Consider the following 72,089-nt stretch of genomic DNA (forward strand, 5'->3'; position numbering starts at 1 on the left):
TGCCGCAGCCGCCGCCCTCCACCATCAGGAAGCCGCCATGTCACCCAACCATCCACCCACCTCCCCACGGCCCTCCCGGCCCGTAGCAGGCCCACTCGGGCCCGAAGCGTCGTGCCGCCGTCCTCCTTGCGCCCGATCTAGATCGAAGGAAGGAGTCCCTCGATCTAGCGCCGACGTCCCGTGTGCTAGCCAGCACCATTGCTCCGCCTCCCGTTGGCGAGATCCATCCGGAGCACCCACCAGGGGAGCGCCGCCGCTGCAGAAGAGCTCCGCCACCGCCAACCCCAGGTCGCACCTTCCCTTCTCCTCTCTTCTCCCGTGCTCTCCCTCTCCTCTAAGTGCCGCCGCCATTTTTGGGCAGGAGCGAACGCCAAGGTCATCGCCAGCCTCCTCGGCCTCGTTTGATGCCGGATCCGAGCTCTCCACGCCCGGATCTACTCATTCATGGTTTTCCCTGCCTTGCCATGTTGTCATCCCTGTCGGATCTCCTTCGCCGGTGCCGTCGTCCCGTCGTGAGCCGCCACCGACCTCGCCCGGCCTCCTGCTCGGGGGAGACGACCGAGTCGCTGCCTCCCTGGGCCAGCCTCGCGCCTAGGCCCAACGGTGCCCTAGGCCAGCAGCCTAGCTCCTCCTGAGCCGGCCCATTTCCACGTCGCCCTGCAGCCTGGGCCCCTCCGGCCGCAGCGCCCTAAGGCCTAGCGCTCCTCAACCGGCCTGCTACCTCCTCCACCGAGCCGGGCTTTGGCCCATGTGAGCAGTTTCCCCAGCCCAGTAGTGTTTTTTTAGATTCAGCGAATTTCTCTATTATCCCAGGTTTTGCAGTTTTATAGAAAACCCGTTTGGGATCATGCATTTAATAACTGCTAAACCGTGCATCACATGTAAATAACTTATATATGAAACTTGCTTAGAATTTTGTCTAGTTTCATAATATGTCATTTTCATCCACGTTTAAAATGTTTAAAATGTTGTTTGGTTAAATTTGCTCCTATGCCATGTAAAAATGATTAATTCATAACTAAATAACCGTAGCTCGGTTTCTAATAAACTTTATATGCAAATGGGGTGGAATTTTGCCTAGTTTAACATGGTCTACTTGTTTTGCATGTTTAACAACTCTAAAATTGCGTTTAGGGCAGAACCGCACCAAATCTAAAATATGCTATATGGATTTACCGGAATTGTTGTTCATTGCTTCCGGCCTCATTTGAACTTGACTAGATAGGTAGTTTTACTTTGCTTCACCCTCTTGCCATGCTAACAACATTTAATCTTGTTGGGTACCTAAACGAGAGAGAACTAAATAAGTCATGTGGTGTTTTCTTCAATATGCAACTCCGTTGCATATTGTGATCCACTTAATTTGTAGGATTGTTTGTGCACTTTGCCATGCCATGCTTCTTTAAATCGGTCATGCATCATACTTGGTTGTGCATCATGCCATGATTTTGTGGTGGTTGTTTACTATGTTGTGTGCTTCTTTCCGGTGTTGCTTCTTTGGGTTGGTTCCAGTAACGTCGCGTTGGTGAGGACCCGTTCGTCTATGTCCGTTTGTCTTCTTCTTGGACTCGTTCTTCTTCCTTGCGGGATCTCAGGCAAGATGATCATACCCTCGAAATCACTACTATCTTTGCTTTGCTAGATGCTCGCTCTTTTGCTATGCCTATGCTGCAATACCTACCACTTGCTTATCATGCCTCCCATATTGTTAAGCCAAGCCTCTAACCCACCTTATCCTAGCAAACCGTTGTTTGGCTATGTTACCGCGTTGCTCAGCCCCTCTTATAGCGTTGTTAGTTGCAGGTGAAGATTGAAGTTTGTTCCTTGTTGGGACATGGAGTTGTTGTTCCTTGTTGGAACATGTTTACTTGTTGGGATATCACACTATATCTTATTTAATTAATGCATCTATATACTTGGTAAAGGGTGGAAGGCTCGGCCTTATGCCTGGTGTTTTGTTCCACTCTTGCCGCCCTAGTTTCCGTTATATTGGTGTTATGTTCCCGGATTTTGCGTTCCTTACGCAGTTGGGTTATAATGGGAACCCCTTGATAGTTCGCCTTGATTAAAGCTTTTCCAGCAATGCCAAACCTTGGTTTTACCATTTTGCCAACTACCCTTTTCTTTTCCCTTGGGAGTCGCGCTCCTGAGGGTCATCATTATTTTACCCCCCCGGGCCAGTGCTCCTCTGAGAGTTGGTCCAACCTGTCAGCTGCCGGTGGCCACCAGGGGCAACTCTGGGCTGGCCTACTCGTACCTAAGACAATCTGAGTGTGCCATGAGAAAGAGATATGTGCAGCTCCTATCAGGATTTGTCGGCACATTCGGGCGGTGTTGCTGGATTTGTTTTAACCTGTCGAAGTGTCTTGAAGAACCAAGGTACCGTGTCTGATCGGAACGTCTCGGGAGGAGGTCTATTCCTTCGTTGACCGTGAGAGCTTGTCATGGGCTAAGTTGGGACTCCCCTGCAGGGATTTGAACTTTTGAAAGTCGTGCTCGCGGTTATGGCTAGATGGGAATTTGTTAATGTCCGGTTGTAGATAACTTAAAACTTAACTTAATTAAAATGAATCAACTGTGTGAGTTACCATGATGGCCTCTTCTCGGCGGAGTCCGGGAATTGGACACGGTGTTGGAGTAATGTTTGCGCAGGTTGTTCTCTAGTTTCTCGCTCGCGCTTTGCCTCCTCTTCTCGCTCTCTTTTGCGAACAGGTTAGCCACCATATATGCTAGTCGCTTGCTGCAGCTCCACATATTTACCTTGCCTTACCTATAAGCTTAAATAGTCTTGATCGCGAGGGTGCAAGATTGCTGAGTCCCTGTGGCTCACAGATTACTATTAAACCAGATGCAGGGCCTGATGTTTCCGCTCCAGGTGACGCGCTTGAGCTCAAATGGGAGTTCGACGAGGACTCTCAACGATACTACGTGTCTTTCCCTGATGATCAGTAGTGGTGCCCAGTTGGGGTCGATCGGGGACCTTGTCGCATTTGGGGTTCTTCTTTTATTTTGGTCCCGTAGTCGGACCTTGTTTGTATCTGGATGATGTAATGCTTTATTCATGTATTGTGTGAAGTGGCGATTGTAAGCCAACTATGTATCTTTTTCCCTTATGTATTACATGGGTTGTGTGAAGATTACCTCACTTGCGACATTGCTTTCAATAGGGTTATGCCTCTAAGTCGTGCTTCGACACGTGGGAGATATAGCCGCATCAAGGGCATTACACTGGTCTGGTTCATCAGTGCGGTCATGTTTCGACGGGATTGGCTCGAAGGCCTCGTAGTCGAATTGTGGCAGTAGCCGACGCTTTGGATAACTCTTTGTTGGGCATTGTAGGCCATATTCTTCGGCAGCTAGGACCTGGGTCCATCTGTCGTTGAGTGTATTCAGTTCGGCTTGGAGCCATTGCTGCTGCTTTTTAAGGCTTCTTGTAGTGGCGATTAGTTGGCGGTTAAAGTGCTCCTGCTCGAGGGGTTCCTCTAGCATGATGAAATCTTCGTTCCTGAGGCTGACATCATCCTCGGAGAGTGGTAGATAGTTACTATCTTCTAAATCCTTGTTCCCGACCGGATCATCAGGATTGACTTGCCCCTCCTCCACATCATCTTGTTCAGATGTGGGCTCGACGGGAGCTTCGGGGTCTTCAGCGTCCTCTGGAGTGTTATTTTCTCCGGTGCCGGTATTGCTATCTTTGCCGTGACGCGATTTTGAGCAGCGTCACTGGCGTCGATGCTTCGGCGGTGCCTCATCAGGTTTGTCCTCCACCGGATCCTTTCTATCTGCACCGTCATCCTCTTTGGGTGTGTCCACCATATACACGTCGTATGTGGAGGTGGTCGTCCAACGTATGGTAAACGGCAGGTCTTGGCCTTGTGCATCTCCGGCATCGTCGTCCATGTCGTTGATGTCTTCGGAGGTGTAATCCAGCATGTCGGTTAAGTCCTCGATGATGGCTATTCCTCTATAATGGAGAATTCCCTGTTCTTAGCCCTTAGTCCGGGCTGGGCATAGTTCGGAGGCAATTCCTCTATAATGGAGAGGGACCGCATCAAGTCTAGAGCCTTGTTTAAGAGCTAGGGTTGGATGGGGAAATGAGAGTCCGCGAGGCTGGCCAGGGCAGAGGCATCTTGGCCACACTTACTAGGCACGGGCATCGGGGGTTCGGAGCTAGAGTCCGGAGGTGAGTCCGGGCTTTCCATGATACGGGGAACCCAACCCGACTCTGGGCTGGCCGAAGATGAAAATGCCTCCGGATCCCCGATTGTGAGTTTCATAGCTGAGAGTCCGGCGGGCTTCAAACTCCCATCTTCGGACCCGGCAGTTTGCTCCTAATATAAGGCCAAAGCAATGGTCGAGGCCGCGAACCCTTCGAAGATCAAATCTCCTCGGATATCAGTGACATAATTTAGGTTCCAGAAACTGATCTGATGACTAGGGGTGTAGCTATCGATCTATTCAAGGTGGCCAATCGAGTTGGCACATAGAACGAAGCCGCCGAACACAAAAATCTAGCCGGGGAGGAAAATGTCCTCAGAAACAGCATCATTGTTGATGATCGAACGAGCCATCGAACCTTCTGTCAACGGCACAGTGGAACTCTCAATGAAAGCACCAATGTCTGTGTCAAAATTGGCCGATCTCGGGTAGGGGGTCCCGAACTGTGCATCTGATGATCGAAGGTAACATGAAGGGGGACACAATGTTTACCCAGGTTCGGGCCCTCTCAATGGAGGTAAAACCATACGTCCTGCTTGATTGTATTTGATGGGTATAGGGGTTACAAGAGTTGATCTACCTCGAGATCGTAATGGCCAAACCCTAGATGTCTAGCCTATATGAATTCTTATAGCTTCTACGGACTAAACCCTCTGGTTTATATAGACACCGGAGGGGCCTAGGGTTGTACAGAGTCGGTTTATAGAGAAAGGAAAATACACATCCGGACATTTAAACTTGCTAACCACGCAAAGGAGAGTCCCATCCGGACATGGGGGAAGGTCTTCTGCCTTATATCTTCATGGCCTATCAGTTCGGCCCATATCAAATGGCCCGGACACCCGAGGACCCCTTAGTCCATGACTCCCTCAGTCACTGGAAGCAAAACTGCCCCAAATACTTGTCGGATAAGAAGGATGACAAAATGAACAAAGGTATATTTGATATACATGTTATTGATGTGTACCTTACTAATGCTTGTAGGAGCGCCTGGGTATTTGATACTGGTTTGGTTGCTCGTCAATATGTCTCCAACGTATCTATAAATTTTGATTGTTCCATGTTGTTATATTATCAATCTTCGATGTTTTATAATCATTTTGTAGTCATTTTATATCATTTTTTGGTACTAACCTATTGACATAGTGCCAAGTGCTAGTTGCTGTTTTTCCATGTTTTTTTACATCATAGAAAATCAATACCAAACGGAGTCCAAATGCCACGAAACTTTACGCAGATTTTTTATGGACTAGAAGACACATAATGGGCCCTGGCTGCGCCCGGGGGTGCTCCGAGCAGACCACAACCCACCAGGGCGCGCCAGGAGACCCGGGTGTGCCCTGGTGGGTTGTGCCCACCTCGGTTGCCCCCCGGACCACCTCTTTGCTCTATAAATACCCCAATATTCCCCAAACCCTATGGGAGTTGACGAAATATTCATCCAGCCTCTGTAGAGTCCAGAACCACCAGATCCAATCTAGACACCATCTCGGATCGGGTTCACCACCTCCATTGGTGCCCCTCTAATGATGCGTGAGTAGTTCTTTGTAGACCTTCGGGTCTGTAGTTAGTAGCTAGATGGCTTCCTCTCTCTCTCTCTCTCTCTGAATTCTCAACACAACGGTCTCTTGGAGATCCATATGATGTAACTCTTTTGCGATGTGTTTGTTGGGATCGATGAACTTTGAGTTTATGAGCAGATCTATCTTTTTATATCCATGAAAGTATTTGAGTTTCTTTGACCTCTTTTATGCATGATCTCTTATAGCCTCGTATTTCTTCTCTGATATTTGGGTTTTGTTTGGCTAACTTGATCTATTTATCTTGCAATGGGAAGAGGTGCTTTGTAGTGGGTTCGATCCTACGGTGCTTGATCCCAGTGACAGAAAGGGAACCGACACGTATGTATCGTTGCTACTAAGGATAAAACGATGGGGCCTATCTCTACATAGATAGATCTTGTCTACATCATGTCATCATTCTTATTGCATTACTCCATTTCTCCATGAACTTAATACACTAGATGCATGCTGGATAGCAGTCGTCGAGTAGTAGTAGTAGATGCAGGCAGGAGTCGGCTACTAATCTTGGATGTGATGCCTATGTAATGATCATTGCCTGGATATCATCATGATTATTTGAAGTTCTATCAATTGCCCAGTAGTAATTTGTTCATCCACCGTTTGCTAATTTCTCGACAGAAGCCACTAGTGAAACCTAGGGCCCCCCACTGGTAGAAAAAGGGCCTTTAGGACCCTTTAGTCCCGATTCCAGAACCGGGACTAAAGGCCCTCCACGTGGCTGGTCCACCTTTAGTCCCGGTTGGTAACACCAACCGGTACTAAAGAAAATTTTCTGATTTTTTTTGAAAATTTTTTTGAAATTTTTTTTTGAAATTTTTTTATTTTCAAATTTCTGAATTATTTTAACCTCTAATCACCCCTCATCACTTCTCAATTTAATCTCTAATCACCCCTCATCATTCCAAATTATCTAACTTCCCGAACGGTCACCCATCCTCTCACTACTCCAGCCTGAGCACGCTTAACTTCCGGGTTCTATTCTCCCTCGTTTCCAAGTCTGCACCTGTTGTTTTCCTGACAATAGTAAGATGTCAATCCTATTAACCCTCAGGAATTTAGCTTAAGCATGAAGTCACATATTTCACTGTTTGAGTTTAAAACTATTGTTCTAAAAAACAATATTTTTTTAGTAACACTAATATTTCTTGAATAAGTAGTTTGACCATTGTTTGACCACAGTTTGACCATAGTTTGACCAGATTTGACCAAAATTCAAAAAAGGTGAAATAATTATTTAATAACACTAATATTCTTGAATAATTATTTAGTAACACTAATACTTCTTGAATAAGTAGTTTGACCATAGTTTGACCAGATTTACTGAAAATTTTAAAAAACTGAAATTTGAGCATAACTTTTTTTCCTTTTGGAATTTGAGGATTCTACAAATTTGCAAACAGGCCGTAGGCGGTCTCCATCGGATGTAACTTTTCGAGTAGATGATTTTTCATATAAAAAACTTTTTAATCCGAGTTCGTATGCAAAAGTTATGCCCATTTTACAAATGCCAGAGAGATTTTGTAAATAAAGTCGAAATTCATATTTGTAAATTTTCCCAACAACTAGACCACATATCACATGGAAAACTTATTTTATTTTCTTTTTATTGATATTTCCATCATTTTCTTTTGTTTCTTTTGTTTTTTCTAAAACTGAAAAGGCGGTCCACGGGGAGTTTGAAAAGGGGCCGGGGGGGGGGGGGGGAGTTTGAAAATGGGACCTTTAGTACCGGTTCGTGCCATGAACCGGTACTAATGCCTCAAAGCCCATTAGTCCCGGTTGGTGGCACCAACCGGGACTAAAGGTCTAACCTTTAGTACCGGTTGGTGCCACCAACCGGGACTAATGGGCATCGCACCCTTTAGTCCCGGTTCGTGGCACGAACCGGGACAAAAGGGACCAGGTGAACCGGGACTAATGCCTTAGCCGCACGAACCGGGATAAATGCACCCATTGGTCCCGGTTCTGGACTGAACCGGGACTAATGGGCTTACCCGGCCTGGACCAAAGCCCCCTTTTCTACTAGTGCCCGGGTCTCTTTCTCATATTATTTGCCTTTGCGATCTATTTTCCTTTGCTTTTATTTTCAGATCTATTAAACTAAAAACACAAAAATACCTTGCTGCAATTTATTCTTACTTATATTATTTGGCATTCGATCTATCAATATACTACAATTTATCTAACGTCCATTTGCCTATGTTGAGGCGCTGTACCTGGAAGGGATTGACTACCCCTTTAACACGTCGGGTTGCGAGGATTTGTTATCTGTGTGCAAGTGTTGTTTACATTGTGTTGCTTGGTTCTCCTACTGGTTTGATAACCATGGTTTCACATCTTAGGGGAATGCCTACCGCTGCGGTGCTGCATCATCCCTTCCTCTTTGGGGAAATACCGACGTAGCTTCAAGCCACATCGAAAGGAATTTCTGGCGCCGTTGCCGGGGAGGATCTTCAACATATACCAGGTTCCTAATCACAAATCGCATCTCATCGCAATTTACATTATTTTTCATTTGACTCTCGTTTTCCTCTCCCCCACTTCACAAAAAATTGTCGTTTTATTCACCCCTCTTTTCTGTTCACCGTTTTATTGCCGGATATTTTTTTGAGCGCAATCTTGTTGTGTGGTCATCATGACTCAAGAGAACACCAAGTTATGTGATTTCTCAAATACCAACAACAATGATTTTATCGGCACTCCGATTGCTCCTCCCGCCACTAGTGCGGAGTCTTGTGATAATAATACTGCTTTGCTGAATCTTGTTATGAAAGATCAATTTTCCAGTACTCCTAATGAGGATGTCGTGTCCCATCTTAATACCTTCGTTGAATTATGCGATATGCAAAAGAAAAAATATGTGGACAATGATGTGGTGAAGATGAAATTATTTCCGTTTTCTTTGCGTGATTCTGCAAAAAAAATGGTTCTCTTCTTTGCCTCACAATAGTATCGATTCTTGGAATAAGTGCAAAGATGCTTTTATCACTAAGTATTTTCCGCCCGCAAAAATTATTTCCCTTAGAACCCAGATCAAGAATTTCAAGAAACTTGGGAAAGGATGAAAAAGATGCTAAGGAATTTCCCAACTCATGGGTTAAATCTTTGGATGGTCATACAAATTTTTTATGCGGGTTGAATTTTGGTTCTCGTAATCTTTTAGATTCTGCCGCGGTTGGTACTTTTATGGAAATTACTTTGGGTGAAGCTACCAAATTGCTTCATAATATTACGGCAAATTATCCGCAATGGCATACCGAATAAGCTCCTACTAGTAAAGTTAATTCGGTTAAAGAAATTTCTTCATTGAGTGAAAAGGTTGATGCAATTATGAAATTGGTTCTTAGTAAAGTGCACCTATTGATTTTAATGATATGCCTTTGTCTACTTTGATTGAGCAAAATAGTGATGTCATAGATGTGAATTTTATTTCTCAAAATAATTTCAACAACAATGCTTATAGAGGTAATTTTAATCCTAGGCCTTTTCCTAGTAATTCCTCTAATAATTATGGTAATTCCTATGGAAATCAATCATACAATAATAATAGGAACAACTCTGATCTTGAGAATAATATTAAAGATTTTATCAACACGCAAAAGTTTTCAAGATGAGTAAGATTGATGATTTGTCTAGAAGTGTTGATATAATTTGTCATGATGTGGAAAATCTCAAGATGAATTTTTTTGTGCCTAAGGTAGATGAATCAATTAAAGCTCTTTATGTTTCTATGGATGAAAGTAAGAAAAGAATCGCTATGCTTTGAGCTAAAAGAGAATTTTTAGAAAAAATCATTTTCTAGTGATTACTTTCGCAAAAGTGATGAAGATCTTAAAATGATTGGTGTTTCTTCTATTGATTCCTTGTTTAGAAAAGTTAAGATTGATGAAAAAGGGACGGGAGAAGAGTCAACTTTAGGTAGAAGGCATCCCAATATTTCAGAGGGTGAAAATCTTGTTGATAAAATTGATGAAAGTGGGTTTGAAGAGGTCAAAAACTTTAACTAGTGGTGTGCCCACTCTTTTGGATTACAAAGACTTTAATTATGATAGTTAATCTTTGATTGATTGTATTTCTTTGTTGCAATCCATGATAAATTCACCCCATTCTTATGAACAAAATAAAAGCTTTTACTAAACATATTGTTGATGTTATGATGAAAGATTTTAAAGAAAAATTGGAATTAGAAGTTTCAATTCCTAGAAAATTGCATGATGAGTGGGAACCTACTATCAAAGTCAAGATTAAAAATTATGAGTGTTTTGATTTGTCTGACTTGGGTGCTAGTGTTTCCACAATTCCGAAATCTTTATGTGATGTGCTTGGTCTTACCGATCTTGAAAAATGCTCTTTAAATTTGCACTTGGCGGATTCTACTATTAAAAAGCCTATGGGAAGAATTAATGATGTTCTTATTCTTGCAAATAGGAATTATGTGCCCATAGATTTTATTGTTCTTGATATTAATTGCAATCCGCCTTGTCAAATTATTCTTGGTAGACCGTTTTTACACACTATTGGTGCCGTGATTGATATGAAAGAAGGCAATATTAATTTACAATTTCCTTTGAGTAAGGTTATGGAACACTTCCCTTGAATAAGAATTAGGCCACCATATGAAACAATCATGAGGGAATCTTATGGATCTCGAACCAAGGATGAGAAAACTTAGATTCTTGCTTTATGCCTAGATAAGGGCGTAAAACTATTTATTTTTGCTTTTTTCTTCCTCTTTTTGAGTGTTAGCACAATTATGCTACTGTTATGATTGTGATTTTTATGTTTTAATTAGTGTTTGTGCCAAGTAAAGCTTTTAGGATCTTCTTGGGTGATAGTTGTTTGATCTTGCTAAAAAAACAGAAACTTTAGCGCTCGCGAAAATAATTCTCATTTTTAACCAGAGAAAGAGAAAATACCCATTCCTTTTGATGTAGATCAATATACAAATTTCTCAGGTCGTCCTAATTTGTCAGAATTTGTGGATTTACAGAAGTATTGGAAACACCCAGATTGCCACAGACTGTTCTGTTTTTAACAGATTCTATTTTCTTTGCGTTGTGTGCTTGTTTTGATGGCTCTATGGTTTTCTTTGATGAGTTTTTGCCATAGAAAAGTTGGAATACTATAAATATAATGTAAGAACAAAATATGAATTGGTTTGATACATCACTTGTAGTAGTGATTTGTTTTCTTATACTAATCGATCTCATGAAGGTTTTGTTGAGTTTTGTGTGATTGAAGTTTTCAAGTTTTGGGTTTTCTTACGATGGATGAAGGAATAAGGAGTAAGAAGATCCTAAGCTTTGGGATGCCCTGGCATCCCACGCTATTATCCAAAAGAGAGCAAGCAACTAAGCTTGGGGATGCCCCCGAGTGGCATCCCCTCTTTCTTCTAACGACCATCGGTATTTTACTCGAAGCTATATTTTTATTCGTCACATACTTGTGTTTTGCTTGGAGCGTCATGTATGATATGAGTCTTTGCTTGTTTTATTTTGTGTTTTAAGTCTTGATTCCTTGCTGGACACACCTATTTGAGAGGGCCAAAATTATGCCATGAGTTGTTAGAATTGCTCTCTATGCTTCACTTAAAATTTTATGAGCTATGGACTTGCTCTAGTGCTTCACTTATATCTTTTTGAGCACGGTGTGCTTTAGTATTTTTGAAGAAATGCTCTCTTGCTTCACTTAGATTTATTTGAGACATTACTTAAATTTTCAAGAAATTCTCTCTTGCTTCACTTAAATTAATTTGAGACAAAGAAAGAAATGCTCACGATCTTCACTTATATTTGTTTGAGCTTGTCAAAAGCAACATATGAAAATTAGTTACAAAGTGATTGATATCCAAGAAGGATATAATAAAAACTTTCATGAAGATCATTGGATAAAATAAACTTGATTCTTAGTAATAGTTTTGCGATATGATGATGTGATATGTGAGTTATGTTGATGAGTAATTATGCTTTAGTAAGAATATTGGTGTTCAGGTTTGTGATTCCCTATGCAAGCACGAAAGTCAATAATTATGCAATCAAATTATCCTACTTGTGGTGCATTATTCAGTGCTAATTATGCTTAATGCTCACTTATTTTATTATCCGTTTCTTAGTTGGTCACTTCTCAATCTTTAGCTAGCCTTCATTTTGCACTAAGTATGATCTCTACTTGTGCATCCAAAAACCTTTAACCCAGTTTTGCCACATGAGGCTACTTTATGTACCTATATGCGCTATTATTTTGACGTTCTAAGCAAATATGTATGTGCCATCTCTAATTTTCAAAATGAACTTCTCTTTTGTGTGTTTGTTTCACTCGCAGAGCGGTGAGGGGTGGCTAATATTTTCCATGCTAGATGTGTTATTCTCAGGATGAGTGTTTATTCACTTGTCATTGCACGAGAGTAAGGCAAAGGTATTAGGGATGCCCGGTGTAACACCCCGGTAGGTTGGGTCATGTCATCACATTTAATTTTTCTAAACCTCATTTTGATCCTAACCCGATTCAAATTCAAATTTAAAGTAAAGTCAAATAATGAAAATTTTAAAAAGGTAAATAAAAATGTAGGTTGGGTTGCAAATATTTACTGGCTAATTTTCATGTAAGAGTTAACATTTCCCAAAATATACAAGTGCCCCTAAACATTTTTGAAACTAGCCCATCAGCTTTTTATTGAAATAAATAAATAGGTGAAATATTCAAAAATAGTTGAAACTTGTTGGACTAGCCCAAAATACAGTCTAGAATTTATGTGATACTTTGCACATTTAACTGAAATCATTTAGTACCTAAACTAAATACAAAACAATAGTTAAAGTAGAAAACAAAAAAAGAAAAAGGGAAAATGCGAAACAACACTGTACAGTTGGGCTCTATGTCTACGGTTAACAACCCAGCCCACCACATGAACCTTTTCTTTAGCCTCATGTATAGAGGAGGCAGAGCCATGGCGTGGCAGCCATTCATGGCGCCATGGCCGCCGATGCTCAACGTCTGGCGCTATAGGGAGTCTGGGAGAGGATAAGGCCGACACCCTCGACACCCTAGATCACTCCTCCCCTTCTCCACGCTCGATCCACTCGATCCCGAGCTCGGCCGTCATCATGTCGTTGTCGATGCCGCGGCCACCTCACTCCTCGCGCTGCAAGAAGATGCCCAGAAGAACCGACACGGGCCACTTCGTCCTTTCCGAGCACAAAATTGAGTCGGGGCGGCTCGTACGCCCGCCATCGCCGCCATCTTCACCACGTACATCTTCGTCGTTCGTCGTTGTTTGCCGCCGCTTCGGTCCAGCCCGGGCCTCCCCGACCTCGCCCTCGGCACCGTTGTGAGGTCCTCCTCCACCCACCTGCTTATTGCCTCCATTGCCGTAGCCCCATGTACTCGCCGAGGCCGCCGCTCCTGGAGTCCGCGTGCGCCCCTGGCCACGCTCGCATGCCTCTGCCTTGACTGCACCGTCCGCGGGCATTGCCACTTCTGATTGCTGCTGCCCCTAGGTGCTGTTGCGGCTACTGTTCGTTGATGCGGCCGCTCACTGCCACCATTGCTACGGCCGCCATGGCCATGGCCGAGCTATGCTTGTGCGTGTGCGTGAGTGTGTGTGCTGTGTGTGTGCGTACGTGTGTGTTAGGACCGGCCCTGTTAGTGTTAGGATAGGTTAGTACTAGTTAATTAGTTTGTAGTTTATGTACATATGACATGTGGACCCTACTGATAATTAAAATGATAAATTAAATTAAAAGTGCCTAAGTCTACGACAGCCGGGACCCACCTTTACTATTCACACTTTGACCATTCAAATGTTGACTGAGTCAACACTACAGACTGCACCCTCCTTGGCCCACTTTCAGCCTCTATGCTGCTTTGCTATGTACACTTTGTTTGTGCACGTAGCAATTTAATCTTTATTTTCAAGCTAGTATTAATTCGAGAATTTCCAGAATTTTATTAAAACTTTAAAATTTAATATAAAATAATCCATAACTCGGATGAAAATACTTTGTACATGAAAGTTGCTCAGAACGACGAGATGAATCCCAATATGCAGTCTGTTCGTACATCACATGTACCTAGCATAGCGAACATGCAACAATCCACCTCCGGTTCATCTGCCTGAAAACGTCAAACATAGGGAATACTTTCCTGGATGTTTTCCCCCTTCGCCGGTATCACCTATCCCCGCGATAGATCACCCTTGGCACCACATATTGCCTTGTTATATTTTGTGATGCTTTGTTTGCTCCGTGTTTACTGTTTCTCCCCCCCCCCCTCTTCTTCTCCGGTAGACCCCGAGACTGGCGTTGATGCGAATGAGTACGACTACGTCACCGACGACCCCTCTTCTTGTGCAACAGAGTTTCCAGGGAAGCCCCCCCACCTTGATCAAGCTTATACCGCCTATTCCTTCTCTCTACTGCTTGCATTAGAGTAGTGTAGCATGTTACTGCTTTCTGTTAATCCTATTCTGCTGCATAGCCTATCTTTGTTGCTACTGTTGTTACCTTTACCTGCAATCCTAAATGCTTAGTATAGGATGCTAGTATTCCATCAGTGGCCCTACATTCTTGTCCGTCTGCCATGCTATACAACGGGCCTTGATCACTCGGGAGTAGATCACGGGTATATAATTACATACATATTATATGATACATGTGGTGACTAAAGTCGGGTCGGCTCGTAGAGTACCCGCGAGTGATTCACGGATTGGGGGCCGAAAGGACATACTTTCCCGACGGCCCTTTGTGTGGATCTTTGTGGTGGAGCGACATGGCAGGTTGAGACCACCTAGGAGAGAGGTGGGCCTGGCCCTAGTCGGCGTCCGCGGTTACATCAATTAACACGCTTAACGAGATCTTGGTATTTGATCTGAGTCTGGCCACTGGCCTATACAAACTAACAAATTACGCGGGAACAGTTATGGGCACTCGACGTCGTGGTATCACTTGAAGCCTTCTTGACATTAGCGACTGAGCGGCACATGCCGGGTTGGACCACGTAATGCAACTTCCTTTGTAATGAAGGTTGCTAGGTCTGCTCACCGGCCTCGTACGCAATGTGCAGGTGTGCAATGGGCGATGGGCCCAGACCCCTGCGCCTTAGGATTTAGACCGGCGTGCTGACCTCTCTGTTGAGCCTAGGTAGGGCTACGACGTGTTGATCTCCTAAGGCCGGACATGACCCAAGAAAGTGTGTCCGGCCAGAGGGATCGAGCGTGTTGGGTTATGTGGTGCACCCCTACAGGAAAGTTTATCTATTCGAATAGCCGTGTTCCTCGGTAAAAGGACGACCCGGAGTTGTACCTTAACCTTATGACAACTAGAACCAGATACTTAATAAAACACACCCTTTCAAGTGCCAGATACAACCGGTGATCGCTCTCTGACAGGGCGACGAGGGGAGGATAGCCGGGTTGGATTATGCTATAAGATGATACTTGGTGAACTTACCATCTACTCTCTTATATATGCTTCAAGATGGAGGCTATCAGAAGCGTAGTCTTTGATATGACTAGCTATCCCCCTCTTATTCTGGCATTCTGCAGTTCTGTCCACAGATACTATCCATTTCATTGATACCAATGCATATGTAGTGTAGATCCTTGGTTGCGAGTACTTTGGATGAGTACTCACGGTTTCTTTGCTACTTCTTCCTCCCTTTCCCGGTTATTGCGATCATATGATGGAGTCCAGGAGCTAGAGGATCCCGAGGATGATTCTACATGGAGTCCGGCTTCGAGGAGTAGATAGGTGGTCCCAGGAAGGAGGCCTCGCCTTTTCGATCGTTGCTACTTTTGTGCTAGCCTTCTTAAGGCAAACTTGTTGAACTTATTTCTGTACTCACATAATATTGCTTCCGCCGACTCTTGTGTATTCGAGCATACGTATTCGATCCCTCAAGGCCCCTGGCTTGTAATATAAAGCTTGTATTATTTTATTTGTGTCTAGAGTTGTGTTGTGATATCTTCCCGTGAGTCCTTGATCTTGATCGTACACATTTGCGTGTATGATTAGTGTACGATTGGATCGGGGGCGTCACAAGTTGGTATCAGAGCCGACTGCCTGTAGGAATCCCCCTTCCACACTCCTGGGCCGAAGTTGAGTCTAGTCGATGAAAAATGTTTTACTAACATGGCCGTGCAGCCCAAGGGCCCACGTCACCATTGGGTGGTGTTAGAAACGTTTAACCCTCGATCTTTACTCTGGGACTCTGACCTCTCTTCTATTCGGGTTAAATGATGTTGCAAACTCTAACATTAGGTTCTCGTAAATACTTTCTCCCAGAGAGCCCCTCATTCCAGATGATCGCCTACTTCACCAGAAGATTCCAAAGATACTCTTCGATGTTCTCTCAAGACTTTGTGCCATCGTTTTAGCAATTCCCTTCCATCGCTAAACCCTTATGGAGAACCACGTACACTTGTCATTCATACAATCATTCCCCATTGATCTTGTTATTACAAGATACCGCGAAATTCTCTCTATTGCTCCGAGAATACTTTGTGCCTACTGCCTTGCAGATCTTTGCTGCATGAATACCCCTATGAATAATTCCTCACATTTACTAAGGATTTGTTCATCTAGTTGTTCGTGTCTTTCATAAAGTTCTTTGAGAAACTATTTGATCTTCTGAAAATCCTCAGCAGCCTATTGATCCTGAATTTCTTGCCTTCATGCATTATGGTTAATTCCATATTTCTAGCAATCTCCATTGACATTGTTTGTCACTATCATTCTAAGTCCCTTGATTCAATATGTTGTGAATGCTCGCAATCCTCAGTCAGATCCTAGAATTCATCCTTCCGGCTTAGACATCGTTTTGAACATGAGCTAGTTCTCGACCAATCAAATTTTCGTCAATTGTACCCCTTCTTATTCTGATCTCCTTAATTAGAGCATTAGTTTTGATCATTTGATTCGGAAATCATAGTTCCTTCGCATTTGTCGGTTGTTTCTATAATCTGATCTCCTTGCATCCCTTCTTATTCTGGTTGGGTACCGATGCTCACATCAGCTCTGTTATGCACCGTCAGATCCTTTGTTGAATTTATTATCCAACACTAACCTTCATTCACAAAAACCTTGGGAAGTTCTTTCCCTAATACATAATGCCTTTGGTAAATTGTATCCTTTGCTTTGTCAACCATGATCTACTTTCAAGCTTGTGTTATTTACTCCTGAAGTTTATGGTATATGTTTCTACGATGTCCCGATGGGTTGAACCTATGCCTTCCTTAATCTGTGTGAACCCAGAAGATTGCACGGGTCATACTTATCTGGTATTGCAGCAGGCAAAACTTTCAACAACTAATGTCATTTTCAAAAAGCGAGAGGTGAATGGAAGGTAATGCATTGAAGAAGTGGGAGTCAACCTTGAATTTGTGTTCATGCCCATGGACACGATGTAGATCATATCATCGAGGCATCTCATAATAATAACTATTTCCTTGACATAATATCATTTGGTATCGGTGAATTCATCCTTTGCAATCATGGTTCCGACCATGTTCTCCTTCAAATACCATTTCTCGTGCAAGTTTAAGCACTTGTCTTCTACAGAGAAATACCCTGGTCCAACCCCCTATTTTGATCTTCCTTCGAGTATTACCCCCTGGTATCTCGAGGATATCATGCTATTGCCCTACCTCTTATGGATTTTTATGAAGTAGTACCTTTCCCTGTCATAGTCACTCCACGGGTTCTAGGTTGTCGTCAACCGAGAACACCGATTAGTGAATCGAATCAACACTGTGGTTTAGTACTCCTAGTACTTTGTTGTTGAGAAGTTTAATACTCCGTCATGTCATTCCTAGACCAATTGACTACATTATTATCGTGCTAATTTTAACTGTGCTACCTGCCCCTTCTTCTTGGAGCACAATTTCGACAGGGAGCTGAACTTACGTCGATCTTCCTCGTCGTATCGTTCACCTTAACAAACTTGATTCTGATTTGGTGTCGTATCCGTGGATCCTATAATCTTTTGATACATTAGTCCTTTTGCTTGATGTAGTCGCTCTTCGATTGCTTCTTCGTGGAGCCACTCGACAAAATTGCCATGATCATCATCTAGATCTTGACTCCTTCCAGGAAATCAATCGAATTGATGATGATAAGTATCACCCTCGTCCCTTGCTAATTTGATTTACCATCAACAACATCCTTACCATCCTTTCATCACAAACTTGTTCATGTTATAGATGCACCTTGCTATCCAGCTTGTATTATGTTCTCCCTTGATGTATTACTCTCTTTTATGCCAAGGATGTTGTGAGAATTGCTCCACCTCTTGAAAATTCTTGGTACAGTGATACTTGTCGCCATCACCATTCTTTTCTTGGTCCCCATGTTGCAACTGGAATACCAATAAGTGAACTCTATTGTGAGAATTTAATATTTCTAGCAACCCTATTGCTTCTAAGTTGATGGACAAAAATTCCAATTCAGTGTGCTGGTTGCTAAATCGCCATTCCGACATTGGTCGTGCAACCCAGCCCATAAACCAATGTTTAATTGTGTATGTTTTCCTCGAGCATACATCATTATATCATTTGATCCTACTAATGTCATCTCCTTGTTCAGATAATTGTGGAAATCCACACTTTGGAAATCTTGATGAATTGTCACTGAATTCATCAGCTAGATCCTCATGCTCTCCTTGTTTTAACGAGGAACTATTGTTTCAGAACTCGCTTCCATAGTTCATTTCCCGAGAATCTTAAAAATGTCTTTGCGTCAACTGTTGTTGCACCTTTTCTTCTCGGGCATCCTGAGTATGAAGTATCCTAACACCAATCAGATCTGAATCTCGGTCAGATATGATGGTTGGAACATATTTCCAAGAGTGATAACACTCGTCTTTATATGACTCGGTAAGGTGATGTCATGCCTAGCACACCTGGCCGGAGAACCTATTGTTATAATTTCATATTTAGCATGGTTAACCATTCTTCCATGAAGAAATCACAAGAGTTATTCTATATGTTGTTCCTGATGAATCCTTTGTGTATCCAAAGTCTAACCTTTACTTGATCACATGTCAATGCTATCTCGAAGCATGTCTGTGGTACTCCGCCCATCAACAAGAACAATTGAAGCGCAATGCTTAATTTTTCTTGATCAATTGTCCAAACACCGTTGTATGGGTAATATCATGAAATTCCTCCTTCCTTACCTTAATGGTTTTCTACGTTATATCCTGTCATGGATATATTGCTCTGCTTGTCCTTGGGAAGGATATACTCCTGAATTATGTGTTTAAACACATTTTCCTTTCCATTGTTCTATTTAATCTGATGATCACATTTTCCTTTCCATTATTTTGTTTAATCATTCTTGTGATCTATATGATCTAAGTAGTAATAATTCACTGCTTGTGTAAACACCTCGGTGTACGACTCTGTCAGTAAGACCCTGTTACTATTATTGATGACATTTCGGTAACCACCGATGGACGAGAAGTCTTCCTATTGGTCTGCCTCATTCAACGAGCAGGAAAATGATTCTCTTCATCCCTCGCCATTGGTACCAATGTTCACTACATAAAAAAGACACATATGTGACATTTTGGGCCGAACGAAAAAAATTTCTGTCATACATATGACACTTCTATGACGATAATTGTCACAAAACCCGGTATCATCATAGATGTGGTGGGCTCCTACTTGTATGACAAAAAATCATGACAGAAAATTGGATTTTCGTCCTAGGCGGGCCGGAGACGCAGCTGCATGACATTCTTTGGGCCGTCCATGACGGAAAAAACCATGGTAGAAGCGAGGGAGAGGAAAATTTCGGGGAGTTCCCGATTACGGTGGGAGGTCGGGGGCCGAGCGATGCGCATTTCTCTCGTACACGTACGTGCGTGTGTGCGAGGCATTGGCTCTAACTGAACCCGAGCAAGTTGTTGGGCTCTAAGTGAACCCGAGCGATTGCACTGCAGGCTACGCGTTACTGAACCCGAGCGATCGATCGATGGCTGTTAACTGAACCCGATTGAGCGATTCCTTCGCTACTGCTGCTGACTGAAGCCGATCGATGTTGCCTCTGGGATGAACAGTGTGCGTTGCGGGGGGTTGGATGAACAGTGAGCGGTGGTGTTGCCTCTGGATGAATAGGACCCCGTGGTGTGGAGGGCTGGATGAACAATAGACGGTGGAGGGGTGCCCATGGAGGGGTGGTTGAACAGGACCCCGTGGTGTGAAGGGCTGGATAAACAGTAGACAGTGGAGGGGTGGTTGAACAGTAGCCGGTGGAGTAGCGCGCGGTGGAGGCTGGATGAACAGGAGCCCGTGGAGGCTGGAGGAGGTCGACGGTAGCCCGTGGAGGCTAGAGGAGGTCGACGGTGGAGATGAATAGTATCCCATGGAGTCCCGTTTTGCGGTACGCCACACCCCTCCCGATGAACAGGACCCCCATTTCGACCGTAGTGCTCCAACACAAGTCCGTTTCGTCCGTTTTGCGGTACGCCACACCCCTCCCGATCAACAGGACCCCCGTTTCGGCCGTAGGAGTTCCGTTTCATCCGTTTTGCGGTACGCCACACCCCTCCCAATCAACATGACCCCTGTTTCAACCGTAGGAGGTCCGTTTCCTCCATTTTGCGGTACGCCAGACCCCTCCCGATCAACAGGACCTCGTTCTGAACGTAGGAGGTCCGTTTCCTCCATTGTGCGGTACGCCAGGCCTCGTTTTCATCGCCTGTTCCGTCCAAGCCCTCCTGATGAACACGACCATGCATTCTGTTCCGACCCAGCCAGTTGGCTCCCACGCGTTCCGTTTCCTCCCGATGAACACGACGCATCCCGTTGCCTCCCCATGAACACGAGGCATTCCGTTGCCTCCCCATGAACACGACGACGACGCAGTTTCTTCGTTCCGACGCAGCCATGTCAACGAGCCCTGGCCGTACGTATGCGCGAGTAGGCGTTCGAGACCCCGCCCGTATGTACACATACGTGGTCGTATTTTCTTTCTTGCACCCTGGCCACTGTACGTACATGTACATGCTACGTGCATGCCTCTACTATGACACGTGTGCGCCTCTACATCCACCAGTATATATGTACGTACACGTTCGCGACCAGAATGACAACGCTACGTACGCTTCGACCAGGTGGGTCTCGACTGTCAGGCACTTCCTTGCGTGCAAAGATGTAGCTGGTGGGTCCCAGCAGTTAGGGGGGCGAATCATTTTGTTCTTTTTGCCCGGATACACTTCCTTGTGTGCGAAGGTGTAGCTAGTGGGTCCCAGCAGTCAGGGGAGAAACGTTTTTTTCATGAAATACGGTGGCCCGTCCGGTTGGTCCCCGCTGTTAGGTGGAGGAATAATTATTTTGCACGTAATTAGGAGGCACTTCCTTGCTGCGGCCGTGGACCCAGTTGTCAGCGTCTCCACGCACAGTACTCATCCGATGGAAGTCGGCCGTTGACCACATTGACCACGCCGCACCGAGAGCACCACGGCAGTGGACGATGGCGAGGCCTAGGAAGGGGACGACACGGAGGCAGGGAAGACTCGGCAGTTGTTTCCCACGCAGAGGGGAGTACGATTGTACGAGGGTTTATTGGTTCGTCTGCCATCGCCGGAGAATAACAGCAGGTGTGGGTGAGTAGAGGGATGGCTAGGCCAGCGATGGGAGTATGGTGGGGCGGTGAGGCCTATGCGGCAACACAGCCAGACGCGGGGAGGAGGGAGCAGGCAGTCCCGCCGGTGCTTGTTTGAGCGGCTGGAGCAGGAAGAGCAGAGATTGAAGAAGCACGACGGCCGTTGGATGGACATCCAACAGTCAGTGCTTGTGCGTCAACCTTTTTTTAGGAAAGCCTCAAATCTGTGGAAAACAACATACATCCCATCTGCCATTATTTCTAATAATTTACAACCCATTTGCTAATTCTTAAGGTTTTTTTGGAGCCCATATTCTTTTTGTTAGCATTACAGCCCATATTGTGGCCACGGTTAAAAAATTATACGAAATTTTGCATATTTCGGTGCGGTCTGAACTGTTTTTAATCCCAAAATTTCAACTCACATTCAAACTGATTTTAAAAATAAATGTATATCAATATAAAATCCAACAAATTCTCCACATATAAAAATTAATGTAATTTAAAATCTTGAAATAAAAAAAAGATATTTGAAACTAATTGCTGGTTTGATGTGTTTTAAAAATGTACAACCCATTTCTCATTACTGATGGGCCATTTTCTTGGCCAGCCGAATGAAAGCTCTCCTCGTCTCGAAAGATTTGCAGCCCAACAGGCCTGACAAAGCGACTTACTTGGAAAATCACAAAAAACTGGGTTGTGGCCGTGGACCCAGCTGTCAGCCTCTCCACGTACAGCACTCTTCCGATGGAAGTCGTTCCTTGACCATGTTGACCACGTCGCGCGGAGAGCACCACGGCGGTGGATGACGGCGAGGCCTAGGAAGGGGACGACGCGGAGCCGGGGAAGATGCGACAGTGGAAGCACGCGCGGAGAGGAGTACGAGGGTTCACTGGTTCGGCTGCGGTGTGAGGCTGCCGTCGCTGCAGGGCCTGGCCAGCGGTGGGAATAGTAGGGGGCGATGAGGCCTCTGCGGCAGCACAGCCGGCCACGGGAGGCAGGAGCATGCGGCACGACAGGCGCTGCTTTGGGTGGCTGGAGCAAGACCAGAGGTTGAAGATTCACTAGGCCATTGGATGGACATCGTACGGTCATTGGAGCTAGAATCGTTCATATTGACTAAGTTGACAAAGCCCTTCATCCCCGTCAACTTAGTAGGCCCACAAGTCAGCCTCCCACCAAGGTGGGTCCCAACTAGCCGGGGGAGTATTCATTTTTTTGTGCATAATAAGGAGGCACTTCCGGTGGGTCCGAGCTAACAGCGGGGGGAACGTTTTTTTCGTGAAATACGGTGGCCCGTCTGGTGGGTCCCAACAGTCAGGGGGAAACAATTTTTTTCGCAAAATACTAGTGGCCCGTCCGGTGGGTCCCTGCTGTCAGGTGGAGGAATAATTATTTTCCGCGTAATAAGGAGGAACTTCTTTTGCGGCTGCCGTGGACCCAGCTGTCAGCCTCTCCATGTACAATACTCTTCTGATGGAAGTCGGTCGTTGACCACATTGACCACGCCGCACCGAGAGCACCACGGCGGTGGACGACGGCGAGGCCTAGGAAGGGGACGACGCGGAGCCGGGCAAGACACGATAGTGGATGCCCACGGGGAGAGGAGTACGAGCGTTCATTGGTTCGGCTGCGGTGTGAGGCTGCCGTCGCTGTTGAATAACAGGGGGTGTGGGTGATTGGAGGGATGGCCTGGCTAGTGGTGGGAGTATTATGGGGGCGGTGAGGCCTTCGCGGTAGCACAGCCGGCCACGGGAGGCAGGAGCAGGCAGCATGACCGGCGCTGCTTTGGGCGGCTGGAGCAAGAAGACCAGAGGTTGAAGAAGCACTATGGCCGTTGGATGGACATCATACGGTCACTGGAGTATTGACTAAGTTGACAAAGCCCTCCATCCCCATCAACTTAGTAGGCCCAGAAGTCAGCCCAACAATATGGTGGGTCCCAGCTAGCAGGGGGTATTCATTTTTGGGGGCGTAATAAGGAGGCACTTCCTTGCGTGCGAAATTATAGCTGGTGGGTCCGACCTGTCAGCGGGGGGAACGCTTTTTTTCGCGAAATACAGAGGCCCTTCCTGTGGGTCTAGGCTGTCAGGTGGAGGAATCATTATTTTGCGCGTAATAAGGAGGCATTTCCTTGCGTGCGACCGTGGACCCTGCTGTCAGCCTCTCCACGTACAGTCCACTTCCGATGGATGTCGTTCATTGACCATGTTGACCAGGCCGTGCCGAGAGCACCAGGGCGGTGGACGACGGCGAGGCCTAGGAAGGGAACGACATGGAGCCAAGGAATACTCGGAAGTTATTTCCCACACGGAGGAGTACGAGGGTTTACTGGTTCGTCTGCCGTCGCCGGAGAATAATAGCATGTGTGGGTGAGCAGAGGGATGGCTTGGCCAGCGATAGGAGTACGGTGGGGCCGTGAGGCCTGCGCGGCAGCATAGCCGGCCGTGGGAGGAGGGAGCAGGCAGTCCCACCGGCGCTTGGTTGAGCGGCTGGAGCATGAGGAGCAGAGATTGAAGAAGCACGACGGTCGTTGGATGGACATCCAACAGTCACTGCTCTCGAGTGTTGACTAAGTTGACAGGGCGTTGCATGTGCATCGACCTTTTTTTATGAAAGCATACCGTCAACCTGTAGTAGGCACACAAGTCAACCTCAAATCTGTGGAAAACAACATACAGCCCATCTGCCATTATTTCTAATAATGTACAACCCATTTGCTAATTCTTAAGAATTTTTTTGGAGCCCATCTTCTTTTTGTTATCATTACACCCCATATTGTGGCCACAGTTAATAAGTATACGAAATTTTGCATATTTCGGTGCGATCAACTATTTTTAATCCAGAAATATCGATTCACATTCAAACTATTTTGAAAAGCAATTTATATAAATATAAAATCCAAATAATTGTCCACACATAAAAATCAATGGAATTTAAGATCTTGTAATGAAAAAAAATTGAAACTAATTCCCGGTTTGATGTGATTTAAAAATGTACATCCCATTTCTGGGCAAACCGAATGAAACTCTCCTCGTCTTGAAAGATTTGCAGCCCAGCAGGGCCGATAAAGCAAGTAGGCCTTGTTTGGGTATTTCTTAAAAAAAATAGAACTGGGCTAGCCATTTTCAGCGAGAAAAAAACACAACTGGGCTCATGATGTGGTAAATAAATGAAGTATGCCCTAGAGGCAATAATAAAGTTATTATTTATTTCCTTATATCATGATAAATGTTTATTATTCATGCTAGAATTGTATTAACTTGAAACATAATACATGTGTGAATACATAGACAAACAGTATGTCACTAGTATGCCTCTACTTGACTAGCTCGTTGAATCAAAGATGGTTAAGTTTCCTAGCCATAGACATGAGTTGTCATTTGATTAACGGGGTCACATCATTAGAGAATGATGTGATTGACTTGACCCATTCCGTTAGCATAGCACTTGATCGTTTAGTTTGTTGCTATTGCTTTCTTCATGACTTATACATGTTCCTATGACTATGAGATTATGCAACTCCCGTTTACCAGAGGAACACTTTGTGTGCTACCAAACGTCACAACGTAACTGGGTGATTATAAAGGTGCTCTACAGGTGTCTCCGAAGGTACTTGTTGGGTTGGCGTATTTCGAGATTAGGATTTGTCACTCCGATTGTCGGAGAGGTATCTCTGGGCCCTCTCGGTAATGCACATCACTTAAGCCTTGCAAGCATTGCAACTAATGAGTTAGTTGTAGGATGATGTATTACGGAACGAGCAAAGAGACTTGCCGGTAACGAGATTGAACTAGGTATTGAGATACCGACGATCGAATCTCGGGCAAGTAACATACCGATGACAAAGGGAACAACATATGTTGTTATGCAGTCTGACCGATAAAGATCTTCGTAGAATATGTGCGAGCCAATATGAGCATCTAGGTTCCACTATTGGTTATTGACCGGAGACATGTCTCGGTCATGTCTACATAGTTCTCGAACCTATAGGGTCCGCACGCTTAATGTTTTGGTGACAATTGTATTATGAGATTATGTGATTTGATGTACCGAAGGTAGTTCGGAGTCCCGGATGATATCGGGGACATAACGAGGAGTCTCGAAATGGTCGAGACATAAAGATCGATATATTGGACGACTATATTCGGACATCGGAAATCTTGCGAGTGATTCGGGTATTTTCGGGGGTATCGGGGAGTTACGGGAATACGAGGAAGAAGTAATGGGCCTCATGGGCCAAGTGGTGGAAGAGAGGAGGCAGGGCGCGCGGACCCCCTAGCCCAAACCGAATTGGACTAGGGGGTCGGTCCCCCTTTCCTCCTTTTCCTTCTCCTCCTTCCTTTCCTCCTCCTAGTAGGAGTAGGAAAGGGGAGTCCTACTCCTACTAGGAGGAGGACTCCTCCTGGCGCGCCCATAGAGGGCGGGCCGGCCTCCCCCCTTGCTCCTTTATATACAGGGGCAGGGGGGCACCTTGAGACACACAAGTTGATAAGTTGATCTCTCCCAGCCGTGTGCGGTGCCCCCCTCCACCATATTCCAACTCGGTCATATTGTAGCGGTGCTTAGGCGAAGCCCTGCGTCGGTAGCAACATCATCACCGTCACCATGGCATCATGCTGATGGAACTCTCCCGTGAAGCTCTGCTGGATTGGAGTTCGCGGGACTTCATCGAGCTGAACGTGTGCTGAACTCGGAGGTGCCATGCATTCGGTACTTGGATCGGTCGGATCGTGAAGACGTACGACTACATCAACCGCGTTGTGCTAACGCTTCCTCCTTTGGTCTATGAGGGTACGTGGACAACACTCTCCCCTCTCGTTGCTATGCATCACCATGATCTTGCGTGTTTGTAGGAAAATTTTGAAATTACTACGTTCCCCAACAGTGGCATCAGAGCCAGGTTTTATGCGTTGATGTAATATGCCTGAGTAGAACACAAGTGAGTTGTGGGCGATATAAGTCATACTGCTTACCAGCATGTCACACTTTGGTTCGGCGGTATTGTTGGATGAAGCGGCCCCGACCGACATTACGCGTACACTTACGCGAGACTGGTTTTACCGCCGTGCTATGCACACATGTGACTAGCGGGTGTCAGTTTCTCCAACTTTAGTTGAACCGAGTGTGGCTACACCAGGTCCTTGAGAAGGTTAAAACAGCACCAACTTGACAAACTATCGTTGTGGTTTTGATGCGTAGGTAAGAACGGTTCTTGCTCAGCCCGTAGCAGCCACGTAAAACTTGCAACAACAAAGTAGAGGACGTCTAACTTGTTTTTGCAGGGCATGTTGGGATGTGATATGGTCAAGACGTGATGAGATATAACTTGTTGTATGAGATGATCATGTTTTGTTGAAGTTATCGGCAACTGGAAAAAGCCTTATGGTTATCTCTCTATTGCATAAGATGCAAGCGCCAAATAATTGCTTTACTTTATCGCTATGCGATAGCAATAAGTTGCAAGAGCAATTGTTGGCGAGACAACCATGTGACGACACATTGATATAGATCAAGATGATGGAGATCATTGTGTCATGCGAGTGACGATGGAGATCATGACGATGCTTTGGAGAAGGAGATCAAAGGCACAACATGATGATGGCCATATCATGTCACATTATGATTGCATGTGATGTTTATCTTTTATACATCTTATTTTGCTTAGTTCGGCGGTAGCTTTATAAGATAATCTCTCACTAAATTATCAAGGTATAAGTGTTCTCCCTGAGTATGCACCATTGCGAAAGTTCTTCATGCTGAGACACCACGTGATGATCGGGTGTGATAGGCTCTACGTTCAAATACAACGGGTGCAAAACAGTTGCACACGCGAAATACTCAGGTTAAACTTGACGAGCCTAGCATATAACAGATATGGCCTCGGAACACGGAGACCGAAAGGTCGAGCGTGAATAATATAGTAGATATGATCAACATAGTGATGTTCACCGTTGAAACTACTCCATCTCACGTGATGATCGGACATGGTTTAGTTGATATGGATCACGTGATCACTTAGAAGATTAGAGGGATGTCTGTCTAAGTGGGAGTTCTTAAGTAATATGATTAATTGAACTTTAATTTATCATGAACTTAGTCCTGATAGTATTTTGCAAATAATGTTATAGATCAATAGCTCGCGTTATTGCTTCCCTATGTTTTATATATGTTCCTAGAGAAAACTAAGTTGAAAGATGTTAGTAGCAATGATGCGGATTGGATCCGTGATCTGAGGTTTATCCTCATTGCTGCACAGAAGAATTATGTCCTTGATGCACCGCTAGGTGACGGACCTATTGCAGGAGCAGATGCAGACGTTATGAACGTTTGGCTAGCTCAATATGATGACTACTCGATAGTTTAGTGCGCCATGCTTAACGGCTTAGAATATGGACTTCAAAGACGTTTTGGACGTCATGGACCATATGAGATGTTCCAGGAGTTGAAGTTAATATTTCAAGCCAATACCCGAGTTGAGAGATATGAAGTCTCCAACAAGTTCTATAGCTAAAAGATGGAGGAGAATAGTTCAAGCAGTGAGCATGTGCTCAGATTGTCTGGGTACTACAATCGCTTGAATCAAGTGGGAGTTAGTCTTCCAGATAAGATAGTGATTGACAGAGTTCTCTAGTCACCATCACCAAGTTGCTAGAACTTCCTGATGAACTATAATATGCACGGGATAACGGAAACGATTCCCAAGCTCTTCGTGATGCTGAAATCGACGAAGGTAGAAATCAAGAAAAGCACCAAATGTTGATGGTTGACAAGACCACTAGTTTCAAGAAAAGGGCAAAGGGAAGAAGGGGAACTTCAAGAAGAACGGCAAGCAAGTTGCTGCTCAAGTGAAGAAGCCCAAGTCTGGACCTAAGCCTGAGACTAAGTGCTTTTACTGCAAAGGGACTGGTCACTAGAAGCGGAACTGCCCCAAGTATTTAGCGGATAAGAAGGATGGCAAAGTGAACAAAGGTATATTGGATATACATGTTATTGATGTGTACTTTACTAGTGTTTATAGCAACCCCTCAGTATTGGATAACTGGTTCAGTTGCTAAGAATAGTAACTCGAAACGGGAGTTGCAGAATGAATAGAGACTAGTTAAGGGTGAAGTGACGATGTGTATTGGAAATGGTTCCAAGATTGATATGATCATCATCGCACACTCCCTATACATTTGGGATTAGTGTTAAACCTAAAATAAATGTTATTTAGTGTTTGCGTTGAGCATGAATATGATTGGATCATGTTTATTGCAATACAGTTATTCATGTAAGTTAGAGAATAATTGTTGTTTCTGTTTACATGAATAAAACCTTCTATGGTCATACACCCAATGAAAATGGTTTGTTGGATCTCGATCGTGGTGATACACATTTTTATAATATTGAAGCCAAAAGGTGCAAAGTTAATAATGATAGTGCAACTTATTTGTGGCACTGCTGTTTAGGTCATATTGGTGTAAAGTGCATGAAGAAAATCCATGCTGATGGGCTTTTGGGATCACTTGATTATGAATCTGTTGATGCTTGCGAACCGTGCCTCATGGGAAAGATGACTAAGACTCCGTTCTCCGGAACAATGGAGCAAGCAACTGACTTATTGGAAATAATACATACTGATGTATGCAATCCGATGAATGTTGAGGCTCGCGGCGGGTATCGTTATTTTCTGACCTTCACAGATGATTTGAGCAGATATGGGTATATCTACTTGATGAAACATAACTCTGAAACATTTGAAAAGTTCAAAAACTTCAGAGTGAAGTGGAAAATCATCGTGATAAGAAAATAAAATTTCTACGATCTGATCACAGAGACAAATATTTGATTTACGAGTTTGGTCTTCAATTAAAACAATGTGGAATAGTTTCACAAAATCGTGCCACATGGAACACCACAGCATAATGGTGTGTCCGAACGTCATAACCATACTATTATTGGATATAGTGCAATCTATGATGTTTCTTACCGATTAACCACTATAGTTTTGAGGTTATGCATTAGAGACAGCTACATTCACGTTAAATAGGGCACCATCTAAATCCGTTGAGACGACACCGTATGAACTATGGTTTGGCAAGAAACCTAAGCTGTCGTTTCTTAAAGTTTGAGGTTGCAATGCTTATGTGAAAAAGTTTCAACCTGATAATCTCAAACCCAAATCGGAGAAGTGCGTCTTCATAGGATACCCAAAAGAAAATGTTGGGTACACCTTCTATCACAGATCCGAAGGCAAGATATTCATTGCTGAGAAGGGATCCTTTTTAGAGAAGGAGTTTCTCTCGAAAGAAGTGAGTGGGATAAATGTAGAACTTGATGAGGTAACTGTACCTGCTCCCTTATTGGAAAGTAGTTCATCACAGAAATCTGTTCCTGTGACTACTACACCAATTAGTGAGCAAGCTAATGATGATGATCATGTAACTTTAGATCAAGTTACTACTGAACCTCGTAGGTAAACCAGAGTGAGATCCGCACCAGAGTGGTACGGTAATCCTGTTCTAGAGGTCATGTTACTTGACCATGACGAACCTACGAACTATGAGGAAGCGATGATGAGCCCAGATTCCGCGAAATGGCTTGAGGCCATGAAACCTGAGATGAGATCCATGTATAAGAACAAAGTATGGACTTTGATTGACTTTCCCAAAGATCGGCGAGCCATTGAGATTAAATGGATCTTCAAGAGGAAGACGGACGCTGATAGTAGTGTTACTATCTACAAAGCTAGAATTGTCGCAAAAAGGTTTTTGACAAGTTCAAGGTGTTGACCACGATGAGAATTTCTCACTCGTATCTATGCTTAAGTCTGTCCGAATCATGTTAGCTATTGCCGCATTTTATGAAATCTGGCAAATGGATAAACAAAATTGCATTCCTTAATAGGATTTATTAAAGAAGAGTTGTATTTACAAGAAAGTGAGTGGGAGCACTACAGCATTTCTGATAAGTATATGTATGACATATTGTTGATCAAAGATGATGTAGAATTATTCCGCAAAGCATAAAGGAATGTTTGAAAAGAGTTTTTTCGAAGAAAGACCTCGGTGAAGTTGCTTACATATTGAGCATCAAGATCTATAGAGATAGATCAAGACGCTTGATAAGTTTTTCAATGAGTGCATACCTTGACAAGATTTTGAAGTAGTTGAAAATGGAACAGTCAAAGAAGGAGTTCTTGCCTGTGTTACAAGGTGTGAAGTTGAGTAAGACTCAAAACCCGACCACGGAAGAAGATAGAGAGAGAATGAAAGTCATTCCCTATGCCTCAGCCATAGGTTCTATAAAGTATGCCATGTTGTGTACCAGACCTATTGTATACCCTGCCCTGAGTTTGGCAAAGGAGTACAATAGTGATCTAGGAGTAGATCACTGGACATTGGTCAAAATTATCCTTAGTGGAATAAGGATATGTTTCTTGATTATGGAAGTGACAAAAGGTTCGTCGTAAAGGGTTACCTCGATGCAAATTTTGACACTGATCCAAATGACTCTAAATCTCAATCTGGATACATATTGAAAGTGGGAGCAATTAGCTAGAGTAGCTCTGTGCAGAGCATTGTTGACATAGAAATTTGCAAAATACTTATAGATCTGAATGTGGCAGACCCATTGGCTAAACTTCTCTCACAAGCAAAACATGATCACACCTCAATACTCTTTGGGTGTTAATCACATAGCAATGTGAACTAGATTATTGACTCTAGTAAACCCTTTGGGTGTTGGTCACATGTCGATGTGAACTATGGGTGTTAATCACATGGTGATGTGAACTATTGGTATTAAATCACATGGCGATGTGAACTAGATTATTGACTCTAGTGCAAGTGGGAGACTGAAGGAAATATGCCCTAGAGGCAATAATAAAGTTATTATTTATTTCCTTATATCATGATAAATGTTTATTATTCATGCTAGAATTGTATTAACTAGAAACATAATACATGTGTGAATACATAGACAAATAGCATGTCACTAGTATGCCTCTACTTGACTAGCTCGTTGAATCAAAGATGGTTAAGTTTCCTAGTCATAGACATGAGTTGTCATTTGATTAACGGGGTCACATCATTAGATAATGATGTGATTGACATGACCCATTCCGTTAGCATAGCACTTGATCATTTAGTTTGTTGCTATTGCTTTCTTCATGACTTATACATGTTCCTATGACTATGAGATTATGCAACTCCCGTTTACCAGAGGAACACTTTGTGTGCTACCAAATGTCACAACATAACTGGGTGATTATGAAGGTGCTCTACAGGTGTCTCCGAAGGTACTTGTTGGGTTAGAGTATTTCAAGATTGGGATTTGTCACTCCGATTGTTGGAGAGGTATCTCTAGGCCCTCTCGGTAATGCACATCACTTAAGCCTTGCAAGCATTGCAGCTAATGAGTTAGTTGCGGGATGATGTATTACGGAACAAGCAAAGAGACTTGCCGGTAACGAGATTGAACTAGGTATTGAGATACCGATGATCGAATCTCGGGCAAGTAACATACCGATGACAAAGGGAACAACGTATGTTGTTATGCGGTCTGACCGATAAAGATCTTCGTAGAATATGTGGGAGCCAATATGAGCATCCAGGTTCCGCTATTGGTTATTGACGGGAGACATGTCTCGGTCATGTCTACATAGTTCTCGAACCCGTAGGTAGTGCGGAATCCCGGATGATATCGGGGACAAAACGAGGAGTCTCAAAATGGTCAAGACGTAAAGATCGATATATTGGACGATTATATTTGGACATCGGAAAGGTTCCGAGTGATTCACGTATTTTCGGGGGTACCGAGGAGTTACGGGAATACGAGGAAAAAGTAATGGGCCTCATGGGCCAAGTGGTGGAAGAGAGGAGGCAGGGCGCGCGGCCCCCCTAGCCCACCGAATTGGACAAGGGGGCCGGTCCCCCTTTCCTCCTTTTCCTCCTTCTCCTTCCTTCTCCTTCTCCTCCTTCCTTTCCTCCTCCTAGTAGGAGTAGGAAAGGGGAGTCCTACTCCTACTAGGAGAAGGACTCCTCCTCCTGGCGCGCCCATAGAGGGACGGCCGGCCTCCCCCTTGCTCCTTTATATACAGGGGCAGGGTAGCACCTCGAGACACACAAGTTGATCAGTTGATCTCTCCCAGCCGTGTGCGGTGCCCCCCTCCACCATATTCCACCTCGGTCATATCGTAGCGGTGCTTAGGTGAAGCCCTGCGTCGGTAGCAACATCATCACCGTCACCACACCGTCGTGCTGACGGAACTCTCCCATGAAGCTCTGCTGGATCGGAGTTCGCGGGTCATCATCGAGCTGAACGTGTGCTGAACTCGGAGGTGCCGTGCGTTCGGTACTTGGATCGGTCGGATCGTGAAGACGTACGACTACATCGACCGCGTTGTGCTAACGCTTCTGCTTTCGGTCTACGACGGTATGTGGACAACACTCTCCCCTCTCGTTGCTATGCATCACCATGATCTTGCGTGTGCGTAGGAAAATTTTGAAATTACTATGTTCCCCAACAGTAAACATAAATAAAACCCTGGCTACACGGGCCCCAGCCCCCACACAACCCCGTTGTTACCCTGATCCGTTGCTAAAACTAGTATAAATAACAACTGCTTGTTCCTAAAAAAATCGGCACGATTTGCTAGGTCCCTAGTGTCAGCCGCTCGTAGTGTAATTCTCTCGTTTATTGACTACATTGACAATGGCGTGAGCCCCAGATGTCCAACCATTAGGAGGAACCATATTTTTGGGCTTGTACTATAGAGGCACTTGCTTGCGTACTGCCTGACGCTGGTGGGTCCCTACTGTCATCCTCTCCACGTACAGTCATCTCCTTGTTCCTCTCGGTTATTGACGACGTTGAGAACGCAAGAGGGCGGCGCACCGCGCACGGTGAGCGAACAAAGGCCTCAAGGCGGAGGACGATGGCGAGGCCTCGGACGGAACGAATAGGAGCCGTTGGGGGAAGAAGGTCCAGTCGTAGGCGGAGGGGAGTACGAGGGTTGACTGGTTCGGGCGCGGGTGCGTGTTGGGGCTGACGTCGCCGGAGAATAACATGATGTGTGGAGGAATAGAGGGAGGGACTGGCCAACGTTGGAGGGTATGTACGGTAGGGCGGCGGAGGCGCAGCCAGCCATGGGAGGCGGGAGCAGGCGGAGCCGACGGGGTGGTTTGGTTTGGGCGGCTGGAGGAAGAAGAAGACAAGAGAAAGAAGATACACGACAGATGTTGGCTGTCAATCCGACGACTGGTAGGCAGAATCGTTTGTTGACTGGCTAGTAAGTCGACACCACCTTGGATAGGCTATTTCCTTGTGGGTCCCAAATTTCAGAATCCAAATTTGTCACAGTCATGCAGCCTTTCCTATGAAAATTTACAGCCCATTTGATGTGCTAGTTCGAAATAAGTTTGTGGGTGCTGGTGGGGGCTAATCACTTGGCTTCTGTAATGCACAGTGAGCTCAAGCAGCCGGCGAGAGTGATGTTATTTCCGTTGGTTGGGATTTGTTACAGTATTTCACTCTAAATTAAACGAATGGCAAGCCATTTGCCTTCTTTCAAAGAAAATATGCCAGTCACAGCCGAGTTGAAAAGGGCAGGAACATCTAACTCCACCTTACAAACTGTACAAAAGCACGAGGGTTAATTGTTCATCAGGTTTACAAAAAAGGATTCAAAGGGAAACAACATCTAACTCCAGCACTGTTTTCGGCAGTCACAGTCAAATGGATTGGTCAGGTCCATAGAATAAACATCCTGGGTCATAAAATTTACTGGATTATGACCACAATATGTTGTAAATAGAAGCCCGACACGTTCATAAGCTCTTTTTACCACCTGAAACTCCTTTTTTTGCTCTTCGACATACCCATCCGTCAAAACCATGCTGCTGATAAACTTAAGCCTGATGGACAATAGTAACCCCGCATTCTGTAGGAGTGAGGAAGAAGGGGAGCTGGGGTTTCTGTAGGAGTGAGACGAGGAATTTGGGGGTATGAGTGGAGCGAGCTGACGTGAGGTGGGTGGTAGCGAGGAGGAAGAAGAGCACCCAGGTTTTTTTGGGGGGGGGGTATGCTAGGTGTGGGTAGCACCTCTCATTCAGTAAATATATGGGCTTTTGAATTGATTTTACTACTTACTAGTGTGGATGGGCTGTTTTGTCTTGCGCCCAGAGAAACAATTACTACTAGTACAGTGGAGACACTCTACAGCTACCTAGAAAAACAATTACTACTAATACAGTGGAGACACTCTACAGCTTCTAGCTCCTACTAGGTCATTGAAACATCTCCCTCTACTAAATGTCGTTATACTTTTTTTCACCGACATGCGGGCCGTACAGCGCGCGGGCCCAAATGCCATCCACCAAATTAGAAGGCAGTATGCAGGCGGAGAGTCACCCTGGTCATAGCGCGACAGTAACGAGCCGTCGTATCACAAAACCCCACCTCCCTGTAGTCTAAGTTTGACGGACGAAGAAACCATCATTTCACTCTTCGCTGAATCCCCTTCTCCCTCACCGTCTTCAAGAAAGGCAACACTCGCATCTGCCACTGTTCTTCTCTCCGAACGAAGGGAAGGTAAGCGGATCCATGATGTTGGTATATTTTCGTTCAGAGAAAAAAATAAACTTTTGCAAAGCAGTAACCGATCCTCACTCTCTTTTTTGTTTCATTGTCATTGAGATTGTGTTTTACTTTCAGTGGTCTCCTAGTATTCGTCAGTTTCATGATGGACCAAGGAGAACCAGGCAAAGATCTGCCGATATTGGAGCACACGCGGGAGGCTGATCCCCACGAGACAAAGAGCTCCAAGAAGATGGAGGCAACCACCGAGCCGACCCCAGATACGCTCATGACCACTACTGAGATGGTCAACGCCCCGTTTGAGGTTACAGCCCCCGTGGCACTGCAGGAGCAGTTTCCCCCTTCGAGGATGTGTCCCCCCCCCCCCGCTTGTAGCGACCAGACCTCAAACAGTCTGATCTCTGTGCTTCAGTGTCATCCCTGGATCAGTAATGCTGACACGCACAGTACTTGAAGGGTTTATAACAGAGTAGCAATCACACACTTAATACATCGAATGTCTCCAAAGAGAACTTATTACAAATAAGTTGGCTTAAGGCCATCTAATAACGATAACAGCGGAAGGCTTGGAAGATAAGTGAGTCCATCAACTCCAACGGCATCACTGAGTATAGAACCACGACCTAAGGCTCCTTATTCGTCCTCTGAAAAGTCTGCAACATGAACGTTGCAGCCCGAAAATGGGTCAACACATGGAATATGCTGGCAAAGTAACACATAGAGAGTAGTGAACAGAATAGGCTATACTACATGCATATATGGCTGGTGGAAAGCTCTATGGTTACGGTTTTGCGTAAAGCCAGTTTTTCCCTACTGCAAAGGAATAAATTTTATATAGCTATCATGGTGGTTGTTAAACATTGAGAGCGTAGACACCCTCTGAATCCCAATTAAACATCATCATTAAAACCCAACAAATTTAATTAAAGTCACATGATGAGATTCACATGATAATCCAAGTACTAGATACTCAAGTTGTCCATATCCGGGGACACGGCTAACCATGATTAGTTTAAACACTCTGCAGAGGTTTGCGCACTTTTCCCCACAAGACTCGATCTCCTCCGCTGGGATTCTCGCACTACATGGTTTTCTGAGAAACGCATGACCGAGACATGGTTTTTCAGTAGCGCTGGCACCTTATGATCGGGTAGTCTACCACTTTAAGAGTTTGCACGACTTAATCAACTATGCTAGAGGGCATAGTATCTTGTGGTTGCACACGGAAGTTTCTCATATGAATAATCTCATGATCCCTTTGAGCCTGGGTGGCGGTCCATAAAGAAAACCAGGCAATCGCTGGAATACCAAGGTGCCTCAATCCACCCAGATGTGTATTAGAGTTGCCACCTTAAGTTAACCATTAGTTAAACAATCTCACATCTGTCATGAATACACTCAAACCCAAACCACGTCTACGAGCATAGCATAGCAATATAAGCATAACGTAGAAGTAACTCCCAGGGTTTGATAATAAACAGGTGAATAGGTACTACCTCATCTACTTCCCAAACCGACAATTTAATTCAGATCCTAGCCATGCAATTGTTTGAGGATTGATCTAATGCAATAAAACTGGGCAGTAAGAGGTATGATCAAAGTGTTACTTGCCTTGCTGATGATCCGTGAAACCTAGAGATTCAAAGTAGCAAGCGGCGCACTCCGGGTACTCTATCGCAAACAAACAGGCATACAATAAGCACTCATCTAATGCACAGGTAAAACTCAAATAAGAGATCTAACCAGAAAGTTCAACTTAAGAACTCCGGTTTGCAAAAAGAAACAATTCGAACGAAACAACGAAAGTCAAACGGCAAAAGAAACAGGCTTTGTTTACTAATCTGGACCTAAGTCAAACTTTACAAAAGCAAAAACTTGTTTGAGTTGGTTAAACGGAAAGAGGGTTTCGAGAGGAAACTCTAGGCGCTTGAATCGCCTAATTCCGATAAACGAGCGAAAAGTTATACTAAAACGAAAAACAGATCAGAAATCGCGATCAGAAATAATCATGGAAAATCTGAGAAAAAGAAAAACGGACGAACAGGCTAACGAGCGAACGTTCACTAACTACGGCTAAAGGACGAAAATTGTTCATTAAAACGAATGAACGAACGGGCGTTCGCTAAATAAACTAAACCGAAAAAAAACCAAACAACAACCGGGCGGTTTTCTCGAGGAAACCGGCGGCGGCGGCGGTGGTCATCCTCGGCGGTGGTGGGGCGGCTCCGGCGTCGGGCGGGGAGCGGCGGCGACGCTAGGGTTTGGGGCAGCAGGGCAGCTCGGGCTGGGCTACGGGGTGGCCTCCCCGGCTTATAAGGGCCGGCCGGGCCAGAGTCCTAGTCGGACACGGCCCGGTTAGATCAGTTTGTTTGTTTTTTTTTAAAAAAAATCGCGCAGAAAAGCAAATAAAAGAAATACTAAACTGACTCCAAAAATCCTGAAATAAATTTTCCCCGACTTCTAAAATCAAGCCGGACAAGATGAACATTTATTTGGGGCCTAAATGGAAATTTGAACATTTTTTTCCTAATTCAAATGAAATAGCGAGAAAACTCCGAAATAAAATCTTATTTGATTTTTTATTAAATCCTCAATATTTATTTATTTTGGGAAAGCCATTTTATTCCATCTCTCTTATTTATAATTGAAATAATTGAAGATAAAATAAATAAAACCAAACAATCCTATTTTCAAAATTTGAGAAAACCCAAAGATGAAAATAACAAAATCCCCAACCCTCTCCATGGGTCCTTGAATTGCGTAGGATTTCTAGGATCTTGTCACATCCCAAGTTCTGGTAATGCCTAGTGCTAACATATGGTGTTGCACCATGTTTACTTTACTCAGAAAATTTGAAATGGGGATGACAAGCCCTAGCACTAAATGAAATGCAATTAGGATCAAAATAAAAATATTTTCAATGAACCCAGAATGCCCTTTAGAAAAGTTCATTATTTTTGATAAAGGTGAAAACCTCCGCCAAAAATGATGCACATACTTTTAGGCCATTCTGGATTTTTGAATAACCCATATTGTATTTGAATTGGGGCCTTTAAATACTATTAATATTTTTAAATGCTCCAAAAATTCTGAAAATAGTTAAGGGCATCTGTAATAATTCATTTAATGCCCACGATTATTTTCAGGATTTATTAAAATGGTTTTGGTTATAAACTAAATCAAAACAAAATAACATAAATAGAAAACAGAAACAGAATTAGAAAGAGAGGAACCTACCTGGCAAAGCCCACCTGGCCTGTTACTGTAGTGGCCCAGCTCCTCCAGCCGGCCCAGCCCAGCTGGCCAGTGCCAGTCGTCTTCAACCTCTGCCAGTAGGCAGAGGAGAAGGCGGGCACGGTGCGCGCTGAGGCCGCCACCTCCTCCCTGCCTGCCTCGCGCCCCTGAGGCTCTCTTCCAGCGCCACGGAAACGGCCACGCACCCCCAGGCCCTCTCACTCCTCCCCCCCCCCCCCCCCCCCCACCCCCCCCCCCCCCCCCCCCCCCCCCCGTGCTCATCCCCTCCCCTGTCTCTCTCCCTCGCACCACCGAACGCGGCCGCCGCCGACGAGAACCACCACGGCCACAGCTACCCCCTCGCCCCTCTGTTGTGCCCATGAGTTTCGTGACGTCGTCCTCGACCCCCTCACCGAACCAGGCCCCGCCGGAAGCCCTGCAGCGTCGCCTTCGAGGTCTTCTTCAACCTTTGTCTACCGAAGATGCCTCTCGCCGCCCCGCTCGCTCTGGTGCTTCCCCGAGCACGCCGAGGCCACCTCTGCATCCACCGTGAGCCCCTGCCCCTAACCCCCCCTCCTCTACGGCTCGGTTGCGCCCCCTAGCCGCCATCTCCACCGAGCCCGAGCACTCTGCTCCGCCGGCGACGCCGTCGTCGTGGCCACAGCCACGCGAGCTCGAAACCAAGCGCGTCACCGCGTTTGCCACACTCCCAGGAGGCAGTAGCCCCTCTCCACGCCCCTGTTGTGCATCCCAGCGCCGAACCCGAGCACGCTCGAGCTCCGGCCGCCTCGGCCGAGCTCCCCGCCGTCGCCTCCGGCCGCCCCAGGCCCGGCTGGCGCCACCATCCGACGCGCGCTGGTCTGGGCTCTCGAACGAGCCCAACCACGCTGCGAACGGGGCCACAGAGCCCATTCCCGCGGCCTCCGCCGCGTCTGGTCATCGCCGGCGGCTAAACACCGGTGGTTTAGCCCCGGTTGACCAGGGGTTTGTCCTCCACTGATGTGTGGGCCCAGGCGCCTGTCTAATTAGTGTTAGGTTTAGTTAGTGTTAATTAACTTAGCTAATTAGATGAGCCACCGACATGTGGGCCCGCCCTGCTAATTACCCTAGAATTAGGACTAACAAAAATTAGTTAGTCTAATGACACTGACCGGTGGGTCCCATGTGTCAGGTTTGACTCTAACCAGCCCTGTTGACCTGCCGATGTAATAATGACGTAGTGCTGACGCAGTAAAGGAATTTCTGGATTTAAAATAATACAGGAAATTCCAGAAAACAATTTAAACTTCTAAAAATCATAGAAATTCAACCGTAACTCCAAATGAAATAAATTATATATGAAAAATTATCAGAAAAATTCAAGGAATCTGTTTATGGCATTTTCATGCATGTTAGAACAACTTATGGCTGCTGATTAGGCCAATTCATATAAATGGAATTTAAACTCTCACATATGGAGTTTGAATTTGAACCTAGGGTTCAAACCAACCCCATTTAACATGTTGCTAGTTGCATTAGCTCAAACCATAGCATATTGACATGTCATGAGCATGCATCATATTGTGCATTGCATTGATTGTGTTTCTTTCTCCTATTGCCAGTATTTGTCCCCTCTCGATAGACGTGGTTTCGACGATGGGTTCGATGACACCGATGAAGAGCTATAATATCTTCAGAAGTGCCAGGCAAGCAAAACACCCTTGTTCATTCCGATACAATCCCACTCTCTCGCTCCTGCTCTCTTTTACTGCATTAGGACAGCAACGATTCAACTGTTACATGTCGCGGTAGTTGAACCCCTTTCCTCTGCATGACCTGTCATTGCCACAGTAAATAGATGAAACCCACTAGCATGAGTAGCAGTTGTTTGAGCCCTGATGTGCCTACTCATTCATGCTTATTTGTCATGCCTTCTACTTCTTAGAGTTGAATCAGGTCTGATTCATCGGGGATGAATTGGAACAGTGATGAACATGTCCTACTGTGTGTGAGCTAAGTGTGTGAACACGATTTGGTAAAGGTAGCAGTGAGAGGCCATGTAGGAGTACATGGTGGGTTGTCTCATTGAAACCGTCCTTAGGAACTGAGTTCTGTGTTTGTGATCCATGAAACAGTTACTACCACACATTGGGCCCGAAACCAATGGACCCTCTCGGCTTCTTGATCACCCTTGTCCTCTGTCCAGGAGTTGCAATTAGTTTCTGGTGTTTATAGGATATGTGTTGGCGGCCGTGCGTAGCGCTGACCCTAGGGGTGGGCTATGATGCGGTAGATACACCGTGGCCGGGCATGCCGGGCGCCCGTTTGGTGTCTCGGAACCCTATACACATCGTCCGGGGCCGTATGTGGAAACCTCGGCCGGACTCCCTGCGGATGGAACCTAGATAGGCGATAAACCTGGACTAGAGACTTGAGTGTTTAGGTAGGCCGTGGCCGACACCCTCGTTGGGCTTCCGCTTGAAGGTTGCCGAGTACATGTCGTGTAAACGACGGTAAGTGGTGAGAGCGTGTGTGAAGAAGTACACCCCTGCAGGGTTAACATCATCTATTCGAATAGCCGTGTCCGCGGTAATGGACTTCTGGGTTGCCTATAATAGTTCATCGACAAGTGAAAGTGGATACTCTAAAACTCGCAAGATAAGTGTGAGTGCTATGGATGGCCTTCTCATAGGGAGACGGGAGTGGATCCATAGTGGTGTATTGAATGGTGAATATGTGGACTCGTGTGCGCCACCTCAAAAGAGTTTCTTGCAGTCGTAGTTCAGGTTAGCCACTGAGTCAAAGCTAGCTTGCTGCAGTTAAACTCCACCACCCTCTTTGTTGATACCGATGCATATGTGGTTAGTTCTGATGTAAGTCTTGCTGGGTACATTTGTACTCACGTTTGCTTAATTTATGTTTTGGAGAGAGACTTCAGTCCCGCTAGTAGTTCCGCTTGGACTTCGACGTTTAGCTTGATACCTCAACTACGATCTTGTGCCCTCGGCAGGATCTGGTAGATAGTCAGGCTTCTCAGCCTTCTTCATTTGTAGTTGTCTGTACTCAGACAAGTTAAGCTTCCGCATGTGCTTGTTGCTTGTATGCTCTATATGTTGGGTCATAAGACCCATGTTTGTCATATCTCGCTCCTCGGAGCCTAATGAATAAATACTTTGAGTCGTAGAGTTATGTTGTGATGCCATGTTGTATTTACACATACCGAGCATATTGTGTGTATGATTGAAATGCTTGGTATGTGTGGGATCTGACAATCTAGTTGTTTATCCTTGGCAGCCTCTCTTATGGGGAAATGTAGTCTAGTGCTTCCTTGAGCCATAGAAGTCCGCTACAGCCCGGTTCACCGGAGTCCTGCTAGCCTAGCACTAATGCTCAGATCACTTGACTGGCCGGCATGTGTTTCACTTCGTTCCTGTGTCTGTCCCTTCGGGGAAATGTCACACGGTGACATCCGGAGTCCTGCCTAGCCTGCTACAGCCCGGGTTCCCGGAGTCCTGTTAGCCCAGTGCTACAGCCCGGAATCACTCGCTGATGACCGACATGCTCGATGTGATTCATGTATGCCTGTCTCCATAGGTCTGTGCCGCTTTGGGTTCATGACTAGCCATGTCGGCCCGGGTTCTCTGTCATATGGATGCTAGCGACACTATCATATACGTGAGCCAAAAGGCGCAAATGGTCCCGGGCCAGGGTAAGGCGACACCCGTGGGTTACCGTGCGTGAGGCCGCAAAGTGATATGAGGTGTTACCGGCTAGATCGATGTGACTTGGAATCGGGGTCCTGACAGATCTATCCAAAATGCAATAAAATATGATATGCAATGATGATCTAATGTATAACATTCCAAATTGAAAATTTGGGATGTTACACCGCTGAGCTTCCCACGGTGATTTCCTTCTTTGCCGATCTCGATTGTGGTTTTTCATCTAAGTATGTGGTGATTTTTTTTAGAAAAGGAAGTATGTGGTGATTAATAATGCAAAATTTTATTAGCTTCGATGCCATGGTAAACATACTGCTTTAAATAACTTGTGTTTCTTATACTGAAAAGTAATTCAGAATTTGTTTTTGTTCCAATTAGAGCCCTGATTTAGGCAAGGATAGTGTGGTTGTACCTGTCACTCTCTATGAGGCGGACCACCTGAATATACGCACTGGGAAAACAGAGTTCTTAGGCTATTGGATCCTGGAAGCCATTTGCGGTTATACCAATGAAGAGTTGTATTCCAGCCTCACTGTTGTCAGGCGTGTTGTCCAGGCTGTACTGAAGCACAAGAAGTTCAAAGCTACCCCTTCGTTTGTGGGGCATACTGTTCTTGTCAAGCTTACGCAGGAACATGACATGGCATGCCTCCACAAACAAGTTTATTAGTGGCAAGGCCACAAGGTTGTCTTCATGAAGGTTCACAGGATTGAGCTGCTGCGGGACGTCCTCGATGATGTTCATGGCAAGGTCCGTCTTGTGTCCAGCCCAAATTAGATCAAGGCATGAAATAGTTGCCCCAGCTAGTGTTTAATAATAGTTTAGATTGTGTCTAATTATCCAAACCTTGGCTATGATCGACCCCTCTAGGGCTACTACTCTGTTTGAATCCGTCTGTGGGAACTGCTGCTACTTTTGTGTGCCCGTGAATCATGTGAGAACCATCATAATTGTTGCCGAAACAGATGCGTCCTCACTAGTTTTTTCATGAATATGGCATGGTAAGACATAAGTTGTCACGGTTTATCATACAAGCAGTGTGTGTTTTGATGAAATAGAGCACTCGTTCGAGAACCGTGCGCCGACGTATACATAAGTACTTGTAAACACTATTGGTGCTACCCCAGTTGTAAGCAGTTGTGCAAAACACGGCACATTGGGTCAGCTCGCTTCAACACTAGGCTATCGACCAACTAACAATCAACAATCTGCTGTCTGACATGTAAGCAACTATGTATCTTATTACAGTGGTTCATGCAGTTAACTGAGGCCACAATGTAATAAATTCCAAACGTTCACACGCTAGTCCAGCGCTCATGTGGAACACTCACATTAAACTCGTCTTCATAAAAAACTTGAAAAGCATAAGTTAAGCAATTTTATACATCTCAATGATTCATAGAACATAACAAACATATACTAGTTCATAACAAACATATACTGACCCTGCTTGAGTTGCTACGCCAACACGACAGGAGCAGCCTACCACTTGGTTTTGCTCCTTGGTGAATCCCGACTATATTGATCTAAAAAGTATGTGCTGAACTACCCTCTCCGTCTCAATTTTTTTATTTTTAGGCGTCTCGGTTTATAGGGCCTGCACGTAGTTCTAGGTCATCCATTTGAATAACTAAATATGAGTTACTATATCACAAAAATTATATCATTGGATTCTTAAGCGGATGTAGTTGTATTTAAAAGTCAAGGGCGGGGCTTTTCCTGCACGGTAGGCGGGGCAGTTCCGCCTAGTCGGTTCGACAGAGATGCGAGAAGACAAGGGAGTAGGCTGCTGCAAACATAGGGCTGTGTGATTTGACAGCGAGTTACTACTGGACAGGTGGGGCCACGTGATTTGACTTGCCATTATCATTTTAACTATGGCGCTACGATCGGCGTGAGTCTCCCAATTGTTGACCACCTCCATTACGAAGAAAGAGATAGAGAGGAGTAAAAAAATACACTTATAGCCAACCTTGTTGTAGTATGAGTAACTAAGTGATGACTATGTATGACATGCCAACATCAGATAGCCTAACGCACTGTGTTAAATCTCCAAGGGCGCGACCACGCGAGCGATGCGACGGTCGTGGTAGGCGTGACCATGATACGGGCTGCTGGCAGCCCTTGGATCTGAGATCAAATGGTCGCATGCTAAGTTGCTGAAAATTTGCAGAATAACCCTCCAGGATAGGATATTCACCCATAGGTCTAGAATCACGCCATGCAACTGTTTGATCTCAGATCCAAGGGCTCTCGAAATCCCGCATCATGGGAGAATGGAAAGCCACGACCCTGCCATTCGCACGCTGGCAGTTCGCCCCTACTCGTCCCCGCACGTCCTTCAATACTATGGCGGTTCACTCCTAGTCGTCCCGTCCATTCACATTACGGCAGTTCCACTAATCCTAACCCTCCTCCCAAATCCATGGCGTCCCAAATCTCCATGATCGGCGGTGAGTACAAGGTTAGAACCATCACCGGGGATGAGTTCGATGTAATCTACACCCGTTCTTCCGCGATGGTGAAAGGATGCCTTTCTCGCTTCAGACGCATGTTCGAAAACTCAGATGATGAGTGGGTCGCTGGGCTAGATGTTGAGTACACCATAGTCCTGGGACCAGAGAAGGATCTAAAGGATGAAGAGAGGAAGAAGCCCGCCGTGATCTAGGTTTGCGTACATAACGTTTGCTTGGTCTACCACATATGCCATGCCGACGTTGAGTGCCAGGATTTTAAGAACTTCCTCAAGGACAAAATAGTGAAATTCGTTACTGTAGACTTTAAGAACGACAAAGAAGTCCTAGGTCGGATAGACCTCGTTGTAGGCAACCCCTTCGACCTCCAGAAGAATCGGCTGGTGCCCTCTCGTCAGCCTTCAATGCTGACCCTGGCAGGAGCCATGGTTCATCCTTCGTACCGTAAACTGGAGAAACCTCATCACACGTTTCATCGTCATGCATGGCAGCGGAATGTACTAGATATAGACCACATCCACTACGCTGCAATGGATGGCTACCTTTGTTTCAATATCTACAAGGGTTGGATGAAGAGCAACAGCCAAGTGTGCGGTTCAAGCAAAGAAGTATCGGCCAAGAGGGAGAGGGACAAGGACGAAGTCGAGGACGTGGACGAGGACTCCGAGTAAGGTGGCAGTGTCGTTTCTCATGGTGGTTCTAAACTTCTAATGCAGTGTCTACCGGATTAGTTGCATAGTTTAATTTCAGGTGTGCTTAGTTTAATTTGAGGGGTTTGTTGTGATGAGCCCCCAGTAGAACTATGTTATGTTTCTTCTCGTTACTTTACTCTTCAGTATGTACATACTACTAGTATGTCTTTAATAGAATTTAGCACCCCAATTAAGCACGTACTAGCTTTTTTAATAGTACTATATGCATAATTTGGCGATGAGCGTTGTCTATATGTACCACCTTTTTTTAATTTCAATTTTTGCTCCATGGCGCAATCCATCGATAGTACTACTGTACAAAAGTATACATTTTTTAAAAGGCTAGAGTACTGTTCATCACATATATAGCCAGTTAAATTCTCAACCTAGAATGACGTACATGCCATGTAGTAACCGATACAGAGGAAGTATAGTAAAAATGAGGTGATTTTACTGAGCGATCGGTGGGGGAGCATGGCCTGTCATGTGGTCCCACGTGTCATGATGTACCAAGGCGATGCACGTGTCCCTCTTGAGGCAGAAGCAATACTACATGGTTTGAGATGATGGCGAACCTAAGTGTGAAATATGGTTGCTTCGTCCGTCTGGGAAGGTGCGGAATTGTGATTTGACATCTCATTGCTCATTACTACTACTGGGCCGGTACGAGTGGGGTGCGTCCCCCCTACTGTTCTGCACTGTTATTTGGTGCTTGACACGTTGACCCTATTGCTATATGTCTCACATGTCGGCGATAGGAAGTACAGAATTCATGAAAGGGAGCGTCGACGGAGGAGTATACTATAGAATTCATGAAAGGGAGCGACTTAGTTATGGAAAAATCTGTTTTTACGGAGTACATACGCACTAGGGTTTATAGGGCTCATCTAAAAAACATTCGTTTTTCCGTTTGATAAGTCTCAATTCTACTATACTAGTAGTAGTACCATTGCATGTTGGATTTCGAGGTGCGTTATATCACCCGACGCAAGCAGTGTCAAGAGGAAACTAACCAATGCATGTACAAGTTCATGGAAATTTAGTTGTCATTCATGCATTCGTTCTAATTAATGCCTCGGTAAACATAACTTGAGAAAAACGAGCGTACTAATTACTTGTGCAAACTACGAAATTAATTCGACCACTCACCGTCTACCTTGGTTGGAGAGATTTTGATATTGAGCCATAAACTGGAAAGGAGGGAGTAGTAACTTTTGTCTCGATTACTATAGTGGCCTTGTATAAGTAAATGGAGGGAGTACTAACCAAAGTATGTAGTAGGGACGAGGAGTAAACGGAGGGAGTGGTAAAAATTTCTCCTCGTGCTGCGAGCCACCGCGTGCGTGGGCAAGGGAGCGGGTGTAAAGGCGTACAGTAGTAGTACTACTACTACTACTACTCGTAAGCAAGCTTCACCTCATCCTATGAGCCACCGCGCCCGTGGGCGGGGGAGACGGCGTACTAAGCAAGCTTCTCCTTGTTCTGCGAGTTGACAGGACACATCAAAAGTACTCCAGTGTGTAGAGCCTTGCCTCTAAGGTAGGCCCCACATGTTTGCCTCTTTTTTTAATTTAACATAACGCGTCAAGTCGCAATTTGTTTGTTCACCCGTGGTAGACGATCCTCCATTCACCAAGTGGACAACCAGTACACGTGCCAAATTACCACGTGGGCTGCCTTTTTCGTACAGAAATGAGCTCCACCGTGTACCCGCGCGGGTGTGGTTGGGAAAGAGACGGGAGTACGTGCGCCGCACGTGCACCTCTTCTCTTCGTGCACATCCCCCACCTACGTGGGTGTGTGAGAGAGAGATACAAACCTAGACATAATGCGCCGTCCATCCCCATGCCTCCGCCCAGTCCGACCAACAGTCACCACCACGCCCCACTCCTCCTCACCTTATCTCTCATCTTTCTCCCTCCATTTTTATATACAGGGGGCCACTATCAAAATTACAATTTGCAGATATACAAGGCCACTAACACTAATCGATGCAATATTAATGGTGTTTGCCTCGTGGTACTAGCAAAGGACGACATTAATTATCCCTTGCATGCATGCGGGAGTTTGTAAAAAATGCATCTTGATGTTTCGTGCAATGCACGGGCATCTTGCTAGTCCATGAAAACAACACATGGCAAAATTCCACGGCGAACGCCCATGTATTGCTTCTAATTTGGTCCAATACATTTGTTAGGGCACCCTTTTAATTTGGCAGAGTGATATTGATTTCATCTTTCATATGGTTTCTATCTTGCATCGATTCTAACAAGTTCAAGCACCTTGTGCTTAGTTTACACTTTATACATCATATATGTCAATATGTCACGCCGTCCTACTTTTCATACATATTCCATCCTCCTATCATGCGGCTGCCTTACATGAAAGTAGTGCTCGTCAGTATCATGCATCAATGAGTTCTGAAGAGCAAATTTTATTTCTTTTTCTTGTGGGTTTGACTTGACAAGGCAAAATCAAGAAAGAGGAAGGAAAAGAGTAAGGAAGGCGATGATGGTGGTCCTCTACAGCAACGTAAATGGAGCATCTGTACCGATTCTCCTTATACTGATAGTGCATTACAAGGTCCAAGTCTCCGCTCCCCTACTCCACCATCCAAGGTGCTTGCTCTAACTTGGCAGTGTGATATCTGGTTACATGTTGCATATGGTGTTTAGCTCGTATTGCTCCTAATTAGTGTAAACTGCATCTGCTTAGCTTCCACATGATACATGTGAATATGACACGCTTTCCTGTTTTTGTACATACTATGTCTGTCTATCACACCATGTTCTTACATGAAACTACTCTTCTTGTGTATCCTGCATCTGTCACTTATGATGGGACACCTTTAAGTTGACAGTGTGATATTGGCTTGCGTCTTGAATATGATTTCTAGCATGTATTGCTTCTAGTTTGATGAACGCCCCCTATGACGAGACAGTTTTAACTTGGCAAACTGATATTGATTGCACCTTCCATATGGTGTCTTGCAGTGTTTCTAATTGGTTGAAGTGCCTTCTGCTTAACTACCACATCATAGGTGTGAATATGTCAAGCCGTCCATTTTTTCGTACATATTCCTTCCTCGTATCATGACTTTGCCTTTCATCAGAGTAGTGTTCATCAGTATCATGCATGAATGAGTTCTGAAGAGCGAATGATATTCCTTTTTCTTGTCGGTATGACCTCACAATGCAAAATCAATAAAGATGAAGGAAATTGGCAACGCATTGGATGATGGTGGTCCTTCCGAGCAACTGAAATGGAGGTTCTCTACAGATTCTACTCCGCCATCCACCCAACAAGATTCCCAAGACAACGCAAGGCTAGACAGTCAACGTAGCTGTGTAGTTGATGAGCACATCTCCCCTACTCCACCATCACAGGTGCTTTCTATAACTTGGCACTATTATATGTGGTTGCATGTTGCGTATGATGTCTAGCTTGTATTGCTTCTAACTTTGTTGAATTGCATCTGCTTACTTTATACATAATGCCTATGAATATGACATGTGTTCCTATTTCTACATCAGACTACTATTCTTGCATATCCCGCATCAGTCACTTATGATAAGGCACCTTTAAGTCGCCACTTTGATATTGGTTGTGTCTTGCATATGATTTCTAGCATGTACTGCTTCTAATTTGTTGAAACGACATACAGTTTGAACTTGGCAGAGTGATATTGGTTGCATCTTTCATATGGTGTCTAGCTTGCAGTGCTTCTAATTTGTTGAAATGACTTCTGCTTAGTTACCACATCATAGGTGTGAATATGTCACACCATCCTGTTTTTCATACATATTCCATCCTCGCATCATGTGGTTGCCTTTCATCCGAGTAGTGTTCGTCAGTATCATGCATGAATGAGTTCTGAAGAGCGAATTTTATTCCTTTTTCTTATCGGTTTGACTTCACAATGCAAAATCATTACATCTGAAGGAAATTAGTCCGATAGTGGATGATGGTGGTCCTTCGGAGCAACTCAAACAGGGGGTCTCTACAGATTCTACTCCGCCATCCTCCCAACAAGATTCGCAAGACAACACAAGGTTGGACAGTCAACGTAGCTGTGTAGATGATGAGCACATCTCCCCTACTCCACCATCATAGGTGCTTGCTCTAACTTGACACTATTATATGTGGTTGCATGTTGCGTATGATGTCTAGCTTGTATTGCTTCTAACTTGAATTGCATCTACTTACTTTACACATAATGCCTATGAATATGACACGTGTTCCTGTTTCTAGAACATACGTGTACATGATGAGCACATCTCCCCTACTCCACCATCACAGGTGCTTGCTCTTACTTGGAACTGTTATACGTGGTTGTGTTTTCTGTATGATGTCTAGTTTGTATTGCTTCTGATTATGTTGCATTGCATCTGTGTAGCTTACAACTTATACCTGCAACAATCACTTACCCATAAGACACATTTAACTTGGGAATGTGATGTAGGTTGCATCTTGCATTGTCTTCTAGCTTGTACTGCTTCTAATTTCTTGAAATGGCACTTAGGACGAGACACTTTTTACCTGATAGAGTGATATTGGTTGCATGTTCATATGGTGCCTAGCTTTCATTTCTTCTAATTTTGTTGAAATGCCTTCCGCTTACTGTTTTTTCATACATATTCCATCCTCCTATCGTATGTGTGAATATGAAACGCTGTCTTTTTTGTATATATTCCATCCTCCTATCCTGCGCTTGCCTTACATCAAAGTAGTGTTCGTCTGTATCAAGCATCAACCAGTTATGCAGAGCTAATTTTATTCATCTTCTTGTGGTTTTGACTTCATAAGGCAATATTAGAAAATAGGAAGGAAAAGAGTAAGTTAGGGGATGTTGGTGGTCCTCCGCACCGATGCAAACAGAGACTCTCTAGATTTGCCACTGCTACTGCTAATGAAGTTGAAGTCGCAAGTCTACATGATGAGTTCATCTCCCGTACTCCACCATCACAGGTGCTTGCTCTAAGTTGACAGTGTGATAATTGGTTTCATGTTGCATATGTTGTCTAGCATGTATTTCTTCTATTTTGATTAAATTGCACCTGCTGAGTTTATACGTTAGACATGTGCATATGACATGGCTTTCTGTGTCTAGAATACAATGCATCTATCTATCATACCATGTTCTTACATCAAAGTACTGCTGTTGTGTATCCCGCATCAGTCACTCATGATTGGACGCTTTTAACATGGCAGTTTGATAGTGGTTGCATCTTGCATTGATTTCTATGTTGTACTGCTTCTAATTTTTTGAATTGCCACTTATGACAAGACAATTTTAACTTGGCAAAGTAATATTGGTTGCATCTTTCATATGGTGTCTAGCTTGCATTACTTCTATTTTCTTGAAAATCCTTCTGCTTAGTTTGCACATCGTAGCTATGAATATGTCATGCCGTCCTGTTTTTCTTACATATTCCATCCTCATACAGTTGTCTTACATCAAAGTATTGCTTGTCTGTATCATGCATCAATGAGTTCTGAAGAGTGATTTTATTCTTTTGTGTTGTGGGTACAGCTTGACATGGCAAAGTCAAAAAAGAGCAAGGAAAATAATATAGTAGGTAGTGCTGTTACTCGTCGGGTGAAATGGAAAAGGTTCTGCCGTCGAGATTCTGCTAGTACTTATAGTGAAGTAGAAGGTCCAAGTCCACCGGCTAAATCTACAAACATAGTATCACCTTCTCCCCCAGCTACAGCATCCGCTTCAACTGTACCAGCATCTCAACCAGTTACTTGTTCGTTTGCTCTGGAACCGGCCAGTTCCCAAGATGCCTTCACACCTAACACTACTTTCGAAGCACTGCTGACACAACAGGACTTGGCAAGATCAGATGAACCTCATGAGCATCAACACCAAGACGGTACCTTACCGAGTCAAGTTGCAGTTGCATGCTCCTTTATATGTACTCTCATAGTTTGATGTACACTAACACTTTCCATATTCTTTGTTGAACTAGCACCACGGCGCAAGAGGAAACAGACATCAGGGATAATGCTTGAAAGATTAACAAAATCTAAAGGAGGAAGAATGGAGATCCATTTTGAGGCAGGTTTAAAAAGGCCACGTGATGCTACAGAGTCAGCTAAGTTAGTATCAGAGGCAGCCATTGCCGTTAGGTGTCATGCACGTATCCTCCCAACGTGGATCCAGTACATGAATGAGAAGGACAATACCCAGTTTAACACCTTCCTTGACCATTTATCTGTAAGTGATGTTATTCATCGCAATTAGTAATATTGTCTTGCTCTGTCCCATACTTTCTAGCTTCCTCCTAATAAGACTCACATTCTTTTTTCAACAGACGAGGTTCAAGTTGGATCCGAAAGATGATGCAACTAAACAAGCATGCACTCATGTTTTTCAGTCTGCTCTGCGACAGTATCGGTACCACCTTAGAAAATCTCACTTTGAATTCAAGGCTAACAATGAAATCGCCCAAACATCCCCAGTGGAATATATTATAGATGAAGGCTGGACAGCCCTCGTTAAACACTGGTCTGATCCAAAGTATCAGGTAGGCTATATGTATTTGATCAGACCACATAGTGAACTTGTATTTATGTATGTGCCTTACAAGTGTATCTTCTGCTAGGCTAGCTGTTTGAAGAACAAAACCAATCGTTCTAAAGTGAAATTCCAACAGACAGCAGGATCTCATAGCTATATTGCACACTGCGAGGCTCTTGTAAATAGCTGCTACTTCCTTCTTTTTTTGTGCCATATTATTGTATGTATATTGACTTGTTCCAAATACAAAGGAAAGCCCGTGCAGACCAAAAAGAACCTGAACCAAATGCAGTGCAAATCTTCAAGGATTACCACAACAGCTAGATGAAGGGCATGAGCACACCAGTTCAAGGCGCTGTTGTAAGTCCTTACTCCTCCTGCCTTGAACTGATTGGTATTGTGATGTGTTCATTTAACTACTTGGTTTGCAGCCAATGTCAGTTACTCTGTTCACTTTTATTCACAGTTGTCTTAACGTTTCATTTCACCTTACATGGTTTAAAAGAGATGAAGGATATTCTTTTGGTCTTGATCTGTAATCTAATTGTTATGTTCACGTGCACACACAATGATAAAATAGCTTGTTTGCTTTATATCTATTTGCCCATGATATGAATGATGTCATACTATGTTCATCCTACTTTAAACCATGTCTCTTTATCCTTAGATGTCAACGAATGTGAGGAAATAGACAATACAGTAGGCATGCTACATGGACATATGTTCCGAAAGTGATTTTATTATGTAGTTGGCACTACAATACATGCTAATGTATTACAGTAGTCCACCAAAATAAGTTATGTATAAACGTTTAACCTACTTTGTTTGTTTTTGTCTCATTAGTAACTTATCTGGTACACTAATCTACAAGTTCAAACTTTCAGGAAGCTATGAAACAAATGATTGAACAGCCACAACCACCTGAAGGTGATGAGGCTACTACAGGCAAAATGTCACCTCTTGCTGCAGTATCTCTCCACTAACAGTGCAAAAAGCACCTTCCTGCATAATTCTGGGTTGGTTGTCAAGGTAACCTCGTCTGAGTCGCCTACTGAACAAAATCTTCCTGCTAGAGAGAGTGATATATCTGTGCTCCAGACATAAGTCCAATCCCTAATGGACGTTGTTTCGGAAACAAGAATAGTGGTTGAGAAATGTCGTCAAGATATTAATGGTTTTGAAACCAGACTATCAGACATTCGCTTCGTTGTTCAAGAGAAATGTCGGAAAAAAGGTGGAGATCGTGCTGCTCCATCAGATTCTACAGCCTGAAACATTAGCACTCGGGTCAAATGATTTGTGCTTCTATACAACTGATGGTGCTTTTATCTGGAAGGACTGTAAACTTTATGCCAACAGGCCTTTTGTTGTATGGTTGGAATTTATTTTGTTGTGATACAACATTTATGATGCTGCCTCAGGATGCAGTAATCATGACGCTATTTTTGTATAGTGTAGGTTTATCTTAGTAATGTATTCAGCCGAAAGCTTCATAGGAGCCCAACATGCCAACATTCGTCGGGCCCATTCCAATTGGGCTAAAAACGATTACAGGCCAAAATTGGCATGTAGCCCACTAAAAATATCTGGGCCTAAATCAGCATAAGCTTTCATATTTTTCTGGTAGGCCTGTGCCCATAGTGGGCCTTTAACAGGCCTAAACATAATTTGGGCCCTCAGTAAAAATAGGTCGTTTACCGGTGTAAATATCTTGAGCCCAAAAAAACATGGCCTTTAATAGACCGAAAGTGAGATTGGGCCTTGATTGTACCAAATAACCCACTGGACTTAGCAGGCCTAAATGGTGGCCCATTTACGATGCAGATCTTTGACAGGACGAAATTCGGACGGGCCGTAAATGCGCCGACCTAATACACGGGCCTTTAACAGGCCGGAACTTCGGTCGGGCTAGATTATCGTTATTTTTATATGGGCCTTTAATGGGCCCGATATGACGTTGGGCCACATATGGCCCATGGTTTACGTCCGGCGTTAACAGGCCGAAAATGACAACAGGCGGAAAGTGGCCCAAAGCTATAGTGGGCCTCTAACAGGCCGAATGTCAGACATGTCCAAATATGACCCAAACCCTTCACGGTCGTTTATGGGCCGAAAGTTTTGATGGCCTGTAAATGGGCCCAAATGAAGTCGGACCTTTACCAGGCCGGAAATACACCGGCCCGTAATTCGGCCCAATTACTTAGCGGACTGTTAACAGGCCAGAAGTGACCATGGGCCACGTTGATGACAAGTTTAGGACAGGCCATTGACGGGACGATTTGACAGAGAATGTTGGGCCTTTAGCTGGGTTGGCTCATTATGGTCTGCAGAATCTTGTGGGCCTTTAGTTGGGCCGGCCCATTGTGGTCCGCAAAATCTTGTGGGCCTTTAGCTGGGCCGACCCATTATGTTCTGCAAAATCATGTGGGCCTTTAGCTGGGCCGGCCCATTATGGTCTGCTAAATTTTGTGGGCCTTTAGCTGGGTCGGCCCATTATGGTCCGCTAAATCTTATGGGCCATCGGTTGGGCCGGCCCATTTAAACTTTGTGGGCCACTTTTGGGCCGGTCCACGTGTCAACATATCATAGGCCCATCTCGACCGTTGGATGAGTGACACCTGTGCCAACGCGGAGCTAACGCGTGGATCCGCCAGCCAATGAGAATTTTACATGTGGAAAATCGGCATTGGTCATGGCTGTTAACAGGTTATCGGATCCAAAATCCGACCCGATAGCTTAACGGCGTTCCATTACGGTGGATGCCACGTGTCGGTCACCCTTGACGAATGCACTTCTGTGATGCGTGATTTATCGTCATGGAAGTAGACACTTCCGTGATGATAATTTTGGCAATGTCATGGAACACTTCTACGACAGCACAGGTATGACTATCTTGATTCTGTCATAAATTTGTGTAAGTGCATCTAGTGCCACCCCTAGTTGGTTTTGGAGTATTGACGACAAACCTAGTTGAGGGACTAATGTGTTTGTGAGAATTGCGGGATAACACAGGTAGAAGTCCCTCATTGATTCGGTTTTACTACCAGAGATGACCCCTAAAAATGTATGAAGACATTGAAGTCAAAGGTGGTATATGAAGATATTCACATTGAAGACTATGACAAGAGAAGACACGATATGAAGCCTATGGAGCTCGAAGACTTAGATCTTTCGTAGTTCTTTTTCTTTTGTGTTGAGTCATAGGAACCACCATACTGTTAAGTGGGGTCCAAGAGAACCAGTCAGAATGACTGAAGTGATGCCTAAACCAAAAACCTATGTCTTCGAGTGAAGACTATGAGAGCGAATCTTGTCTAGAGTCGGACAAGTCAGCTTTGCTTGTAGCCCAAGTAAAGTTGCCGTGTGAGTTTGAAATCTGACCGCTGGAACACGTGTCAGTTCCTTAGTGACCCAGGGTCATTTCGGACAAATCAGGTCGGGTTGCCAAGTGGCTATAAATAGCCCACCCCCTACAACCATAAACGGCTGGCTGCTCAGATTGAAAGTACGGCTTTTGTTGTTTGAGAGCAACCCACCTGGAAGCCTTTGAGAGAGAATTCCTTGCGAGGATAAAGCCCTAACCACCAGAGCCAGAGAGAATTGGGCATCACTTAAGTCTTCTTGTCTGTGTGATCTGAAGACTTATTACACTTGAGGACTGTGCATCCTCCAGCCGGTTAGGCGTCGCGTTCTGAGCATCCAAGAGACATTGTGGATTTCCAGTGAACAAAGTCTGTGAAGGTTTGGGAGTCTACCTTGAAGACTTACCAGAGTGATTGGGCGAGGTCTATGTGACCTTAGCTCAAGGAGAATACGGTGAGGACTGGGTGTCCTGAGCTGCGTGTTTAGGACTGGGTGTCTGGGACTGTGTGTCCTATGGTTTAAATACCTAGCCGCTCCAACTAGACGTACAGTTGTCACAGCAACTGGAACTGGTTCAACAAATCATTGTCTTCAACAAGTCACTGGTTTCATCTTCACTTCCCTTTACTTACTGTTACTCCTTGTGAAGTCATTGTATGTTTGCACTATCATTTGTCTTCACTGTGCGTGTTCTGTTTGGCTTCACAATATCTTCCTACCTGATCCTTACTACCTAGCTGCTATTAGTCTTTGTGCTTTCACTTCATTGAATACTTGACTATGGTTTTCCTAGTGTAGTCTACCTTCCGCTGCATGGTAATAGGTTTAATTTTATCGTTTGTCTTCAAAACTTCTATGTGCTGAAGACTTTCATAAAAATCGCCTATTCACCCCCCCCCCTCTAGTCGATATAACGCACTTTCAATTGGTATCATAGCAAGGTGCTCCCTTGTTCTGTGTGATTCGGTTTAACCACCTAGAGTTTTAGCTATGTCGACAGCAGGGATAATTAAAGTCTCCGCTGCGTGCCCCGTCTTTGATGGAACTGAATATCCCTACTGGAAGAATAAGATGCGCATGCATCTTGAAGCCATTGACGTCGACCTATGGTATGTCGTCGAGAACGGCGTTCCCAAGGCTGGAGAAGGTGTCACTGCTGCTGATGTCAAGAAATTCGTTCAACTGGACTCTACTGCCAAGAATATCATCTGTGGTCATCTGACCAAAGGACAGTATGTCCGTGTGAGTGCTTTGAAGACATCCAAGCTGGGCTGGGACTGGCTCTCCAAGGTCAATGAAGGCATCTCAACCCAGAGAGATCAGAGAATCAGTGTCCTTCGCAACCTCTTCAACCGCTTCAAGCGAAATGACAATGAGAATGTCCAGCACACATTTGACCGACTCACTGACATCACAAATGAGCTTCAAGCCGTCGGCGCCACTGAGATTACCAAACATGAAGTCGTCAAGACGCTGCTGAGATCACTTGATAGTTCGTTTGACATCCTGGCCCTGATGATTCAAGAACGTCCTGATTTCAAGACACTCGATCCGTCTGACATACTTGAGAGGCTCAACACACATGAGTTTCAGCTTTCGGAGAAAAGAGAGATCTATGGTCCAAACTATGGGCGAACTCGTGCCTTGAAGGCAAAAGCTGTCTCCTCATCTGAAGAAGAATCTGACAGCAGTTCTGATGACCCTGAAGACATTGGAAGGGAACTTGCTATGCTTGTCAAGAAGTTCCAAAAATTCACCAAGAAGAAAGGCTTCAGAAATTCTTCCTGATCAAGTTCAAGGAATGATGAAGCTCCTGCTCATGACTACAAGAAGAAAACATGTCGCAAGTGCAAGAAACTTGGCCACTTCATCTCTGAGTGTCCACAGTGGGAAAATGAGAACAAAAAGAAGAAGAAGAGCAAGGAATATGACTCTGACGACAAGAAGAAGAAGAAGAAATACTCAAAGTCTTCTTCCACGTCTTCCTCAAAGTCTTCATCACACAAGAAGATCTCATCTGGCAAGGCACGCGCGTTTGTTGGCAAGGAAATGGATTCAGAGGAGGAGTCTGCTTCTGAGGAGGCGGAGGTGGAATCTGAGGAGGAATCCGACTTAGGCGTCGCAAGTCTGGCTACAGCATACGTTGCCAAGTCCATCTTCAACACTGAAGACAATGACTTCATCATCGACACCAATGCAAATGACAAGGACTACTCCGCTTCTACCTACTACTTCATGGCACGCGGTGCCAAGGTAAACACACGCACTACTCACTATCAAACATCTAGTGACGATGACTCTGATTGTGGTTCAAAACCTAGCTACAAGACACTTGCTAAAATTGCAACTGAACAACAGAAAGCTATGGAACATATTCAAAAACTGTTAGACAGAAGCGATGATCTGTTAGGTGCTGAAATGACTCGATCTGAGTCCTTAATTGAAGACATAAAAAATCTTCACGTTAAGTATCAGGAACTTGAAAGTCGTCATGAAACTCTCTCAACAACTCATGAAAAGCTTTCCTATGATTATCTTCAAAGGAAGCAAGATCTTGAGAAATTGAGAGCGGTTCATGAAGATCTTCAAACGGAAAACGAGTCACTTCGCGCCAAACAGATCAGTCCCGCTCAGGAAGGATTTGAACCACCATGTCTTAAATGCATTGAGCGTGATAATGCTACTTCTGTTGCTGAATGTTCTACTCCTACTTCTGTTGCAATATCTTCAACTGTTGATGCGGTAACTAACCTCTCTGCTGAGGATACCACCGCTATTGCTGATGAGAATGCTAGGTTGAGGACATTGCTTGAAACAGGGATGTACAAAAGTCTTAAAGGGCATCAGACGCTATGTGATGTCCTGAAAAAGCAGATTCTGAATCGAAACCCTAGGAAAGAGGGTGTAGGGTTCGTAAGGAAAATGAATGCATATGGCTCTTACTGGAAACCTGAGCAGTACCCCAAAACCATGTGGGTTGCTGCAAAGGAACCTTCAGCAGATCCATCCAATCTATCTGGCTTCACTTGTGCTAACCCCATTATCATTGATGAATCCTTTGATGCAAACTATATATTGTTTAAGAATCAGAATGGTGAAGTGTTTGCCAGGTACATTGGTACTAACTGCAGGAATGGACCGCCTATGAAGAAGATCTGGGTTCCGAAAAGGTGTCTGGAGAGTCTTCCTGTGAATGTCATCATGACACCTCACATGAAGAAGACAAACCTCAGACCAAAGGCTTCATACGGTCCAAAGGCTTCATACAGACAGAGGACTCACCTGAGTCGCACTAACGCAAATGTTTTGCAGGAGAATCATACTCAGACATATGAATATGAGAGCGGTTCATCAAACCGCCATGTTCATAAGACCAAGAACTATTCTGCTTATTCTTATGAGTACTATTGTCCGCCTACAAGACTGTTTGCTAAGGCTCCAAAGCCAAAATTCTCAGATGCTGCACTTAGACTTATTGCTTCTAAGCCACCCTTGAAGATGTGGGTGGTTAAGAAGGCTTAACTCTCTTTTGCAGGGAAAGGTCTCCAGCAGAAAACCAAAATCGTCTGACGCTATTGCTGGGGACCTTAAACATCTTGTAGGGCACAAGATGAAATGCCCAAATGGTCTTACTATGTACTTCGTACCTGAATCGCTTGCTACTCTCCCTATTAGTCCTAACCTGGATCTAAGCTTTCATAACCCACTGGTTCGTCAAATGTTTTTGCTTCACAATGCTCTTGGTGAAGCCTATCCCCCTAACTGCATTGTAGGGTACGACACCAGCGTCTTCAGAATGGATTATTGACAGTGGGTGTACAAATCACATGACTGGCAAAAGAAGTCTTCTTATGGACTCAACCTTACGTCCATCCGACAAGAGCCACATCACATTTGCTGACACTGGTAAAAGTAAGGTATTGGGTCTAGGTAGAGTTGCAATCTCAAGGGATACACACATGGATAAAGTCATGCTTGTTGAATCGTTTGGCTTCAACTTAATGTCTGTCTCAATGCTTTGCGATTTGAACATGATCGTAATGTTTGGAAAATATCGTTGCCTTGTACTAATGGAATCTGACAAGTCTCTAGTGTTTGAAGGGTATCGAAAAGATGATTTGTACATGGTAGATTTCTCAGTAGGGCCACAACTTGCAGTATGTCTTCTAGCAAAGGCTTCAGAATGCTGGCTCTGGCACCGGAGGCTTGGACATGCTGGCATGAGGAACCTCCACACCCTTGCGAAGAAGAAGCATGTCATAGGCATCGAGGGCGTCAAGTTCAAGAAAGACCACTTATGCGGTGCCTATGAAGCAGGGAAGATGACGAGGGCCAAACATCCCTCGAAGACAATCATGACTACTACTCGACCCTTCGAACTACTTCACATGGATCTTTTCGGTCCCACTCATTACTCAACTCTAACTACTACTGCTTGCCTCTATGGCTTCGTTATTGTTGATGATTATTCTAGATATACTTGGGTGCACATAATCCTTTACAAGACTGAAGTGCAGGATGTCTTCAGATGCTTCGCCAATCGAGCTATGAACAATTCTGGCGCCAAGATAAAGCACATCAGAAGTGACAATGGCACTGAATTCAAGAACACTGGCCCTGATACATATCTTGATACCTTGGGCATCACACATGAATTCTCAGCCCCGTACACGCCACAGCAGAATGGCATCATCGAACGCAAGAACAGAACACTAATTGAGATGGCCAGAACGATGCTAGATGAATACAAGACCCCAAGAAAATTCTGGCCCGAAGCCATTGATACTGCATGCCATACAATCAATCGTGTTTATCTTCACAAGCTACTGAACAAGACATCTTATGAGCTCCTTACTAGGAAGAAGCCAAATGTCAGTTACTTCAGAGTATTTGGCGCAAGGTGCTGGATCAAGGACCCACATCACACCTCAAAATTTGCACCAAAAGCACATCAGGGTTTTATGCTTGGATATGGAAAGGATTCGCACTCCTACAGAGTCTTCAATCTCTTTCATTACAAAGTGGTTGAAACAGTGGATGTGCGGTTCGATGAGACCAATGGTTCACAAAGAGAGCAGCTGCCAAATGTGTTAGATGAAGTTCCATCCAGTGAATCAATCAAGCTAATGGGAACTGGAGAAATTATACCTTCTGAAGCTCATCCTGAAGAAGAACTTATCATTTCAGCACCTGATCAACCTGAAGACAATGCTCGGCCTGAAGACATTCCTTCCAACAACGACAATGAACAGCAAGAGCAAAGTCTTCGCCCAGTACATCCTCGCGTTGCCAATGAAGTGCAGATTGAAAGAATAATTGATAGCATCAATGCACTGGGTCCACTCACTCGTTCAAGGGCAACTCAGCTAGCAAATTTCTGTGGGCACTTCGCATTCGTCTCAATAGCAGAACCCAAGAAAGTTGAAGAAGCCTTCATGGAACCTGAATGGATTCAAGCTATGCAAGAAGAGCTTCAATAGTTTGACCTGAATAATGTATGGGAACTGGTTAAGCGTCCTGATCCACGGAAGCACAATATAATAGGCACCAAATGGATATACCGCAACAAGCAAGATGAGCATGGTCAAGTTGTCAGAAACAAAGCTCGTCTCATTGCTCAAGGATATACTCAAGTGGAAGGCATTGACTTCGATGAAACATTTGCTCCTATGGCTAGACTTGAAGCCATATGCATACTGCTGGCCTATGCAAATCATCATAACATACTTCTATATCAAATGGATGTGAAGAGTGCCTTTCTCAATGGCAAGATTGAAGAAGAAGTGTATGTTGCACAACCGCCTGGCTTTGAAAATCCAAAACATCCTGACATGGTATACAAGCTCAACAAGGCACTGTATGGCCTCAAACAAGCCCCTCGGGCCTGGTATGACACACTCAAATACTTCCTGAAGAGCAAAGGCTTCATACCTGGTTCCCTAGATCCCACTCTTTTCACGAAGACATATGATGGTGAACTGTTTGTGTGCCAATTATATGTGGATGACATTATCTTCGGCTGCACCAATCAGAAGTACAGTGAAGAGTTTGGATATATGATGCAAGAGCAATATCAGATGTCCATGATGGGGGAGCTGAAGTTCTTACTTGGTCTTCAAATACGACAACAACGCAATGGCATCTTCATATCTCAAGAGAAGTATCTCAAAGATTGCTTGAAGAAGTTCGGTATGCAAGACTGCAAAGGCTTCACAACACCAATGCCAGCCAAACATCATCTGGGTCCTGACGACAATGGTAAAGAGTTCGATCAAAATGTATACCGCTCCATGATTGGTTCTTTACTTTATCTATGTGCATCTAGGCCAGATATTATGCTTAGTGTTTGCATGTGTGCTCGATTTCATGCGGCACCAAAGGAGTCGCATCACTTAGCTGTGAAGCGAATTCTTCGATATTTGGCTCACACCCCAACTCTAGGATTATGGTATCCAAAGGGCTCAGAGTTTGATCTGGTTGGATTCTCGGATGTTGACTATGCTGGTGACAAAGTTGATCGCAAGTCTAAATCAGGCACATGCCACTTTCTGGGACGATCACTTGTATGTTGGTCTTCAAAGAAGCAGAATTGTGTATCTCTCTCCACTGCTGAATCTGAATACATTGCTGCTGGATCTTGCTGCGCTCAGCTTCTGTGGATGAAGCAAACACTCAAGGACTATGGCATTCATCTGAAGCAAGTGCCACTTTACTGTGACAATGAAAGCGCCATCAAGATTGCCAACAACTCAGTTCAGCACTCGAAGACAAAGCACATTGAAATTCGTCATCACTTTCTCAAAGATCATGTTGTGAAGGAAGACATTGATATCATACACGTCAACACTGAAGAGCAATTGGCAGATATCTTCACCAAGCCCTTGGATGAGAAGAGGTTTTGCAAGTTACGGTGTGAGCTAAATATCCTGGAATCCTCAAATGTCCTGTGATCAGGCACACATCCTAACCCTTATGCATATTGATGACTTAGATGTGCAACACACGAAGTAAGGTATATCTTCAATCAATGAAGACATACATTCTAAGTGTGAATATATTAATGTGGAATTTGACTTCGGAGCGCCACGATAATTATGCGCTGTGTCTGGGTCTAATACTTCCTATACGGTGGGTAATGCCACCACCAAACATTCTATTTTGAAGTGTTTCTCTCATGGCGTTACCTTGCAATGTCTTCACATTTGGTTTGGCTTCGATCTCAACATATTTTCATGATTATCTTCACTATGTTGATTATAGATATATATATATGCTAGTGTTCTGTCCTCTACAGCATTCACTTATAGCTATGTCTTCGTGTTGAATCTTTTGAACTAAGTGAATGTGATCAGACCCTAACCTCTCTATGCTTTCTATCTCAAACTCTATCTCCCCAAGTCATATGCATTCTACTGAAACTGTCGAATGTCTTCTCTGCGTCCTTGTCAGCATAAGATACAGAGATAACCATTAAGTCCGTTTTCAATGCTCATTCCTCCACATGAAATCCGGAGAAGTAGGAACGACCACCCGACAATCCAGGCATGCGTGGGACATGGAACAAACCCCAAAATTCCGCATACTGGCCACGTGTTCCTTAGATGCGAATCGCCAGGGGCACCTGTGTAATAGCACAGTGCCGCCCCTGTGCCTATAAATACACACTTACAGCGGTCATTATCTCTTCTTCCACCCTCGCACGAACCCTAGCGCCACCGCTAGCTCTCGACGATGCCGGCGACGAAGCGTTTCACTGCCGCAACCTCTCCGACGCCGTCTTCACGCCGACCGCGGACATCGTCCTCTCCACCGTCGCCGTAGGTGTCCTCCGTTGCCAAGTTAGGGCACGGAAGAGTGAACTGCTCGGCCTCATCTCCCACTCCGTCTAGCAGTTCCCAGTGTGGTAAATAAAACTCCCTTTTTACAGCACCGTTGATCCTATTGATCTGTCACTTTATACCACAAGCAGTTTCTGTTCACACAAGCTAGATATCTCTCATACTGCATCTCATAACATGCCTAGTATATTCACTTGTGCTTCACAAAGTAGTTAGATTCCTCACTTGTACTGATCTATGGATTCATACAAATCTGGAACCAACTTCTTATCTATGAGTGAATGTCTTCGCACGATGAGGTCAATGTCTTCTAAACTGATTTATCTTCAAAATCTTCTGAGAATGCATATGACCTCTTTCCCTTCCCTCGCACCTTAATGCTGTCACAGGTACATGTCCGTGGGAGAATCCTTTGGTTCTCATAGTCTGCATTCATTTGCAGAATTCTTACAGCATCACATAAATTCTCCCAAAGCCAGTTCCTGTTGGTCCAGCAAACGGAAACCTTTGAAGCCTTTGAACGTCTTGAAGCCTTTCAAGTTAAAGTTTGTGGCTTCAGAGAAGGCAGCAAGGAAGGGTGGCAGAAACCGTCGTGGTGAGACCTCCAGAGATCTGCCAGATGAACTCTCAGAAATGTACAAGATAGATCCTGAAGAGGATTACAGTCAGCGCAAGACCCGAATCCAATGGATTCGAAGATATTGGGCAGAACAATGGTTCAAATACAGATTTGTGACCCAGGAGTATGCTGAGAAAAACACCATCAAGAGACCGTGGGGAGACATCCTATTCAAGAATCATCTACCCAGGTCCAGAGATGAAGCCATTGCTCAAGGCTTCTATCCATGCATGGTCCGTGCACCATAGCCTGCTGATGCACACTCGTCGTCACTTCTATGGTGTCGTGACGACAATCTGTTCAAGCGCAACTTCCAGTTTTCTCAGAACTCAGCGAAGCAGAACAAGAAGACTTTTGGGTTAGACTTCTACCCTGGTCCCTCATCTCCAAGGGCAGATGGCACACGACATGCAGAACCCAATGTCATTGGTCCTTTCGCCAACCTTGAAGGCCTCATCACCTACATCTTGGTTCAAGGGACTGCAGTGAATGAGCCTGCAGCTGATACTGAGTCTGATGACACGCCTGCAGTGCCGAAGCCAAAGCAGTTGAAGAAGCCAAAAGCTTCAAAGCCGGCCCCTTCACCAAAAATCTCAAGGGCGAAGCCATTGGCAACTGCACCTCCTGAAGACAGTGTGTAGTCTGAAGACTTATCATGCCTCTCCAAGCCCCAGAAGGCCAAGATGCCTCTGTCTCACACTGGCAAAGAGCTAACAGCTGCTGCCATTCTGCGCAATGACGACATTGATCTGTCAAGTGATGAAGATCTTGCAGATGACGCTCTTGAGCAACTCATCAAGAGCAAAGAAGAAGCAGAAATCTTCAATGATCTGCCTCTCTTTGATGTCACCATCATCCACAACTTCATTGACGAGTGGTTTGACACGCCAAACATCAGCTTTGAAGATCTGCAGCTACCAATTGGCCTCAGTGTCGCCTTCCAAGGCACCATTGCTTCAGAACTTGCTATTGCCCAGCGCATTGTTGAACTGAAGCAGAAGATTGACTATGAAAAGGCTCAGTTCAAGAAGCATATGGCCAAGCTCAGCGTGCAAGAAGTGAAGAACTTCAAGACAATGATGCACGAGCTCAAGGAAGCCTTTGTGAAGAAGCGTGCAGAAGCTCAGGGTTCGCGTGAGCGCATGAAGACTCTGGCTAGCAGATGTGTGCAAGCCTATAATGAGGCTGAGAAGCGCAAGGCACTTGGGCGTCCTGGCATCGACCCCAGGATGGCCGCCAAGAAGAAGAAGAAGCCTGCGACATACGGCTGAATCTGATGCACCAAGGTAATAAGCAGTTCCGATTGTCTTCCCAACAAGAATGACTGGCTCGAAGCCAAAGAGCCGGTCAACAGCTTCAAAGCTCAAGAAGACAAGAACTGCTGAGGCTGAAGCCAGGAAGAGGAAACACTCTGAAGAAAAAGAGAAAGACCAAGAAAGCTCGGACTGCTCCCACAGAGCCCTTGATAGTTGAACCCATTTCTATGGTTCATCCTGACGCAGAACGTCAACTGACAGTTCATGAGCCTGCTTCCACAGAGGCTCCTGAAGCTGGAGACATTCCAGCAGCTGATCCCATCGCTGCTGAAGACATTGGTCATCATGACAATGTAGAAGATGATGCAGTCCTTCCTCAGTTTGAAAACAGCGAACTCATCAGCATTGGTCGTCCACTGACGCCAATTGCACAGGATGCTTCATGGGCAGATCCCCCACAAGAGGAAGAAGACTATGAGGCCCAGCCCACTCCAACTCCACAGGCGTCGTCTGCGTTCCGCAGGCTTCGCAAAGGTCCAAGGCCTCAAGTCTCTACTGAAGACATTCCGGCTGCATCAGACATAGAAGAAGAAGTACCACAAGATCCCACTCCCCTGTTCCACCAAGAAGCAGTTCTCTAGGAGAACGTGCCTGTGACCGACCCTCCAGCTAGTCAAGTGGAGGATGAAAATCTTGAGGCTGCCACAACCAACAATGAAGCTAATGTGGAGCCCTCCCCAGCAAAAGCTTCAGAAGACAGCGAAGCCACTGATCCCGCCACTTCTGTTCCTGAGTCTGCTGCCGGTCCCCAATTCAACTATCATGTTGAACACAGGCCTCAGGTCCATAAGCCAATCCCAAGACTGCCAAGGTTTGCAGGTCCTGCATCAGCACCTGGCTCCTTCAACATCAATGGCTTCAGGGCAGACAACACGTTCTTCAATAGCTCCAGGAACCCCTACTCAAGGGAAAGGATATCATCTGATCGGTTCTGGAGCTATCCTCAGCGAAGCTATTACTCTTGCATTCTTTACAACCAAGGTCGCATCTTCCCACACAAGCGCCTTGACGTTGAAGTTATAGCTGGTCTGCCCTGTCTAGAAGAAGCATTGGATTGCTTCAAGCAAGTGGGTCTGCTGCAGTTTGTTACTGATGAAGAGCATTGGAATGAAGAGCTGCTGCTACAATTCTATGCCACACTTCACATCAAAGGGTATAGCAGAGATCCGAAGACTTGGGTCCTGGAGTGGATGACTGGCAACGTTCATCACGAAGCCAATGCATTTGACATCATTGAGCTCACTGGCTTGCCCACTCCTGGCGATCTCTTCGAGCAAGGCTGTCAGCTGCATGATGAAGCTATTGAGAGCATCTTTCAGCGGCCAGAACCTGATATGAGTCAAATGCTCAGCATGATGAAGCCATTGCCCCAAGATGCTGCTTATCCCACAGAGTTCTTCGTTGAAGACCTTGAGTACCTGCCCAGAACCATCTATCACATCATCAAGCGAACTCTCTGGCCTATCAAAGGGCACTCTCCAAATGCCAAGCTTCAGGGTGCAATGAAGACTTTGGTCTTCTATATACTTCATGGCAAATGCTTCAATGTACAGGACTTCTTCATACGCCAACTTGCTGCATCAGGCATTGATCTATTTGGTTTGAAGTTCTACGCTCCTTGGGTCATGCGGCTGATCAAGCTACACTCTGCCATCTCGTATCAGCCCTCAGCCCGCAACCATCGGATCTTCTTGCCTGACGTGGACATGTCTACTGAAGCCATATATTCTGAGCCTGCCAAGCAACCTCTAAGTCTTCAGAATGCAGAACATCAGAGTTTTACTCAGAACGTTGAAGGAGTTGAAGCAGTTTCTCAGGTGTATCCTTTGGCAGGCACTACACGTGCACCACATCCTGCTTCCACTGAAGCCACTGATAGTGCCACTGCTCCAAGACCCAAGAAGCGCACTCGTGTTCTCAACGACCGAGAGCTTCTTGTGGCTCTACATCAGAAACAGGATAGGCATCATGACTGGCTGAAGCGTTTGATGAAAAGCCTCTTGGTGGATGTTAATCGCACTCGAAATCTTGCCACCAAGAATGCTTTCGTTGCCCATGAAACCTGTCGCCGCACATGGAAAGGGCTCTCGATGATGTGTTCTGAAGCTGATCTTCAAGAGGATGGCTTCACTGAGAGATTCAAGTTTGACTCCACACCTCCTCGAAGGGTTGTGCTGCTAGGAACTCCATCCCTTGAAGACTCTGAGTTCTCTTCCTCTGCTGCCACAGTGACTGCCAGAATTATTGAGGAAGAAGATGATGCTACTTCATCGCCACCTCCTTTAGCACCTCCAAGCTCTTCTGCACCGCCAAACAACACCAACAACCCTGCTACTTCACCTACTCCTCATGGGAACGAGTAGAGGCTCTATGTCTTCAAACCTTTTTGTTCATTACTGACAAAAGGGGGAGAAGCATATGAGATTGATAGTCTTCAAGCGGGTCCATATGGGCGGGTGCTCTATATTTATCTTTGTGCTTACAACTCTAGTTTTTGCTACATTTGGTTCTTATGAGTTGTAACACTTAAACTAGATGGTCGTCTGCTACTTGTTTGCCACCTTGTTTTGCGAAGATAAATTCCGCATGTGCGACGATAAATTCCGCACTTAGCTCATTCTGCAGATGTCCATTTTCCATTATGCATGTCATTATCTTCATATACTTTCACATGCATAGTGGATTGTGATCATAAGTTGAAGTGGATCTCCACAAGTACAACCTGCCATGTGCATTTGCATTCCAAAAGCAAATTAACTCATATGCACATCTTCAGGGGGAGCCCTTGCAACTTATGAAGACAATTCCTTATTCTTTACAATTTCACAGGTTATATTCCCCGTTGAAAACTTCAACTAGTTTGTCATCAATCACCAAAAAGGGGGAGATTGTAAGTGCATCTAGTGCCACCCCTAGTTGGTTTTGGAGTATTGACGACAAACCTAGTTGAGGGACTAATGTGTTTGTGAGAATTGCAGGATAACACAGGTAGAAGTCCCTCATTGATTCGGTTTTACTACCAGAGATGACCCCTAAAAATGTATGAAGACATTGAAGTCAAAGGTGGTATATGAAGATATTCACATTGAAGACTATGACTTAGATCTTTCGTAGTTCCTTTTCTTTTGGGTTGAGTCATAGGAACCACCATACTGTTAAGTGGAGTCCAAGAGAACCAGTCAGAATGACTGACGTGATGCCTAAACCAAAAACCTATGTCTTCGAGTGAAGACTATGAGAGCGAATCTTGTCCAGAGTCGGACAAGTCAGCTTTGCTTGTAGCCCAAGTAAAGTTGCCGTGTGAGTTTGAAATCTGACCGTTGGAACACGTGTCAGTTCCTTAGTGACCCGGGGTCATTTCGGACAAATCAGGTCGGGTTGCCAAGTGGCTATAAATAGCCCAGCCCCTACAACCATAAATAGTTGGCTACTCAGATTGAAAGTACGGCTTTTGTCGTTTGAGAGCAACCCACCTCGAAGCCTTTGAGAGAGAATTACTTGCGAGGATAAAGCCCTAACCACCAGAGCCAGAGAGAATTGGGCATCACTTAAGTCTTCTTGTCTGTGTGATCTGAAGACTTATTACACTTGAGGACTGTGCATCCTCCAGCCGGTTAGGCGTCGCGTTCTGAGCATCCAAGAGACATTGTGTATTGCCAGTGAATGAAGTCTGTGAAGGTTTGGGAGTCTACCTTGAAGACATACCAGAGTGATTGGGCGAGGTCTATGTGACCTTAGCTCAAGGAGAATATGGTGAGGACTGGGTGTCCTGAGCTGCGTGTTCAGGACTGGGTGTCCGGGACTGTGTGTCCTAAGGTTTAAATACCTAGCCGCTCCAACTAGACGTACAATTGTCACAGCAACTGGAACTGGTTCAACAAATCATTGTCTTCAACGAGTCACTGGTTTCATCTTCACTTCCCTTTACTTGCTGTTACTCCTTGTGAAGTCATTGTATGTTTGCACTATCATTTGTCTTCACTGAGTGACTGCGTGTTTTGTTTGGCTTCACAATATCTTCCTACCTGATCCTTACTACCTAGCTGCTATTAGTCTTTGTGCTTTCACTTCATTGAATACTTGACTATGGTTTGCCTAGTGTAGTCTACCTTCTGCTGCATGGTAATAGGTTTAATTTAATCGTTTCTCTTCAAAACTTCTATGTTCTGAAGACTTTCATAAAAATCGCCTATTCACCCCCCTCTAGTCGATATAACACACTTTCAATTTGTCATGGATGTACATGCATGACAGAAAACGCGAACTACTGTGACAAACGCGTATCATCACGGAAGTGTATTTTTTTGTAGTGGTTGTTGCCAACATAATTGACAAGCTATCCTCTGACATGCCTTGCTATCATGACCGTGCAAGATGTCAGCGCCCTTCCTTCTTTTAACGCACGGGCCCATAACCAATAGTTCCACATGATCGAAACCTGACTCTCCTATACACTCCTGTTTCCAAAGTTATTCCCCGCAGTTGGCTTCATATGTAATTCACGAGCCACCTTTCTAGTGATCTATTCTGGTATCAGACACAATACTTATTACCGTTGCTTTGAACCCCTTTCATGCCCTATTTCAGGGATCGAAGGATTCCCTGCCCGCTCGAAACTTCCCATGATACCTCCTTACTTGCTCTTGATAATTTCTTAAGTTTCATTTCGAGAGTTACTTTCTGCCACCTTCCTTGATGTTATCGACCAGATAGTTAACCTTGCAAAGGTCCGTTCTCCCGAAGTTACCCATACTCTTTTCGTAAGTACGATGGAGATTCTAAAGAAAGGATGATGACTTCATCATGATGACTTGATGTGGAAAATTTAAGACATCAATGTAATGGATCAACCTATTTGATAAGAGCAACTAGGACCACGAAGACTAGTTAAGATTTCGTAACTGAATCCCTTCCCCTTACTCCCCTTCTTAAATATCGGGGCGAGATTTCTTGTAGTAGACGAGATTTGTAACACCCCGGTAGTCAATTTACATTAATCACACACTAATGGTGCCATGTCATCACATTTAATTTTTCTAAACCTCAATTTGATCCTAACCTGATTCAAATTCAAATTTAAAGTAAATTCAAATAATTAAAATTTTAAAAAGGTAAAATAAAAATGTAGGTTGGGTTGCAAATATTTACTTTCTAATTGTCATGTAAGAGTTAACATTTCCAAAAATATATAAGTGCCACTAAACATTTTTGAAACTGACCCAATAGCTTTTTATTGAAATAATGTGATTTAAATAAATAGGTAAAATATTCAAAAATAGTTGAAACTTGCTGGACTAGCCCAAAATACTGTCTAGAATTTATGTGATACTTTGCACATTTAGCTGAAATCATTTAGTGCCTAAACTAAATACAAAACAGTAGTTAAAGTGGAAAACAGAAAAAGACAAAGGGAAAATGCTAAACAGCACTGTACATTGTGCTCTATGTCTAAAGTTAACAACCCAGCCCACCACGTGAACCTTTTCTTCAGCCTCATGTACAGAGGAGGTAGAGCCATGGTGTGGCAGCCATCCACGGTGCCATGGTCGCCGATGCTCGACGTCTGGCGCTACAGGGAGTCCGGGAGAGGATAAGGCCGACACCGCCGACACCCTAGACAACCCTCGCTCACTCCTCCCCTTCTCCACGCTCGATCCACTCAATCCCGAGCTCGGTCGTCACCATGTCGTCGTCGATGCCGCGACGACCGCGCTCCTTGCACCGCAAGAAGACGCCCAAAAGAACCGCCACGAGCCACTTCGTCCTTTCCGAGCACAAAATCGAGTCGGGTGGCTCGTACGCCCGCCATCGCCGCCATCTTCACCACGTACATCTTCGTCGTCCGTCATTGTTTGCCACTGCTCCGATCCAGCCCGGGCCTCCCTGACCTCGCCATCGGCACCGTTGTGAGCTCCTCCTCCATCCCCCTGCTTATTGCCTCGATCCGTTGCCGTAGCCACCCGTACTCGCCGAGGCCGCCGCTCCTGGAGTCCGCGTGTGCCCCTGGCCGCACTCGCGTGCCTCTGCCTTGACTTCACCGTCCGCGTGCATTGCTACTGCTGATTGCTGCTACCGCTAGGTGCTGCTGCCGCCACTGTCCGTCGACGCGGCCGCTCGTTGCCTCCGTTGCTACGGCCGGCCATGGCCATGGCTGAGTTGTGCTTGTGTGTGCGCATACGTGTGTGTTAGGACCGGCCCTGTTAGTGTTAGGATAGGTTAGTACTAGTTAATTACTTTGTAGTTTATGTACATATGACATGTGGACCCCATTGTAAATTAAATGAAAAGTGCCTAAGTCTATGATAGCCGAGACCCACCTTTACTATTCACACTTTGACCAGTAAAATGTTGACTGAGTCAACACTGTGGACTAGACCCTCCCTGACCCACTGTCAGCCTCTGTGCTGCTTTGCTATGTACCCTTTGAGTGTGCACGTAGCAATTTAATCTTTCTTTTCAAATTAGTATTAATTCGAGAATTTCTAGAATTTTATTAAAACTTTAAAATTTTATATAAAATAATTCGTAACTCACATGAAAATACTTAGTACATGAAAGTTGCTCAACACGACGAGACAAATCCGAATGCAGACTCCGTTCGTCCGTCACACGTCCCTAGCATAGCGAACATGCAACAATCCACCTCTGGTTCATCTGCCCAAAAACATCAAACACCAGGAATACTTTCCCGGATGGTTTCCCCCTTCGCCGGTATCACCTATCCCTGCGTTAGAAAACCCCTGGCTCCACATATTGCCTTGTTATATTTTGTGATGCTTTGTTTGCTCCGTATTTACCGTTTCTTCCCCCCTCTTCTTCTCCGATAGACCCCGAGACCGACGTTGATGCGAATGAGTATGACTACGTCACAACGACCCTTCTTGTGCAACCAGGCAAGCCCCCCTCGATCAACCTGATATCGCCTATTCCTTCTCTCTACTGCTTGCATTAGAGTAGTGTAGCATGTTACTGCTTTCCGTTAATCCTATTCTGATGCATAGCCTGTCTTTGCTGCCACTGTTGTTACCTTTACCTGCAATCCTAAATGCTTAGTATAGGATGCTAGTATTCCATCAGTGTCCCTACATTCTTGTCCGTCTGCCATGCTATACTACCGGGCCATGATCACTCGGGAGTAGATCACGGGTATATATTTACATACATATTATATGATACATGTGGTGACTAAAGTCGGGTTGGCTCGTAGAGTACCCGTGAGTGATTCACGGATTGGGGGCTGAAAGGACATACTTTCCCGACGGCCCTCTATGTGGATCTTTGTGGCGGAGCGACATGGCAGGTTGAGACCACCTAGGAAAGATGTGGGCCTGGCCCTGGTCGG

This window comes from Triticum urartu, chromosome 6, assembly GCF_003073215.2.
Source record: "Triticum urartu cultivar G1812 chromosome 6, Tu2.1, whole genome shotgun sequence".
Classification (NCBI taxonomy): domain Eukaryota; kingdom Viridiplantae; phylum Streptophyta; class Magnoliopsida; order Poales; family Poaceae; genus Triticum; species Triticum urartu.